Genomic DNA, 72,089 nt, shown 5'->3' on the forward strand with positions numbered 1-72,089 from the left:
CCGCACTCGACAGTGATCGCACAATCGCCGTTACAGTCACAACACGGAAACATGCTTTATTAAGGCATGTTTCAATGGCTCAATGGCTTTCAATGGCTCATACTGGCATCCGTTTGTTACATTTTAGGCCTCATGACCTTTAGATCACGTGACATCACATGGTCATGTTACCTAAGGTCCACGTGACATTAAGATCTCGTGACATCACGGCGCAGCGCGTCGTTATGTCCCGTGATCTTTCTGCACGCTTCGGCCAGCAGCTCTTCTCCTCTGTCGTGAAATGAATTCAAGCGCGGCAAATTCAAATCAGTGCAATGAGTCGCGAACAGCTTTCACCTTAACGCAGTTAAGAGATATCGAATTGCCTGCAACGAATTTTTTGCCTCTGGCCTGGTCAGCATGAGTAAAATCTGGTTTAATTTCACTGCGCTTACTGATAGCCGCTGTAAATTAGAGATTCCACTGCCATCTTTTCTGCGATTTTCGTATGTCTTGATGACCCTTTGACAGGGGTCGACTTTTTCATTTTTGACACTGCATTGCTATGAATTGTTTTGTCTACACTGGTTCCTTGTTTTCGCCTTTTTCCTTTTTCTAGTTCGACGAAGCCTGGCTAAGAGATATACAATTCGGCGTTGATAAAAACAGGATATTTTTCTTTATTCCAGATTATAAGCCGATTTTATGTCATATTTCTTGTTTTTTACTGCGGAGAACTGTGGTATGTCCAGTTAATAAGCAAAGACTGTACGGGGCAATAAGGTTTATCGCTGGATCGTGTGATAGATGTTTTGCATGGGTGATGGTCATACCTATGCCCCTTTGAAACTAAATAAATCAGTTGGTAGTCGGCGCCCGTCTTGTAAATATCCCTTCTCATCTTCCACGCCATCTCGGCGCTGTTTCTAACAGTTCAAGGAAAAAGCAGTTTTTTTTTATCACAACGAATCAGCCGGGCACGACGTATTGCAAGAAGAATCCATAGATGGCACCAGTTACACTAGGAAGGAAGACCGCGGAAAACGCTACACGCCAGGCAGCCATGCTCACTTTTGTGAGCCGCCGAACTATTTAACGCAATCGTATCGTCACGGACGCTTCGCCCCGGTAGCCTTTTTTGCAAAGAAGTAATTTATTACCGGTAAACGGTAACATAACGTTAACTGAATGCCCCCAAACGCTACCGTTTGAAAAAGAAATCGATTGGTTACAAATCTACACAAAATGTAGTTAATTACAAGGAATCGATTATGTAAAATCGAATATTGACGCATGTGAAATTGAATATCGAGTAAGGTAGACTTCTTCGAAGCATTTTATGTGTATACGACTGGGATTTGATTGGCTAATCAAACCGTGGCAGACGATGATTGGGAACCTCGCCATCCGCAAGTGCACTTGGTGTTTGTAAATTTCTTTCTGTGGAAAGGAAATGACGCAATATCTGTCGCACATCTCGGCGGACACCTGAACGGCGCCGTAAAGGAAGGGATATAGGAGGGACGGAGAGAAGAAAGGAAGAAAGAGGTGCGGTAGTGGAGGTCTCCGGAATAATTTAGACCACCTGGGGATCTTTAACGTGCCCTGTCATCGCACAGAACACGGGCGCCTTTGCGTTTCGCCTCCATCGAAACGCGGCCGCCGCGGTCAGGTTTGAATCCGGGTGCTCTTTTATGTTTGTAAACTCGTCACTTGTGTATATATTGCTTGCATCTGACCTTAAGGGTGCCACAGTGAAACAACACGCCTCGCTGATACGAAGTTTCCACAGTTCAGGTCGCGACAAGCCGCTTAGACAAGCGCGCGAATTTTTGCCGTGATCCTTGCTACTGGAATACTGTTTCTTCGCGTGCATTAATTTTCCCAGCATGGCCGCTTGTGTGAAAAATTGAATAAGTTTAGTCAGTGAATAAGGGGTCTATATACCATTGAATGGGAAAGTGCCTATATACCATTGAATGGCAAATTCCTGAGCATTTCGGCTGTTGTGGGCCTTTTTCCTTGCCCGCGTTACTTCATGTATAAACACTCGTAATTGAGTTCGAAATTGAGTTCTTTGGGATGTCGCCTCAGATTCTACCACGAATCCGTGTAGGCAAAGAAACAGTGAGGGTGCAGTCATTTTCTGTGGTACTTCTTTTTTAATTTCCGAAAGAGTGCAACATGAAGAACTTTCGGTGCTGCTTAACGAACAAATTTTGTATTCGGAATGGAATTCACCACTGCTTCTTTTTCTCACTTAGGAACACAAGTGGCATAGAGGAGCTTTAGCCAGTTCAAATCCTTAGACCGTGCCCTGTAGAGCCATATTATTACGCGAGAAGAAAAACATGACAGTGTGCGTCATTTCAAGGAGTGGATCATTCCTCGATTTCGCACCGATATCAGGCTGCAATCTTCAAAGAACAATCGTCCTGTTATAAGGAATCGGTGTAAAAAAAAACAAAAATATTTCACGCAGAAAAGTGCGGCATTATTTCACTCAACTGTACTTTCTTTAATCTAGTATTTCATGTCTTGTTTTGAACATCAATTTTTTGTAATTTCATTATTCTGGTTGCGCGTCTATGCACACGTGACATCTTTTGTACGCTTTGTATTTATCTATGTATCTTTCATATCCCTTGCATCACCTTGTTTTTTTCCTCCGTTTAGATATGCCGTGTATGAACAGGTCAAATAGGTTTCTGCATAAGTTCTATAAACACACCAACAACCGAAATGAAGGAAAAACGAACTATTTACACATTTGAGCACCTAGACAGACAACATGCCCTCAAAAATTCACTGTGATCACGGTGGCACCGGGTGCAGTGTCCTTTTCGCTAAATTCACTTTCACATGCGCTGTTGACGTAGCCGTTGAGGTTATGTCCGTTGATAGCGTTTTTCGTGACGTCAGGGAAGCCGTTCATGCACGCATGCATGGGCAGCGCCACGTCCCATGTTTTGCCGGCGGCGTCTCCGCTGGAGACTTGGATGGCTTTCAGTTCCTGATTTTCGTCCTTAATTTTGGAGTTGTCACTCATGATCGATTTCTTGGGTATGATTTTGGTTAATAATGCATTGTCCAGACAGGCCACGGGGCACTCGATGAAGATGTAGACGATGGAACCCACTACACAGGACATGATGGCCTGGGACAGGTATGCTTGAGCCTGCAAGCATAAAAAATGGCTGAGGTTAGCAGCGTGTTTGGACACCGAGCTGCAGTTACTCTGCGTTTCCGCTGCCGCGCCAGCGACTAACAACGGGCTGTCCCACATTTGAACGCCGGATCAAGAGGCCACTTATCAAACACAAAGGCAGCACTGGTTAAAGATCCCTAACGTGTAATCAAGTTAGTAAAGAATCCTTTCATTGCAGTTTGGTCTGTGAAAGTTAGCCGATCTTTGTGGCGTTGGACGATATGCCTGTGCTTGTTTCGGGATTCAAGCGACGCATGCGAGTCAGACGCGTTTCATTCACGTACCTGCAGGAATGGCTGCTGACTGATGTTCTCTCGGCTGAGGATGGCGTTGCAGCCCATAAGGGTGACGTGCACAAGGTAGACGGAGAAGGAGAGCCTTCTCAGGGGTTACATATGGGCTAGGCGAGGAGGTTGTTGACGAAGCAGCCGTGGCCCGTCGCACACGCGTACATGACCCAGGAGGCGCCCAAGCTCCAGGAGGCGCGGTGGAGGACCGCGTAGAAAGCCGACTCCAGCCTCTCCGGCTGCCGGCCATCGAACCAGGTGCGCACTCCCAGCAGCGCGGCCAGGGATGCGGTCGCGGCCAGAGCCCATGCGGCGCCCTGGATGAGCCTTGACAGCTGGTTTTGCAGCACGGCAAGGCAACCGAAGGTCATGCCGACGAACAGGGAAGCCGCATGCGTGTACGCCTTGATGTAGATGTTGATGATACTCCTGCGCAGTTCACAGAGGTAGAAGGTATAATGGTATGCCCTCATCCTCTATAGAGACGATCTAGCAAACGTTAAAGGCCGCTAATGATAGGTACGCAGGTACACTGAAAGACGGAAACCAAGGGAGCGAGACTCTGTGAAGCTCCCGCTACTCCAGAATGTGAAATTAGGAAGAAAAAGAAGCCCCTCAACCCACATCTCGTGCTTTTCTTCTTTTAAGGGCATGATCGACACACGAATGCAACCAATGCGATCAGGTATACTCATTGCAGTCGGGGGCACGTTCAGAATCTGTTTCACATTGTAGACGTTTCCGTTCTAGCTATGCCGATCGTGCAGAGTTTATACCTTTTGTGTGCACCTGACGTTTTTATGCTACACCCCGTGCACGCCCTTCAGCGCCATGACGGTTTCAACAGCATTTCACGCCTGCTCCTTTGTACAAGCCCCAATCTGACGACGAAGCTTTCTGTTCATGCTTACCGGCAGACGCATATGAAGCTGTACGCATATCATTTGCCATGCATACACTGTATTCAAGGAGCTTGCATTGCTCCTCCTCGGCGTCGTCGTTACCATAGCCCCACCAGTATCATGCTCATTCTCGCTCCGCACCTTTTGTCGCAACTACTAAGAATCTTATAAACGCCCACTTTTTCAAAGACTTACGTCGTGTTCGCAAAACAAGCCTGCACGTGTACTGCCAGAATGACTTACTGGACGTCTGCAGTAAAGACAGTGTTGAATTGTGTGTAGTTTTTGACGTAGACTTGGATGCCCGCCGTCAGGAAAGCGGCAGCTACGGAAGCTCCCGTAAGCCACAAAGCTACCTTAGGCCACCTGAAAATGCACATGAAAGAAACGTTTCTTCACATTTCTCTTTCACTCATAACTGAACGTGCGCAGACAAACTCAGAGGAAGACGCCAAGGGATCAAAAAGAGAAGAGCTTAACTGAATGTAGTTGATGCGCCAGGCTTTATGGTTTTTCTTTTACGCCGGTTGGCAGCATAGACCGTAGGTAATGCCAATATTTAGGGCATGTTGAAGGAACTGAGCGACAAAAAGGCTTTCACGCTGATACTACACAATAATGACATTCTTGCGTATGAATCAGCGGCTCCGTTTGCTTTACGCTTATGTAGACGATTATCCATTGCCTGTTACGACTAAACATGACAGCACACTTCAATTTCAAACAGATTATAAGCTTCGGAATACACCTCACATTGATTCAAAAGAAGATAGGTTGCTATTTGAAATAGATCAAAATAGCAACACGTCAGCTGTAATGCTTACACTAAGTCTCTTTGGCAAAGATGGAAAATGAGTCACTCGATGTAAATAGCAGTTTATCTCATGCAAGCAAAGTCTCCCATAGCAGTGACAACACGAGAAATAATGTTCACCTGCGGAAGATGGCAACCATGACTATAGTGCTGTGAACTGCAATCTGGTATTCCATGGAGATGTACCAGTAGTGTGGCATACACTGCAATCCAGAGAATAAACCATGAGCAGCTCATAAAATACCTTCTGACAAGCGAGATACACAAAATACAAATGTTTCAGTTACACGTTGCAGTTAAGATTTACAGTTTATGGTTTATGAGGGTTTAACGTCCCAAAGTGGCTAAGGCTTTGAGAGATTTCGTAGTGAAGTACTCGGGAAATTTCGACCACCTGGGGTTCCTTAACGTGCGCTGACATCGCACAGTAACCAGGTCTCAAGAGTTTCGCATCCATCGAAAGTGGACCGCCGCGGCCGGGATCGAACCGGACGCTTTCAGGTCAGCAGCCGAGCACCATAACCACTGAGCTACCGCGGCGGGCTGAAGTTAAGTTTTTGCATTGTTTAATGGGAGAAAAAAAAATGTAATCGTTCGTCAACGAACGAACAACGTACACTTTTATTCTTGCTCTATAGGTAACGGCTTCAGGCGCATTAGACAGCAGAGTGATGTAAGTTTACATAGGTGCATCCTTATACGTGCCTGCACGTGTGGGGTCTTTGAATCTAAAGTTTATGGCAATAATAATAATGCGACAGCCCACACTGCCATAGAAAGAGACTTAAATCCCGAACACAACAAAGCGCAGTACGGGGTCTGTCAGCGTGCCCGTTAAATGGCCACACATGTCACAGCCTCCCAATTATCGTTTCAAGTAGGAAAATCGAACTTCTGCACAAGCAGCTGAACGCGCTTCAACGCGAAGACTCACCAGGTCCTTGTAGTCGTCCATGTAGTTCTGGCTCATGGTGAATATCTTCCACCAGTTCTTGTCGCAGGGCTTCATCAAAAGCGGCCAGTAGTCGTGCAGCGGGGGTCCGTCCACGATGGCCGGTATGAGGTACACGAATCCCAGCAACGCAGCCATCGGCACCATCAGTCTGTGCAGATGCAGTGGATGCATGCGTTATAGCCTACCCGAGCACGCGTACAGGTGCAAGCAGCTATGGAGATAGCTTGGGCGTGACGTCATAGGCGCCGTGAAAGTGGACCATGCTTCCTCAGTACACGTTGGCGTAGTTGGCACTAAGAGGATTAGAAGAGCGCGCAGCCTTTCACCGTGGTTTGGACCCGCCAACATGGCAGCTGCTGTGATGTCGGTGCAAGCTATCCAGAGGTTATCCCGAAACTCAGGAACGCGTCAAACGGAAACTGAGAAACAGACCAACTAAGAAAGAGTGTGGCTGCTACAGAATGACCCTTGGGCGATATGGATAAAGGCGGCGCAAGTGAAGAGTGCTTGTGTATAGGTCCTCTGTGCTGATTGCGCTAGTGGCATTTGCAGGATCAACAGTGTACTTCTCAGGAAACGAGTACCACGATGTCTACCGACAGAGTTATCAGCGCCAATAACCAGCTTTGAAACACGAACTACCTGTGGGTGTGTAACTACATACAGCAGTGACGTTATTAGTTCGGAACATCAACGACCATCGGCTGTTCACAGTCACCATTTCGTAAAAAAAAATAACAAAGACGATTTCTGGTGTGAACTCGCGTGCGTTTGTTGCCTTTTTATAGCTCCTTTCTCTGTAAGCAGTGCTCACCCAAGCTTTCGATACGCATGAGGCTCGCTGCAACAGAAAGGAGGTAAATAGCTCTGTGTGTGTAGCCGGAAGAAACAATAAGTCGTCGTAGTATTCTTGCAGCCCCGTCACTTGGACAATGCGCCGTCACTTGGACAATGAGCTTCGTGAACATAAATAAGTGAACATATTCCCTCTGATGGGAGAAAACACAGGAAGGATATGGAGAGAGGTTAAGTACGCCGTCTTTTCTTCGCATTGATCTTCTGTCAAAAACTCTACTTATCTATACCCTTTCTTTTCGTTCAGTAAAACACGTCACAAATCGAAGCTCGTAGTAGAAGCCGTGCAGTGTAAATCATTCAGTTCTAAACTATGTATCGGCACAATACACGGCGGCATTCCTTCCCATTCCGGCTCACTTGATATAGCGTCTCACGAGCGGCATGATGTAGAGCAATACCGGCGAAACGTCCCTCCCCAGGAAGCCGGAAAGGAATCCGCTGCAAAAGTTTGATTTTGGTGCAGATGAATCCTCTCTCGTTTATTCAAGCGGTGCTCATGAAGAAAACAGACTTAGGATAGAAGAGAAAAACATATGAGGGTCACTGTGGGAAGTCCGGTTAGCATTTAGATTGGGTATGATAATTTAAGTAAGGAGCTTATTTTTATATTAGTGCTGTTTTAGGTCAATTTAACCAATAAACTGGATATGTCATGGAACTGCAAGAGGAGAATAATGATACGGAGTTTTTTTTTCCCCAAAATTCAGTGGTTGAGTAGAGAATCACATTTTCAACTTTCGATTCCTGTGCTCTCTAATGATTCTCTTTTCCCGGTGATAGTTTTCAATCGGGAAATTCGAGTGGCAGGAGCAGAAGGGTATGCCTCCGCGCGGTCATTTTCACTGCCTGTTTTAGAACAAGCGTGGAATTAACGATATAAACAAACTTTTTTTTCTCGCAGTCGTGCGCGATTCCTCTCTCATCAGCCAAACGCTGAGCCTGGAACCATTTGGGTAGAGTTGCTACAGTGCTGGTCGAAGTGTTATCCGTCTACAGTCGCCATCAGTCCCAGTTCAAGCGCTGCTATAGCCCCCTCATCCGTTAAACCGTTATCCGCTAAAGCAACGACATTGCGATACATACGTTATGGCGAGATTGTCTCCACAGCCATGAAGGAGTTCAAATGGACAGTAAGCAAGATGTCCTTTTGTACCCGACGCATGAGGCGAATCGTGTTAGCTGAACGGAAAGGAAAATCGTAAATATACAAATATTTAATGTCATCCTGAGTCATTGCTGAGGTCTGCTGACTGGACTACCCGCGCTCGATTTTGCATTAATTCTGGCATACATCCGACCATACTAAATCGTAGCTATCGTGTTAAGTTCATGCTGTGATATCGTTGTATGTGGTACATGAGTTTCGACGTCCCGAAGCTCCACGCGGGTTATGAGGAGCGCTATAATAAAGGACTCCGAATTAAATTCGACTGCTTGGGGGTGTTTTACATACGCGTTTAGCGCACAGCACTCGAGCGTACTTTGCATTTCGCCTTTGTCGAAATGAGACCGCGTTTCGGTTCCACGAGGCTGCACTCGTCAGCCAGACGCCACATCCACCGAGCCACCGCGGCACGTTGCCTTCCAGCATTCTGGCGCCCCTTCCACTTTTTCTCCCGCTTAGGTTTCGCGCCAGCACCCTGGAGCGTCCTTGATACTCACAGCTGGCGTGAAGGTCTCGAAGCATGTGGCTGTGTCCCAGCACCACCCACGTGGCCGAGAAAACCCGCACGCCGTGGATGAATCCGAGCTTGTTTGAGTAGTCTCCCCAGTTGGGCATCTCCATCAGCTTCTTGAAGGCCCTCCGCAGGGAGACAGACTGCACGGCTTCGTGCACGAAGCCTGCGAAATGGCGCCAGCGATGTTCACAGCTGCGACAGAGACAAAGCGATCGGACATCATCGCGTTGCCGAATCACAGAACGCGTCGTGAGGTTTGCTGGAAGCTGTTCGATTATTCTTGTCTCCCAACATTGTGAAAACACTTTCCTTGAGGCTTCAACGCTCTGATAGAGTCCCAGGCTGTTGATTGTGGCCGGATACGATACAACCTTTTACACTAGCCCCGAAGGTTTCCTTTGTACGCTAGGATGCCTCTATTGTCCGCCTTACTCTGTTTTATTTACTTTTTTGCCAGAATAATTGTGCTGTACGTACAACTGTGCTTTGTACATTGAAGCAATAATTCAAGTTGACGAATGTGCCTATGAGTACACAGGCGACTGCAGCCGATGCAGCGCTGGCTATCGGAATTACACAATACCTTTCGGGCGAGAAGGAGCGCCGCAGCACACAGACACTATTTGTGCGTGTGTGTGCATTGGTGCGCGCGTGCGTGGAGTTTGTAGATACTGCGCTCGCGACCGGAGAGCGAAGAAAGGAACTTGACAAGACTTGCTACTTCGGCTTATTATGTATACATAGTTCCGCAGGAAGGAATGGCGCGCCAACAACAGTTAACGTTGGAAGAAAAACACCAGCGCATGTTGTGTTCTTATTCCAAAGTCCAGTTTTTGTTGCGCCATTCGTTCGAGCGAAGGCACGCGACCGAAAAACTTTCTTACCTGTGAAGGCGTTGTATTTCGTCAACTTGTCTTCTGCCGCCACCACCGTCCTATAGATGTCGTATGCAGTTCCGAAGAGTTTGAAATCCGTCCACAGCACAAATATGCACCTGTAAAAAGTGCGTAAAAAAGAAGTGTCTTACGTTGTGCGTAAGGGCAGTGCAACATTCGAAGAGCCCACAACCACTAAGAGGCGAGTTACTTACAAAAACTGCTTACACGACTCACATTCGCACAAACGCGAAACAGAAACGACAACAAAACAGGGTCTGAACATTTTGAGTCGACGAAAGTTTACGCAAGTGACAAGAGAGAATACGTATGGGCCCACAAAACTTTCTGGAACGCCGAAAGCGCACAAAACTTGGATTATCTCGCTACGTACAGGCACAACCAGGCATCGATGCATGTCTCGCAAGAAAGTGCGGAGCACATTTCATCAATTAGTGGCTACGCGCTTAGACTGGTCAAGAATTAGGCTTTGTTGTAATTTTCTTCTTCCGAACACTCTTGTGGGCACCGGCACGTTTTGGCTGTAATTGCCGAGGTGTTGACCAGAAGACAAGGACACTGATATGAGAGGAATGCACTCGCATATTCACTAACTGCTGCTGCCTGCAGTACCAGCCACACTTGGTTTAGTGGTCGAGACTTAAAAAGTCTCGTAGATTGCTCGTTGGCAGACTGCGAGACTGCCGTAATAGAAGCAATGCGCTCAATCACAGCGCAGTAAATGGGACAAGAGTGAACTGAAAGCAATCGGTATTTGATGGAGAGAAAGGAAATCCACACCCACACATAGGAAAAGGAAGCACGATTGTGTTTGCCAAAAGGAGAAACATTTAAAAATAAATAAATAATAAAATAAATACATAAATAAATAAATAAATAAATAAATAAATAAATAAATAAATAAATAAATAAATAAATAAATAAATAAAATAATGCCTCCGAGGCCGACGAAACGGGGCTTGTGGCGGTGGCTTGGACGGCGGTGGAGCATAAAAGGCTGGGTTGCTACGGTAGGCGGCAAGGGTGGGAGAGCGACGTGTACTGGTGACTGCTTCAGCATAGGTGAGCGGTGCTGCCACAGGCAGAAGTGGGCGGCTGGACAGCAGAACTGCAGCGACCTGCTCCTGAATAGCACGGCGGATAGTGGGCGTGAGGGATGCCGCCTGGTGGAGAGTAGGGCAGAGGAGGTCGAGAATGTGATGTAGCACAGAAAGCTGGCGAGCGACTTCTCGGACGAAGTGTTCGACGTGCTGCATGAACAGGGACTGTTCAGAAGACGATACATTATGGGCCAAGCCAGCAAGACCCTCCGCCGGCGCGCCGGACTGGCGGGTAGAACCGCGTTGCTTTCGTAGTTCATCGTAGCATTGGCAAAATTTGGATGACGATAGTGACGGAGCGGGGGTTCTTCGCCAGGAGTATCTGAAAAGCGTAATCGGCGATCCCTTTAAGGATGCGATTGACTTTATCAGTTTCGGTCATGGACGGGTTGACACGCTTGCACAAGTCAACGACATCCTTGATGTAACTAGTGAATGCCTCTGGCGGTAGCTGAGCTCGAGCACGAAGACGTTGCTCGGCGCGAAGTTTCCGGACGGCGAGGCGGCCGAAAACGTCGACGAAGCTCGTCTTAAAGGACGACCAGGTGGGAAGGTCGGCTTCATGGTTGCGAAACCATAGGTTGCCAACGTCCGTGGCGTAGAAGAGGACGTTGATCAGTTTAACGGAATCGTCCCACCGATTGCAACTGCCGACACGCTCCTAGGAGGCCAGCCAATCGTTGACGTCCTGGTCGTTGGTGCCACTAAGGAGTGAAAGGTCACACTGGCGCGGCAAGCCAGAACAGGGGATGGAGGTAGGGATGGGCTGCGATGGTTCGCTTGGACTTCCCGACGAGAAGCGTTCCGCTTTGAAGTTCCAGGATGAGGAGCAGGACGGGAACCGCGACACACCCACGAAGTGTAGAGGTGTTTATTAGAAGCGCCGGTTAGTGTGTGTTGGTCGAACAGCGACGCGATGGACACACTCACAGGCATAACTCGAAATCCCAGCTGCACTTCGTCTACATCTTCGCTGCGCTGCTTGAACTGCTGCCGGTCGGTCCCATTACAATATAAATAAATAAATAAATAAATAAATAAATATATAAATAAACATACAAATAAATAAATAAATAAATAAATAAATAAATAAATAAATAAATACATAAATAAATAAACGAATAAATAGGCGTCCGAAGGCTTGCATATTCCTCATTTTTTACCGAATCAGGGTTTGGCGTTGGTCCAGCTTGACTGGCCGGTCAATATAGCACCATGCAGCCTTGATATTAACCTTGAGATCACCCACTACTGCATGGAAGAAATGGAGACGCGGGTGTCCGATATGCAAACACGAGAACATTGAAGCCGATATTCATCACTTACTGTGGGACTGCCCAGCTCTCAAGCCTACAAGGATCCGGCAACTCAAGGTAGCGGGTCTTTCACCAAGCAACCCTGTTTCATACACTGCCTGGACGTAGGGACCGTACCATCGTTCTCCACTGGACTTCATCAAATCAGCTAGCCTTTTTCCATACATTTAATTACGGATTCATATTTAGTCACACATTCACACATAATTGATACCCTGTGACAATAAATTTGGTTTTAGAAAAATGGAGACGCCAGTTGTAAGAGTTCGTGGTATGAGAAGCTGTACCTCGGTTAGAACATGGGAATTCTCTAAGGTCAGCTGACCTGTGGTACTGACTTGTGACTGACTTGTGACTTGTGGCACTGCGTCAACTGTTGTTCACTCGCTGACAGAGATCCGTTCCGAACACTTAAGGTCAGAAAAGACGATGCCAAGACTGGGTTTCTTTTTATTCATTTTAATAAAAAAGTCTCCCAGCGTGCGCTGGGAATTATAGATAAAGTCTACAAATATTCTGCACTGTTTTTAGCTTTTCTCTGGTTCTCTTTGCCAAGAGGTGCATTATGATATACACTGTCAACAAGCAGCTGTTCACGACAGGCATCTGCTTACTTAACTGGACGGAACCTGGCCCTGTTCGCAGCTGCATGACCTATTAACTCTGCTGTAGTGATTAAAAATCGACTGTAGAAATTAAAGTCAACAGGGGATTAGAATAAGTATTCTAATCGATGTGAATTAATGGGTCATTTCTGCAAGTCGATCACTGGTCCTAGTACAGTTTCAAAAAAAGAAAAGAAAGGTGTGCAAGTGTATTTTCGCTAGTCCAAACTCAGAGTTCCGTTTTTAGGTACAAAAATCTTAGCGAGGCGTAGATGTATACGACACCTGTCACGACATGGGAACAATAAATGCGCCATTATGACGAAGAATAGAGCTTAGCAATTTAAACTGTTTTTGTTTTTTTTCTTACCGCCTATTCCGTACGTATTATCATGGTGATTATCACGGTGGAGGCGAGGATGCAGTTCTCTTCAAATAGGGCACGTATTTACGTGGATGGCGAGGTTTTTCTGAAGAGCGATGTGCAGCCACTTTAGCAGTGACACACTTCTCAATTAACTTTTTAATTAGCGCAATCTGGTCGTTACGGCCAACAGCAAGGTCGCAATTGCTGTGAAGATGATGTGAAATTGGTTTTTGAAATGAAGAAAACGTCGTTCTCCAAAACCATTAGCGCGAGGAAATCTGGTGATTTTTTGCCCGAAATCGTAATCGTAGCCCATGATGAGTGCTGGAAGCTCGGTGCAAAAGCAGTGTACTCTGGTGACGTGATGCAATTCGTACGGCGCCCGATTCGAGCCGCCTCCGCTATTGTACCGCGGCATGCATTTTGTCATTCACTTAATAATAATAATAATTGGTTTTGGGGGAAAGGAAATGGCGCAGTATCTGTCTCAAATTGGTTTTTGAAATGAAGAAAACGTCGTTCTCCAAAACCATTAGCGCGAGGCAATCTGGTGATTTTTTGCCCGAAATCGTAATCGTAGCCCATGATGAGTGCTGGAAGCTCGGTGCAAAAGCAGTGTACTCTGGTGACGTGATGCAATTCGTACGGCGCCCGATTCGAGCCGCCTCCGCTATTGTACCGCGGCATGCATTTTGTCATTCACTTAATAATAATAATAATAATTGGTTTTGGGGGAAAGAAAATGGCGCAGTATCTGTCTCATATATCGTTGGACACCTGAACCGCGCCGTATGGGAAGGGATAAGGGAGGGAGTGAAAGAAGAAAGGAAGAAAAAGGCGCCTTAGTGGAGGGCTCCGGAATAATTTCGACCACCTGGGGATCTTTAACGTGCACTGACATCGCACAGCACACGGGCGCCTTAGCGTTTTTCCTCCATAAAAACGCAGCCGCCGCGGTCGGGTTCGAACCCGGGAACTCCGGCTCAGTAGTCGAGCGCCCTAACCACTGAGCCACCGGGGCGGGTCATCATCATCATCATTCACTTCATCGCTCACAAAAACGACGGCAGCGAAGTAGGGAAAATAGAAGAAGGATAGGAGATATAGTTGAAAGAAGGAGAGCATCGAAAGGTGGCTCGTGCGCCACAGACACTCTGTGTGCCAAAGACAACAGTCCGTCCGGTAATCTGTTAGCCTCATATACCAAGAAATTCTGGACAAGCGCAATTTTCCAACAGGAAGTTAACTTCTCGGTTATAAACACTTATGCCCCGACGTTTTCTCATATCATAAATTGCTCCATGACAATCAATACACCCACAGAACACTACTTGGGACGCTCCTACTTTCTGCTATTTATTGTCAAAGGCGTCCCTTATTGGATTTCAATGGCAATCACTACTCGGCGCCAGCGCAGGACAAACTTTAAAAGCAAGATTTTGCTACGGCTCAGGACGTTTCACCATTCCCGCCAATATGTTCATAACAGTATCTTATAATACTCCACAGTTGCCTCACAAATAAAAGTGTTGTCCAAGAAAGCTCGACTTGGGGTGGCCGTTGAAGTCTATGTCATCCAAGAAGGCCAGAAAATCCAAGAAGGCCTTGGTAGAAGGAATATAATGTACGTCGCGGTATCTGTTGGAGGCGCAGGCGTCGGAACCTGCATGCAATTCGTCGTGGAACGAAGTTGAGGCACTGACAAATATTTGCTCCGCATCTCCTCAGGGGCGCCACAACGTGGGCAATCGCCAGCCAGGGAGAGGAGGTCATGTCGGCAAAGACGCGAGCCAGTCCAGCAGCATACCAATCGTAGCCACACGTGTTCAGGCAAGCGAGGCACCTTCCTGCAGCCGGACAGGGAGGCGTTGTAGACGCCGGGATCGCGAGAAGTTCAGCGGCAGCTGGTGCTCGATAACGGGTCTCCCCAAGTCTGACGGTACCACATCGGGCTCCGTGCTTCGCTTTCTTCAGTGCGCCTGCAACCTCGTTTGAAATATTTGGAAAATTATTCAACACAAGACGAGAAGCAACTATTCGCGGTCGGCCTAGCTGACCAGAGGCCATTTTAAGTAGGTTGTCCAAAAAGTAATGACCCTCATTTTCAATGCGGAAGCCTTACTTGCCCCGTTAAACTAAAATCCGTGTGCGTGTCCGCGTGTGTGTGTGCGTGTGTGCGTGTGTGTGCGTGTGTGTGTGTGTGTGTGTGCGTGTGTGTGTGCGTGCGTGCGTGTGGGGGAAAGGGGCGGGCGGGCGGGCACTTGATGGTACTCATAAAAGATGGCGTCTAAATGAAACCTCGGGCCGTATTCTCGATATTCGCCTAACCGCCCAGAGCGGGGCGTACCCTTGACGCGCACATAGAGGCGTTGCCAAGGTACGTTAATGCAGAATGGGATGACAAAATTGGAAAAGAAAGGAAAAAGCATCACAACGATACATACTGTCGTCTGCTACTAGGCGCTAAGTTCAAAAAACACCGATGCCCTAAAGCGTGCCTGAAGCCGAGCATTTGCGGCGCGTAGGTGCGCACGCGTCCCGTATTACAGCCACTGAGCGAAACAGTGCAATGCGTTGTGGTCTCAGCGTATCAGTGCATACATATGCATTGGCCAGCAAAGGAATATATGGCTCTGGCGTTGGTTCTTAACGCGGCGCGAATAGTCGCAAGATTAGTGAAGGCGGTTTAGCGGTAACTGCGTGAAGCGATGTTCTTCCCGACTCTCCCGCTGCTATACCCACAAGAAGCGACGAAACTTGGCGGCAGAGCATGAAAAACACTATAAGTGAGAATTATTTGGCGGTCCCTGACTGCCGCTTCGTTGGCACATGCGGCGTTAAGCGGGAACTCATCGCGCGCCCATACAATGAAGGCAAAACAAAATGATATAGTGGAAATTTACCGCTCCATAACTTATTTTCGTCGCATGAAAAAAGAGATAAAGAAAACAACTTGAATTAAAAATTTTGTACCTTGGTCCATTCACGGCTAGGAACATAGGTGGAAGAGCTCTACGAAGCACGCAATCGCGCCAGAATTAAAATTGACTGTGCAGAGGGAAGCAGTGAATGCGATAGCGGCACCGCGCTGCGGCGCAATTCCACTGGAAGCTCTGCTCAGTTTTATGCAGAATCACCGCGCGTTGGCCCGCGCGCCCGATGATAGTATATCGGCCAAGGAAAGGCGGGCGCTACGCGTGCGGCTGGCAAAGGATTTTAATTGGAGGCACATGGGAGAGTGTTGTGTTGTGTTGGGTTTTATGGCACATAGGCAGCTAAAGCCATCTTGCGCCAAGCTCAAGGTTGTCTGTAGAGTGTTTAGGAATATGAAAAATCGTCGATGGTGTAGATGGCCTAAAAATATTGAACTGCCTTGTAATAACAGCGAAGAAGAAATCTGGAAATAGCTAATGGTAAAAGCCGCAAAGAAGGTCAGGTAGCCTCAGCAGCTATCCTTGGCTGAGCAAGGATCCTGAGGTTCCCAAACAATGAAATAAAAAGCCTCAGCCTTCTTCTCAGGAATGAAAAAGTGGCTGATATGTATCCTGTACTAAAGCAAACCAGTGGTTAAAGGTTTACAGTTTTTCAAGTAGCCCTGCTTCTTTTAGAAAGCTAGAAACGGAATGTATGTTAACAATGGCATTATCACTTAAGAGCAGTGCTGGATGAAAAGGATTGCATTCATTATAAAAATGAGTAAAATACTTTTTTCTTAGTGTTTCCAGTTGTAGATATGAAAATAAAATGTGATTAATCGTAAGATCATCTCCGCATTCGCAAATAGGTTTGTCTTGTTTTGTTAGCAGGAAGTTGTGTGTAAGGTGCGTGTGAACGATCCGGAGACGGCATAAAATCACTTCCTTAAAATGTTCCTGTTGCACGCATGATTTAAATTCACCTAAAACTGGCTTTACCAAGTGTAGTTTATTAATCACTTCGCCGTTCCATTTCGACTGCCATTTGTCTTTTAATTTACGCTGTACTAAGTTTATGCAATCCTTAAAAGGTATATTTACTTTTTTATTTTCTTCCCACGAGCTTTAGCAGGGAAGAAATCTGCCCTCTCGTTGCCTCTTATTCCGACATGACTGGGAACCCAGCAGAATTTTATGTTTTGTCCTCGAGTTGTGGCTGTTACTATCTTGTGTGTGATGTCACCAAGAATCGGAGTGACTATATTTCTAGAGTTCAAAGCTGTAAGTATACTGAGGGAGTCTGTGTAAATAATACTGTTGGTAAGGTTCTCGTTTTGTATTTTTTCTACGGCCGCACAGACTGCGTAACATTCTGCAGTGAAGTTGGATGAGCACTGTGGAAGTCGTACTGTTTTCTCCGACTTCCCTCGGACCACTGCGCTCCTTACGTAAGCGTCTGTTTTTGAACCATCTGTATAAAACTGCGTAAAATTGCTGTATTTTTCTTCGAGTGAAAGCAATTCTTGTACTATATGTTGTAGCGGAGTTTGTTTTTTATGGAACTGCGTAATAGTGAGATCACAGTTTGCAGGAAAATTGCACAATGCAGGCAGTGGATCTGGTCTCCGAGCAATGTCAGGTAATGCATCTAGTACGCCAAGGTTTTGGCACATCTCTTCAAAACGCAGGAGCAGTGGCCTGATAGCGAGCGGTTTGTTGTTAAACAATGTTCTAGATGGGCACTTTGTGACTATTGGGGAACATAGGTGTTTGAGCAGTGAACGAACTTTTTAAATGTATGAGCATGTGAGCATGGTTATTCTATCTGTAAGCGACCGTTCGTTGATTTCTACATATAGGCTATTTATGGGTGACGTTCTGTAAGCAATAGAGGAAAGACGCATACCTAAATTATGTATTGGATCTAGTCGTTTCAGGTAGGAAGGTAATATACATCCATAGTTCAAGGTGGAGCGTACCACTCAGCGATAATTTTATAAAAGACATGTCCTGTCAGCACCCCAACGTTTTGCGTGACAGTACTTTGAGTATATTTATGGATCCGGAGGCTTTCTTTTTCAGTGCGTTTATAAGAGGCAGGAAGTTAAGTTTTTTTTCAAATTTATCCCTAGAAATTTATGCCCATTTTTTACGGGTATCTGTGTTCCGTTCATGTGTATAAATGGGTCGGCTTGTATGCCTCGTTTCAGCGAGAAAAGGATGGCTACTGTTTTCTGTGTGGAGGACTGGAAACCTTTCTGATCTGCCCATGTCACTAGTTTAAGCATTGTCAACTGTGTTTGTTTCTTGCATGTTGCTACGTTTGAGGATGTGCAGGCTATTTGAAGATCGTCTACGTACACTGAATATAGGATGGACTTTGGGATTGTTTTACTTATCGAATTCATTTTTATAATAAACAATGTCGTGCTTAAAATACACCCCTGAGGAACCCAGTTCTCTTGAACGAAGCTCCTGGACAGGGTTGATCCCAGGCGTACTTGAAATGAACGGTCCAAAAGGAAGTCAGTGAGGCAGTTTAACATCCTACCGCAGATACCTAGGTTGCCCAGGTCGCGGAGGATCCCATACCTCCAGGTTGTATCATACGCTTTCTCCATATCGAAAAAAAACGGCAAGACAGTGCTGTTTGTGTATAAAAGCTTCTCTTATTCTGTTTTCGAGGTGAACTAGATGGTCTGTTTTTGAGCATCCCTTTTTATAACCGCATTGATGGACATCAAGAAGTTCGCGGGATTCAAGGACAAATGTTAATCTTATATTAAGGACGCTTTCGAAAGATTTCGCGAGACAGCTTGTGAGGGCTGTCAGCCTCTAGCTACTTGGGGAAGTTGGTGGTTTTCCAGGTTTCAGGAATGGTACTATAATGGCTTTCTTTCACTCTTTAGGTATTTTATCCTTCTGTGAATATTTTGTTAAAGAAATTCAAGAGTGCCTCTATGGGAGGCTGGGAAAGATGGGCAAGCATTTGATAGTGTATCTGATCGGGTCCAGGAGCAGTTTTCTTGTCGGCAGACAGTACAGCATTGATTTCTTGGAGAGTGATTAAATTGTTGTATTGTTGGTTTGCACCTCCACTTGTTGGAAGCCTTTGTTTTTAGGCAATACTTTTGTATTTCAGGAAGGGCTGCGTATAGTGAGATGGACTAGAAACTGCAGCGAAGTGTTCCCCCAGAATGTCTGCCTGTTCCCCTATGCTTGTTTGTATGCTAGGTTTTGTCAAAAGAGGAATCGTGAACGGTGAGAAGTTGCCATATAATTTCCGAACCTGTTCCCACATTTTCTTTGATGTTATTTGACAGCTTATAGATGAAATGTAACTCTGCCATGAAGCTTGCTCAGCACTGCGAAGGACGTACCGAGCTTTTGCTCTTGCCTTTTTAAAACGTACGAGGTTCTCACGTGTACGGTACCTGCGAAATTTGCCCCAAGCTCTATTTTGTTGCTTTTTTTTTTTGCTTTCTTGCATTCCCTTGTCCACCACACTGTGTTTTTGCCGCATCACTCCTGAAGACTGAGGAATAGCTAGGTGTGCGGCATTAATTATACAATTCGTGAACATTTCGTTTATCTCGTCGATGCTGAGGTTTTCTAAACTATATCTTCTAAATTGGATTGTGCTCTAGCAATTTCCCAGTCTGCTAAATGCATCTTCCAACGTCGCGGTTTAGTTGGGATGATTTCTGGCGCAGATGTAAAACTGATTACTGCAGCAAGGTGATCGCGGCCATATGGGTTGTCGATAACGTCCCATTTAAAACCGCTAAAAACAGATGGAGAACTAAAAGACAAATCTAAACAGCTCATATTGCCCGGGGTTGGAGAGCAGTATGTGGCCTTTTCCGTGTTTAAAATACATATATTGTTTGTAAGAATAAAATCTTCGATTGTTCGCCCCCTAGAGTCGCAGCGCTCGCTTCTCCAAAAAGGGGAGTGAGCGTTAAAATCCCCAACTACCGGATATGGCTCTAGAAGTTCATCTATCAGTTCTTGTAGGTAATGGACTCTTAATGTTAAGTGTGGAGGAATGTACACGGAACAGATTGTTAGTGTTTTGTAGCTGACGATGCTGACTGCTACCGCCTTAAGTTTTGGTTTGAGCTTGATTTCTTGAGCAGGGATGCCGCGTTGAACAACAATCGCGACGCCTCCCGAGAGTCGATTTTTCTGCTCTCGATCACGTCTAAAAGTTTTATAATGTTTTAGGATATGCACATGCTGTGGACCAAGATTCGTCTCCTGAAGACAAAACTATGGGTAACGTTCACCCTAAAACATGTGTTAAGTCACTAATTCCGCGTAAGACCTCTGCAATTCCACTGAATTAAAAAAAAACATGTTTATGTTTTTGAGAGGAAATGAAGGGGGATTTACGTGTGTGGTGGGCCCGCTATGAGGAGCCTGTCTTTTTTCCGCTCAAGAGAGCTGTTCCACCTCTGTAATGGAGGCGGAGTGGGTGTTGTATCCATAACCTGAACCGAGGTGCTGGAGGACCACGGAAGGGCCGCGGTTGTGTTAGTTTCAGGCCTCTCCCGACGGGGGGAGGTCCTGCGGGATGCCGACCCATGTACCGGCGCTCCCTGCTTTGAGGGTGGCAGAGCAGCCTTCGCTGTCCCTGCCTGGGGCGTGGATGACCCTGCCATAGGCTCAGTGTAAGCGGCCTCGGCAAGTGCCGTAGTGCTGTGTGGTGCTACGCCCCCACGCATCACATCAGCGAAGTTGGGTTTTGCTGTGAAAGAGAATGTGTTGGTAAAAGCAAAACGCCTCCTTGCTTCTTTGAATGAAATGTTTTCTTTTCTCTTTATGGTAATTATTTCTTTTTCTTTTTTCCAGGACGGACACGCCCTGGAGTACGGAGCATGGTCTCCTTCGCAGTTTGCGCAGCGCAGTGCTACGTCACATTCCTCAGATTGATGATCTTTCGAAGGGCATTTCGCGCAGGTTTTGCGGCCGCGGCAACTTTGTGAGCCGTGGCCAAACTTTTGACAGTTGAAACATCGGCGGGGATTGGGTATATAATGTCTGACGTTGACTTTCAAGTATTCAACTTCGATCGTTTCGCGCAAGGCACTGGTGTTAAATGTAAGGACCATGTGTTTGGTATCTATTTCTTTGTTATCCCTGCGGATCTTGATTCGGTGAACGTTGATTACATTCTGGTCGGTGAGCCCTTCAAGCATTTCGGCTTCTGTGAGATGGATAAGTCAGATTCAAAGATTACGCCTCGGGCTGTGTTTAGAGATCGGCGGTGGGTTAAAGAGACAGAGATGTACCCTATAGACACAATGTGTGAGAGTTTGGAACACTAGATGCTGTCGCGCAGTTCAAGAAGTAAGTCGCCGCTGGCCATTTTTGAGGCCTTGTAGCCAGGGCCCAAGGTATCGGTTAAGCATTTTGACACAAAGAATGGGGATATTATTCTTGCCTGTATTCCGTCACTTGCACCGTGGATTACGTGGAACTTTGAAAATGTTTGTCTCTTTTTTGAAAAAAAAATCAGCTGCTTTGTTCCGCCCTCTTTTTAGAGAGTGATCAGGTTTTGGATAAGGGGGGAGCCATAAAAAAATAGTTTTTTGGTCACGGAGCCAGCCACCCAACACGCAGTCCAACAAGGGGACGGGACAGGAACTTGAAAGCAAGTCCTGCCCCCGCCAGCTGTACATCTCAACTATAACCAAATATGACATAACTAAGGGTAGTTGGTCGCACAAGATTAACCCTCGCTGTCAGGAAAAAAGGAAAAACCAAGAAGTGAGTAGGATATAGGAGAGTTGTGAGACAGAGATAGGGAAGTGAAAGATAGAGGGGAGGATAGGGAAAGGCGACTGCCGATTCCCCCCGGTCGGGTCAGGCCGGAGGTGCCGTCTGCAGGCAGCTGGGGCCAAAGTGGTGTGTTGCCTCCGCCGAGGGGCCTTAAGGGTCCAAACGCTCGGCATCGGCTCAACTACCAGGATCCCCTTTTCCTCGGACACGGCGATGCCACGCACGGCTAGGCGCGGGTGCGCGAGTCCGTGGTGATGCACGGTTCCCCATCATCCCGTTGCGGGGATGTGCCTGCGGATGCTCGGGAACCCGTGGTGTCGCCATTTACCAAAGCCTGCAAGCTGTAGACGCCACCCTGCGGGGAGCACATGGGAGAGGCTTTGCCCTGCAATGGGCGTAGTCAGGCTGATGTTGATGATGATGACTGGTCATCTGATAGAAGTTAACACCACAATGTTTAAACAAAATTTGCCACCGAGAGCCCAGTGATTCATTTGCTATAAGGCAACCGTTACTCAGCTGCGGCAGCAACAGACAGCTCCTTTTATTGCAGCAACATTCCTAGTAAGAGAGAAAGGTTTAACGCCTGGAAATATGAACATAAAACCTGGAAAAAAAGTCTTCACATATGCTACTCAATCTTCCGGAACGGGACGAATACAGAGTTGGAGGGTGATGCTACATTACAAACAGCTTCATGCAGTGTGCAAAACACTTGGTTTATTCGCTTCATGCAAGTTATCTTATTGTGCACATACACAGGCATTATCTAGTGCATGTGGCACATTAAGCATGAACATGTCTCAGGGTGAGGCGAAGGAACCAAAGGAGAATAAAAACAACTGTGAAGTTGCAGGCATCACAATTAAGAAGGAAGAACATTAACACGACAAGAAAAGCACAAGCATGACAGCAGCAAGATAACACACAAAGGACACAAGAAATGCAAGGCTAACGTGGCCCTCAGAACAATCTTTCAGGGAGGCAGCATCACGCGCAGGCAGTGGTATTCTGGCGAAAGGTTCATTAATGCTGCATGATAACGCTGGATGTGTAATGATTTTGGCAAGCCCAGTGCACTCCATGAGGAATGTACAACAGGCTTCATCAACGTTTGTTGCCTGATGTGCAAGTGTATAACCTTCCCTGTGTACACTTCTCATCACATACATATTAGAGCCATTGTTGGTTCTTTTCAAGTGGTGTATCACAATGCGGTTAGGCAACATTTACACCATACACTGATGCAATGAAGACCCTGTGATGGCACTAATGTGCACTGCTGGAGAGTAATGCTCCAATGAATTGCATTCACTTTCAAAGTAGTTTCCTTTACTGTGCATTAACATAAACAACCGAAACTCTGTATGAACACTAAAAACATGACGTCTACAGTTCAATGAAGGCCACCATACCATCAGTAGGCGTTGAAATGTTGGCAAAACTCTGGAAGGACACTGAGGACAAGTCGAAGTTGCTCTGTAACAATTCATTACCCCAAAGTTGCTCTGTAACAATACATTACCACATTCCAATAAGAAAGGGCCTGCTTGTAATTAGAACAAAGCTCGTGTACAGCTCATAGATTATTTGATCAAAGAAACACTTGAAGTGCGCAAGATTACCGTGCTGAACTGCATTGGCAAGAAGGCTATTACAGTCCTTGACTATGTGAAAGAAAAAAAAATGGAACACTTCAGATGTACAGTGGTGTGTGAACATGGGTGTGTTTTTCAGCACGATTAAGTCAGTTTGAAGCATGGTAAGCAAGTAATGAACAGAAAGTATTCATCACGAATATAATGGTACAACAGGTTGCAAAATGAGGAAGTTGGAGTCATTGCTCGTGCATAATATTTAGGCTTCCTGAAAAATTACCTTCTTGTACAGCTTTGCTGGCTATTTTCTCTTCAAGTTCAAGGAGAAGTATGAAAGCAATCCAAGACAGGTGGAAATAGGCTGCTATCCTGTTTTGGACTGTCAGAAAAAATTTTTTTCTTTCTGATTACTACCAGGTATTATCTTTACTGCTGCGTGGAATGCGATGGCATCGTAATTAGTGCTAAGATGTTATTGTGCAATATGTACCGCCAGAAAAGAAAGGTATGGAAAGCCTGCACACACCAGTGTCAAGGAGAGGTTTATAATAGGACATCATTAAAGCTGTCATTCAGCAGAAAACCCAGCGTTAACCAACCGGCATTGTGTAAAAAAACTGCACCACGCATGCATGTCTGGAACAAAAGTAACTGAAAACAGCATTTGTAATTTAAATCAAATTTCAGCACATGTCTCAAACTACTTCGCCTTAATAAAGTAATAGATTTTACATACAAAAAATTTGATTAAATTTCAGTCTGGCTTAAAAGACGCTCGGGTCACCAGCCAGGCACACACTACCGGCTAGATCACGCAGGCACATTGACAGTACTGAGGTACAAAAAGGGGGGGGGGGGGCGTGATGTGTGCGTGCTGTTGGCTTCATTTGAAGCTTAGTAATGTAATTACTGCAGTTAACTAGAGATGTGCCAGTCAGTGAGAAACCAGTTATAATAATATCATGTAGGCGAACTGCAGTGTGCAAGAGTTCAAAAACAAGAATGTCGAACCTGTGTTAAGATAATTGTGATACATGTGCGAGCATGAATGGAGAACAGCGACTTTGTGTGTGAAGAGAAACCGCTGCAAGGAGCCATTAAAACTGTCGCATAAGGCCTCAAATGGTGAGCTTAAGTGTCCTCCAACTGTATTGGAGGACAATTAACAAGTTGCTATGTCTTTTAGGTGTTGCAACTTGTCCGAGTAAGGTGTGTTTTGCATGTACAGTGAGTGGAAGCCTGTATTGCCAAAATAATTTATTTTCATCACTGTCCTTAATGAATCCTAGAATTCTTTATGCAGCCTAATTCAGACACATTACCTAGTGCAACATTACATATTGAACAAAACGCCTCGTGCTAAAAAGATAAGATTTTTTGGACAGACCCTCCTTTCATAAACATTCAACCGTGGACACACCCATTATTGTTGCCTAATTTGCAAAGAGGAGTACCCAGAAGTCACCTTTGCTAAACAAAAAAGTGGAAGCACGTACACTGACGGTCCAGTCACAATAAGGGTGTAGAGGGTAAACAGGTTGTCTGGGATTTTTCTTAAAGCCACCGAACATCCCCAATTTACATGAAGCAAACTGCAAACGGCTGAGTCAATGAAAATGGGATCGAACACAGTTTGACTGGGAGGTTGATAGCCCAGAGCACAAAATTATCCCGGAAAAAGAAAAAGATCCTGGACCTGGGAAGACCACCTGAGTAACCCAGAAATGTGAATAACAAAGTTTACTACTACTACTATTACTGTCAATTTCCAGCTGGATTACTGAACTGGATCATACCCTTCCAGCTGCAAAATGCCATTTGGAGCTTTATTGTTGAAATTACGTCCAGCTGCATAATTTACACTTACAGTTACCTTCAACTGAATTAATGTAGAATTTGAAGCTTTTCGTCAGGGGTACAAGTTTCAGTTCGAAGATGGCAATGGCTAGCCTGACAAAACTCTGCCCAAGCCTTCCATTTTCATCTCGAAGATAATGACCATGAAACAATCGGTTGACTTTTCCGTGAAGAAAAACAGTTAATTGCGGTATAATCACATGCAGCATGGGAAAGAGCCAGTCGAAAGCAAGCATACAGAGGCAACCAAATGCTATGAAGCAAAGCATGTTGCAATCTTACCATACAAACAGTGCCAAACAAGATGTGTTGCACCCTGGAGAGATGCTGTAAATGACTGCAGACGCAGCAACCATGCTGTATGTTGAGCAAGTTGTGAACTGCTGGCTCTCCACAAACGCCAAAGCAAACAGCAAAGCACTGATGAAAGCATGTCCAGTCAACACTATGATGCTAGAAGGGAAATATTTTGGTGCCTTCCTGTCTCACTGAAGCACCAAATAAAATGGGCGTTGTGTACAAACAGAACACGTAAGGAGGCAATACAAGGAATGGCATATCTTCAAAATCACCAGCGCATGTGTTGAGGCACACATTCAGCAAGTTGGCCGATGGTAGGCGGAAAACACTTGGGAAACTTCCTGACTTTGTAACAATACACCCCCCCCCCCCCCCACGGGAAAAATTCAGGGGGGCACTTTGTTGACCTAAACTGCGGTGAGGGGAAATCCTTTAGCGCAGTGTTGCTGCTTGTCTCGCTGATGTTGATTAAAGACTACACAATTATTCGCTTCACAACACCTTCGCATTAGCACGCGCACGCTTGGTTGCTCGAGATCTTGCGGTTTAGGTGGCATCGCATCCTTCCAGATCGCCATTCAGGAGGCGTCTGGCAAGACTGCCAGGGAAACGCTCCTCTCTAACGATGGTGGCGCCACTCAATCACTTCACACGCATGCGCAGTAGGCTGAAGTGCAGTTATTAAGCACTATTATTGCTAATTAACTAATTACTATTTAACTGTGAGGACACCAGCCTGCTTACGAGGAGGATTGTGAAAGCATGCGTTTTGAGAAAAGGTTTTTGAGGGAAGGACACAGTAGCTCTCATCCACGGTAAAACAGAGCGGAAAAACACAAGCATGGAACAAACACGCATTATCACACCGTCTGAAAAAAGTTAGGCAGAAATTTCAAATTGGTGTTGTCTTTTCGTCTCGCAGAAAATTAAGCAACATTTTCTGAGCTGTGCAGCGGAAGCGAGAGTCCCTACTAGGAAGGAGGATTGGTGTTGGGTGTACCAAAGCACACGTAGAGAGGAGGGTAGAGTGCGTTGAAGGTGTATACAAGATCCCCCTTTCATGCGGTGGATGGTATGTTGGCCAGACTGGGCGATGTCTCAACGAACGCCTGAGGGAGAATCACAATTCTTTGGACAGGGCAGCTGGTTCGAATTTGGCGCTGCACTGCAGTCAACCTAAGCACACATGCGCCCCATTGCTTCATCAGACATTCGTCATCTTCAAACATAAGAATCAGATAGTAAGAGAACTAGTAGAGGCATATCACATTGACAAGGGGAGTGCAGCATGCATTAGCAAGCCCTCATTATCACTGGCTAACCGCGAAATCATCTTTTGGAGCATGCATTTGTAGAAATGTAGATTTAAGATGTTCAGTGAGGAAGCATTGCTTCTTCAATATTTTTTTTCTGATTAGTGTTTCGCGGGAATAGTATATGTACACATGTGATTAATAAACCACCAGTTGAAAGTCAGCGCTCGTGTCGTCGTGTTTGTTCCGTCCTCGTGTTTTCCCGCGCTGTTTTACCATGGATAGTAGTAATCAACTTGCCCAGCTTTCCGTACTTCTAAGTAGCTCTCACATCTCTTGAAATCACGGTGGACACCTCAACCACTTTTGATTTTAGCTATTGTGTGACACTTTTATGCAAACATCCCCGCTGGCGAGTCATGAGCCTATAAAGGCTTTCGCCTTGAAACCATTCTCTGTAGTCATGAATACCACTAATAAATTGAAGGCCAAAAATATGGTCGTGTTTATAGAACAGCACCAAAATGAAGATCAAAAGAGCTACAACTGGGGCTAGTTGGAAATGCATCCTTGAAGGTATTGGTGAGCGCTACCAAAATACGGAAAGGGACGAACACACAAGACAAGATAAGCGCTTGTCTTGTGTGTTCGTCTCTTTCCGTATTTTGGTAGCGCTCACCAATACCTTCAAGGAAAATGAAGAACACTTCACCAGCTTCTTAGCAGTATGCTGTCAAACTTGAAAGAGAGAAAATGCGCATTGATTGCTTGTGGCATAGCTACATGTGAAAACCATGGCAGTGAGTGCGGTTCCCACACTCAGCTGATCACACAATTCCTGCCCGTCAGGTAGAACCCAAATGATGCTGTGTCCTCTTCCTTGTTGTAAATGGTGAGGCTCCTGTTATTGTCACCACTCACCGGTGGTGTCATGATCCTGCAGCTGAGTGTGCATGAATGCCTTCTGTTACACAATGCAAGCTGTGCTGATCTTCGAAGAGAACTCTTGACCATGCCATGCAGCAGTTGACATCTTTGCAGACACCTCATGTAATCATTCAGGAGCCTGGTACGGCCACCCAGCTAGGTAAACAGTCAAGCCGAGATGTGAGCGAAGATTGATCTGGCATCAGGTACTTCGAGCTGAGATCCCATGGTGATAGCGGTCCGCCACATCTGCATTTCACGCGCACCATCACCTGCAAGTTAATGTTATACACTGAAATCTTCGAACAAGGTAGACATTGGGTTTCCAAATATTTTAAATTGTTTAAGCTGCAAGTCCAACTGCAGTCTGTTTCACGTATCATTGTAAAATATGTTTCAGTGCAAAACCAATCATTAGTACCAAATTGAACGGTTTCCATAATAGCTACAGGTACTTGATTGCAGATTTTCCAAACTGATAACCACAAATAATTTCATACAAGAGTATTTTTATTTTTAGTGAAAGAAACTACTACAAACTACATTGTAAGGAAAGGCAAAAGTTAAGTTATGTGTGACTACCTTGAGTTTTTTAGTACATGCAAGCTTCTCCATTTTGTACCCATCAAAATGAGGCTGCCGTGATGTTGTGGTCAGTAAGAGAAATCCAATGTCACAGAACAACTGTGTGTATAATCCACACCTATCTCTGCTGTCATCTGAAAACTGTAGCCATGATTCATGTACATTATTTTGATATGCAGTTTTATTTACACTGTCCTTCCTTGCTCAATAAACTATGTATAAATGGAATCAGATATCACTAGCTGTGTGCAATCTTACTACAGGTGAACATGTTATTCCTTCATGCCTGCCACAACACACTAAGCACGTGCCCACCAGTTTGACGATTTCCATGCGGGCAGCACAGGATAATGAAGAGATATTCCACACAAATGGGTCATGGATGGATCCCACACAGGCTTCTTGTGTGCTGGCACCTTCCCCGTCAGGAACAGCACACCTGTGAAAAAATGTGCAAGACTCATATATTTTTGTTTTCCGCGAGCCCTTACAGAAATAGTTAGGGAAATTTTTTTTCGTCCTCCTGCGGTCATTCCCACATGACTGCTGTGTAACTGATGCTGTAGCACTGCCATGAAAATTTAAGCTTGAGTAGAGAAACCGCCTTTATGTGCTTCATTAGTAATGCTTAAGGCCGGTTATAGTATTTCTTTAAGCTTTCACGCAATTTTTTTTCCACGCTTACGGGAACGACTGTGTGCTGCAAATACTCATCTGCCTGCTTTGAAGTCATTTTCAGCCTGCATGCAAAAGGAATGAGAATGATGCTCGACAAACTGTCACCGCTACAGCTCTAGTTTTCCTTACCTCAATGATGGTGGAGGCGTCACGTTGTACCTTTCCCGACAGACGTTTACGCTGTCTTGCTGACACAGCTGTGATCAAGATAGTGCGCCAGTGCACACGGATATCTCGTCGAGAAGGCCGACACATTCCTGGAGTTTCCTCCTCGGCCGCGCGAACACCTATCATGTCATCCACTCATCACGCGCGCAAAGGCCATCCGTTCAGCGACGCTCACTGCTGGCGATCGCACCTCAGAGCTCGACAGTTCGGCACTGCCTCTCACCCCAGTGCATCCTTGCACAGCCACCACATCACACGCCTCGTCAGATGATTGCACAGAAGAGCTGTCTAGTCAGAGACAACTCGAAAGCATCGTGGTGCTATCGAAAGCCGCTCACCTCTCACAGTTCTAGCGTTTAACAAACGGCGAATGAATGCAACGATCAGAAAAACTCATTAAAACCGTCGAAACGCACCGCCGGCGCCGCCATCACCACGCTACATTAAGCGCACGGACCGATGATTTCTTACTGCGAGTGAAGGGTTTGCAATGGGAGAGCAGTTAGCGCCCGAATGCGGCTGCATATTTAAGCTCTGGCTAATAACGCTCTAATCCCTTGCTTATTTCACATGTGCACTTATGACCCCGTTTCATTGCATTGTGCAAACAAAACAAAACTTTTATAAGCTTAGTTTTGGCTTCAAATAGATACATGTCAAACTGCGGTGACCTTACGTCGTATAAACCAGCGTTGCATTCACTCATTTGCATAATTCCGGTACCTTTCGCCGGCCGAAATTATAGCGGCGAATTTCCATCACTTTTAGCAATGGCGGCACATTGTAAAAATGACGAAACGTCATTTTGACATCACTTCATAATACGTGCGTATCACGTGTTACACGTGACATTGTTCCAGCCAATCAGATTTCAGGAAGCGGCCATTTTCGGTATGCATCTATTTTCTCCAAATTGGTAAGTCGAGCGCATGTGCTCTCATACGTACCGCCTGTATCTTCTTTTGCCCTTCACAATCACTTATATTTACCAGCCGGGCACCAAGAATAGCGCTGCTGAAAATGTTTTTTCAATGCCACGTCAGTTTGACGTCAGCACGAAAAGTGCTTCTGCAATAGACGATGATTGACACCCACCTTGCCCAGCCCTGTCGCTGACTGACACTTCTGACAGCCAATCAGAGAGGCAACATGGCGCCGACAGGCGAACGTGAATATCGAGAATAGACCCCCTGGCAGGTGGCGGTTAAATCACTGATTGGTCGCACGAGGTTGCGCGGGAAAAGCAGCTTGGATCGCACGAATTCAACGGGGGCAAATCCAGCTGCCATCCAAGGACAGTGGCGCACCGCTTAACTGCTGTACCACTGTACCAGGACTGGTACGGGACTCCCAGGGATCTCTGAATGTGACGTAAATAAACAGCAATACTGCGTATATGGGCATTAAATTATTTGACATACCGTCATACCTTTAAGGCGGAGCGCGGGTCACGCTGGGGTGGCGACTGCCTTCACGAAGCTAGCTAGCGCACTGATCAGAAGGGGTGCGGTGGCGGATACGTAGAGCCAAGCAAATGTGAAATCCTCAGCTGCATAACATCGGGTTGCATCACGCCGCATCACGGGCCGACTGCGCTCACGATGCGAGCCGGCCGACGTACGCCTTCTCACTCGTGGGAGCTTGAATGTCGCCGGGTACCTACCGTGAAAATAGGCATGAGAACGCTTCCTGCTTGGTGCTCGGCCATCATGGGACCGCAACGGTCGGAAATGTGACCCAAGTCGTTCTGGCAAATTGCCCTGTTGGAAGAGGCGGCAGTCTTTAAACCCAGGCGATGTGCTTGTGGTAGAGCATCCACCTCGCATTCGGGTGATTCTGGGCTAGGTCCCCACAGCTGCCGGGTGGCCATCAGTTTTATAATGGGTACAAGATTTTCCTCAGCCTAGTGATCGACTCTTTTGGGGTGAAATGCTTCGAGAAGGGCCTTCGGTCACTTCGCCTTCTCGCGATGGAAAATCTATAGGCTATAGGGACCGATATTATCCTTGTGGTGTAAAGCCTACCGTGGCCCTTTTTTACACAACATGGGTCGAAAACCCCTTTCCCAAACATTTCGCTCGAAATAAGCCGAGCACAAGGCGAGAGGAAATGTTTTACCTATTGTATCACCGGTGGATAGACGGCTGCACAGGGAATCGAACCCCGCACTTACCGCATGCGGGGTGCTCAAATCACTCTAGGGGCTCAAACCTACGGCAGAGTGACGAGATTTGAAGGCGCAGGCTCCTTTGCTGTAACCCATCCACCCCTAAAAGCCGAGCACCAGGCACTGGGATAGCCTTGCATCCATTTGAAGGAACCGGTGGGTAGCCGGTCGCCAGTGGGGAGCCGAACCCGCTTCGTCCAAGACAGGAGTGAAATTGTGAAATTTTCTCTTTGAAATGTCGAAGGATTGCTTGCACTTGTGACAGTCGAACGTGTACGTCTGTTGAGACACGCTGTTGAGAACGTGTACGTCTGGTGAGGTATCCCCATGCAATCCCGGTAACACGAACCACATTTGCAGGTCGACGTGTTCAAAACTGGGTTTTCCCCAAAAAAGGCGCACCGGGGTGCAGCCTCCTCCAAGCGCACATCCGTGAGGAGTCCAGGCACCGGCCCGGAGGACGCTTGCACACATTTGCACCGGTGGATGTTATGCGGTGGGTTTCGAAACAACCACTAATAATCACTTTGAGCCAGAAACGAAAACACTGTGTGCCCTAGACGTGGCCCCACATTTATTGAGATGACTTGAGGCGCGATGAGAGGCGGCGACCAGCCAACAACACGTCCGCTCTGCCCGTGTGCCTTAAATGTTCCACTGTGAGCGTGTCCGGCACCTCCCCTTTATTTGAAGCCCCAGTCCATGTGGTGGCGCTGCAAGGCAATCGATGGAATGGTGCCATATAAGTTCGCCAAGAATACGAAATTTCAAGGCTACTGAGTCGGCCCGCTAAAGACGTGGTCACTATTTTGAGGGACATTGATCCAGTATTCCTTGTAGAAGCGCTGCCTAAGAGGGAGACAGTAAATACTGGCATTCACGAAAAACCCTGCAGAAGCTAAAGCAGCGTTACCACCGTGTCCGAAATAAAAAAGGTGCGAGGGAGATTTTTCTCCATCACGATAGCACCCGCCCTCACACCAGCCTGAAAACAAAAGAAGTGATTGCCAAATTTGTGTCGACTGCGCTGCCTCATCCGCCATACAGTCCTGAGGTAGCATCTCCTGATTTTCATTGTTTTCGGGCGGCTAAAAGATGCGCTGCCCGGACTTCAGCATATGACTAGAGCCTTCACTCGCCATCACTTTTGTCGCGTCGTGAAGACACGGCTGCACCAGAAGAAAAACAGCTGGTACAAAGCAGGCATGCATGCCCTTGTTCACCGCACGAGCAAGGCTATTATCGTTGACGGAGATTACGCTGTAATGCAATATATATCTTGCAGATATGTGGTGGTATTCTCTGTTAATCGCATAAATATTTATTAAACAATGTTTCAGAAAACAACGAGGAGTGTTAATTTATGGACAACCTACAGATGACGCATGCCGACGGTCTTGAAAAGGAACTCGGGCCTTAGCCTAACATTTCGGTCAGTGTGTCCACGCTCTGCATTGTTTTCCACCGCCACGACTAAACCTTGGCCTGCGACGCACACCCGAAAGCGAAGCATGATGCAGGTGCGGCAATCCGCTCTCCTGGCACAGCAGACGCGCAGGCGACAAGCGCCGGGGACGCAAAGCAAGCGCAAGTTGGCAGCGTTTGGACGAAGAAGTGCGGTGGTTGCCTAGAAGCTCTTCGCACGTGATCGAAGGGATGTAGGCCGCAAGAGCGCCAGAGAAGCAATATAAGCTGCGGAGCTCCAAATATGCCCGTTAACAGTATTCAATCGTCTGTCCCTTTTATGACATTGGGTTTGTATTTCTACCCTGGAAGCTTACTTTTGTAGCTATAGCTAAACTACGCCCCCTCTTCGACCCTTCAGCGTGGCACCAGTGGAGCTCCGTGGCGGCGCCGTTGGTCACGTGGCTGGTCACGTGGGTTGATCACGTGGTGCGGCCACTGGTCACGTGGTTGGTCACGTGGTGCGGAACAGCCGGCGGCGCGGCGCGCAACAGCTGTGCGCATGTGCAGTTTCAAGTGGGACGAAGATGAAGACGGAACGCCCAGCGGAACGGAGCGGCGAAAGACTGACTTTGCAATTCGACTGAGCCACTCGGTCAGATGTAGCTATCGCGTCACTCCAAGTTTAACCAGAGCTAAACCACAGCCATTTTTTTGTACTATTTCATCGCCGCGTATTATTGGCCATATCGTACACAGCAGGCACAAGCCGTTTCCCTTATGCATAGCCATCAACGACGACAGTAGGTGTCATAGTCAGCCCATGCCATTGACAGATTTTATTACAGTGCATTAACTCCTTGTTTATATACTACGCGCTTGCCCACGTTCAAAAGAGCCGTACATTACCTAGCCTCCTCTGCCAAGCCTCCTCCTTCTAGCCTCCTCTGCACTCTGCTTGGTGCAAGTCATCATCCAAAGTTTTACATCTATTTTTTCCCCAGCCATTTCTTGTTGCTGACCTGAGAAAATATGGCTCGTGCACTACGATTTCTTGCTCTTCGCCGGCCCCGCTGGGAGCGATATGAGAAGAAAAATGCAGTAAACCGAAAAGCACCCATATTCAAGGGCACTGTGGGGCTAGCAGCAAACAACAACGTGGTAATGTTTTTTTTTTTTGGGGGGGGGGGGGGGAATTATCAAATCGAATGTCTGCTGTCACCATGTTTAAGATACACTGCTGTTTCTGGGCAATCAATCACTCTTCAGGCGATAACACGTCACTGATATGGTACGTACCCGTAGCCGCACCGTTCTTGCCTATATCTTTTTGCTCATGCACTGAAGACAGGCAAAGGTGCTCACGTATCACGTTTTTGTTACTCTGACTGCCAAGAGCCGGTCGCAGTTATCTGAAAAACTAGTATAACTGATAGAATTTGCTTTCTTGAGGTTCTGCATTCCTAGGGTCCCAGGCTGCTGACTTCCACTTTTTTAGTAACTTAACATAAGCAACCTTAACAATATATGCAGGCAAGAACGCCTGCGAGAGTCTTCTAACCTGTTCCTGGGAGCTACAAGTCATCGCATGAACACATGATTGTGGCACAGCCGACGAAATACACAAAAAGAACAGGGAAGGACCGGGCTGAAGACCCCCGGAGAACAAAACAGAAGTGCTCTGCAAAGCACACGTGCTGCTTGAGCAATGTTCGAAGGGTGTTGTTAACAGACGGGCGCTGTCGTGTGGCAAAGTGTACATGGGCAAAACGGGGCGGGATGCAAACACATGACTAAGAGAACACAGAAATTCACTGTGGTCGAACACGAATGTGCACTTGGCTCCCCATAGCAAAACGTGTCCCTGCTATCGCGAGTTTGAAAAAAGCGGTATTCCTTTCAAACTTGCTAATCAGATTCCAAAAGTGAGACCCTGAAGCTATCCGCACAAATAGGCGCGATGGGAAGTGTGGCTGCGTTCCAATACTCCCAAGTAGACGGCTACTTAGACGTCTAGCCGGACAGCCGCCATCTTGGGACGCGTTCCATTTCTCGGCGAAGCAGTCTCATAAGACTGCTTCGCCGAAGTCCACATCGATGCAGGCTAACTTGCTGTCTAAAGATGGCGGAGCTGATGTACGCGGATGAGCGAGTCGTGCTCTTGCGGGCGTCGGACTGTACACGGAGTATAGGAAAGGAAAAATGTGAGTCATTCTATTATGTTATTTGGTACGCAAACTAGTGGCTAATTAATCTTCGTGGACGTGCGATTCCTAGAAGTGAATCACGCAGGAGAAAATCGTGCAGTTGAGAGCTTTGCTACAGCAGCGGACGCTGTAGGTCTGTTTACGTGATCCGGCATCTGACGATGCCGGATCTTAATTAGCACCTTGATTTTAGAGAATACTCGTCGCTGTCGTTGGTTTCCTCGACGGGCGTTAAGACGGCTGGCGTGACGGTTAACAAATGTGTTTTTCTGTTGCTGTATTAGTTGCATCAACTCTTTCGCGTGCATTTTTTTATCTCTACACTCTCAGAACAAATACACCGGCATGTTGCGAATTGATTTTAGCCTTTGCAGGATTAAAGATCGCTGCTGTATTTAGGTCTCTCGCTGTCTCCGAGTGCCACGTAGGGCAGACAGCAGGTTTAATGTCACGTATGTGTTTTCCTGTTGCAGTGTATATTAGCCGTATCGCATTTCGCGCATATTGATTACAGTCTTTCGTATTCTTTCTTATGTTTACAGGACCGTCTGAACGAGCACGTTCGAGGAGCATGTACAGTTGAGCATCAATAATAAAAGAATAATCGCATATCTCTTTAGCGTCGTCTTCGGAGAGCGGCCCCGTCTGCTACAAGTAGACTGACCGATAGGCACATCCACCAGTCCGGTTTACGCGCAATGTCATTGCAGAAGAAATGTGTAAACTTGTTGAAAACACGTTTTTAATTATCGTTATTGCTCACTTTGTGAAAAATAGTAGTACAACTGTTCATAAGCTTTAGTTACATTATTATGCCGCGAGGCGGCGTGAGTAGTAGACAAGTTCCAATACACGGACATGTAGACTGCTTCCTAGACGTCACACTAGACGTCTTGTTAGACGTCTAGAGTATTGGAACGCAGCCTGTGTAAGCATTCCTTGTTTGAACTTGCATAATAATGCGATTGCCTTTATGGGTGCCTCGTGCAAGGCCTCGTTCCTTTGTTGGTTTATGTTTTGTTCGTGTGCCAAGGATGACTTCTCCTTTTACGGTGTTCTTCCTCCAATCCATCTGAGTGTTAGCGAGTGAGCTGTGTGTTCTGCTCTGTGTATAGTACCGCTCCAGTCTCTATATTACACCAATACATGCCGCGTTGCCGCCAACGTGTTGCCACCTGACAGCAGGCAGCGCGTCTAAGTGCACTCACCTGGCATCCCTGCGAGAGAAACGTAGCAAGGAGAAAGGGGCACGGGTACACCGCTGCAAGTCAGCCTGCACGCACTCGTTTCTGTCAGCTCAAATGAAATGCGATTGTCTGTCTGAGTCAGAACAACTACATTTTGCGCTACTTCCGTCAATTATAGAACCCTCCTAGTTACTATACAGAACTTGTGCTTTCGGTTTTTATTATTATTATTAATCATAAAGACATGTATAATACAAAAATTGAATTGAAAAATTAATACAGCAAGAGGTCCCGAAACTGCAGCGGGACCTCTTATGAGAAAACTAATAACTTGAGAAAGTAGACTAGTTTCATTGTCCCCTGTCTCGAATTCGCAGAATTGTGCCGTTTTTCAGGTGCGCTAAGGGATTTACACCGCGTGTTTCAATGTTGGTGCACTGGCGCAATGTTGGTGCAGTGCAGCAGCTATTATTTCTTCACTCCGTTCTTCCATAATTTTTGCATTAAAAGGTCTAAATATATGCAGATATTGACCGGCACGAACTGCTAGCTTTTTCAAGCAAGTCCAGAAAAGAACGAAAACCAGTGTTAGGAACACGTTGTCGTCGGCGGTGGAGAAACGAACGAAAAGGGGACCGCAGCGGTGGTCGAGTGGTTGAGCATCTGCCTTGCATGCGGGGTTCGATCCCCAGTGCCGCCGGGTAACCACCGATGATACAATGGGTACAAGCTTTCCCCTGGTCTGGTGCTCGGCTTCTTTAGGGTGAAATGCTTGGGAAATGGGTCTTTGACCCAACCTTGAGAAATCGAAAATACCTTGTGCCATGGCACTCTTTGGCCTCAGATGCCCTTGTGCCATAAAAATTCATCATCATCATCATCAAAGAAGAGGGTTAAGGGAATGAAGTCAAGCTTTCGACGCGGTTGTCCAAGACGCACTGCACAACCTAATATGGAGGCACTAAATATAATAATCAGAGCGAAGTAGACTTCAAAGGCTCATGAGAAGCTGAACAGTTAGTGGAGTTAATGACGGACGGCTAGAACGGATGACGCAGATAGAATTTGTCAAGCTGCGCGCCCGTTATGTTCCCCACGCATAGTGCCGCCATCAGTCGGTGCGCCGTTGAACTGCATCCGCGCGTCGCCGCAGGACTCAGTCAAGGGATGGCGCGGGCGTAGCCTTGTAGTCGGGGTCACGGGTCGGGGTCAACGTTTTTTTATAAGGGCAGTTGGAAAACAGCGGCGGCGCGCCAGATCGGCGCGTCGTCTGCTACTTCCAGCTTGAGGAGCGTCAGCAGACGGTGACTCGCGTGCGTAAAGAAACGTATTTATAATGAACACAAACGCAATTTTGGCCTTCATCTCTTTTGCATTAATGAAACAAGACGGCTTAGTTGAATTTATAACCATAACATTAGCCGGGCACGCTGAAGACGCGTTGGCAAACAGCTTATCACATGCGTATTTGATACACTTTCAAGAAATAAAGCTAACGTGCTCCCAGTGTCGATCAGTTTACTTACAGAAAATCCCTCAACCACCAGGACGATTATATTACGGCGAAAGCCTTTAATGGTTCATACTCGCGGTGTCCATCCGTGGCACTCTTCAACTCGATAACAAAAAAATATTTGTGCACGATAGCATTCGAACCACCATCCCTCCGTTCCGCAGCTGCGCCTGCTAACAACTACGCTACTTCCTGCCGACGTATATGTAGTTCTCCTTTTCTAGGACGCCGGAGAGTGTTTGCGGAATGGCGTCGAATCAGATGGATGCCTCCCAAACGCCATCCTGTGTCTCCAGCATTTAAGGTTCACAAACAATTTTGTACGTAACATCTTAACCAAACATGAGTACACAAGCAGCAACACCGCGCTAAATGCTTTCGCCTCACCGCACTTTCGGTCAACAAAGTGCACCCTGAATTTTTTTCACCTCGACGCATCAAAACAGAGAAAGTGGCTGAAGGAAAAATTAAACGTGCGTACGCCGCAAGAAAAAAAGAAAGAATAAGCATTTTGTGCATTAGCAAGCTTTTGCCAGGTTTTATTTACAGAATGGTAGACACTTAGGCTTGTTGCTTCATTTCAAGGGTAGAAAACGTAGCGCAAAAAATACAGGGACACAGAAAGGCAACACACGGAGCGCTAACTTCCAAGACAGGTTTTTTTTAGCCAAAGGAAGGGTGGGTTTTTATACCGACTTATCATACAACCACTATCACACCATGCGCTAGCAATGCGTATCAGAGAGATATAAGAGCTTCTTTGACAACAGAGCGACTGAAGGGCTACTCACACAGTCATCTTCCAACAAGGAAATCCATTCCCATTCAATTAGTCGCTCTGTTGCGAAAGGAGCTCTCATATCTGACTGATATGCTTTGCTAGCGCATGACTTGACAGTGGTATGATTAGTATGTATAAAAAACCACCCTTCCCTTGGGAAATAAATCTTTGTAGGAAGTTAGCGCTGTGTGTGTTGTCTTTCTGTGTCCCTGTCTTTTTTGCGCTACGTTTTCTACCTTTATTTACAGACACTTAACTTTTAGTGATCTGATCAACAGAGGAAAGTTTAAAGACTAATTTGCACAACCACATATTACACACGCGAGGAACCGAAGCGACGAGGGGGTAAGCGGCACGTCGTGTTTCTCCGATTTTGACGCGTGGAACCGCGGAAAGAAGAGCTTTTAAGTTTCGGTCAAGATGGACAGCCAAAAACTACACCCCCAGCATCCTAGCCTCTCGTACCGCAGGCGTAGAGCAATACGTAGACGAGCGCGGCTTGAAGCAGCCGCACCCGGCGCAGACGATTCGAGGCGCGAGCCAGCCTAGAACAGTAATGCAGCAAACTGTCCACGTGACCAAGCGCAGCCAATGGGCCTTGCGGCGGCGAAGACAAGCCAAGGAAACTAATGTGGAACTGTCAAAATCCTAGAGATGGCGCTCGCGACTCTTTGAGATGAAAGCGGCAACGGAAGTGGGGCCGCATCCCGGTGGCAAGTCTCCAACTTTCCTAATCTAAAAACGTTGGTTGGGGTGCTTCAATGACGCTGACATCAAGACACCGTACGTAGTTGTGATTGTGATCTTACGTGGGCCGAACGACACTGCTGCCAGACATCGACGTCTTTTCAGGCAGAAATTCGGAAGCTTCGTGCCCACATCGCGCGTTACGCAGGCGCCATGTGGCAGCTGTTATTGTAACAGCAGTAAAATTAGCGCATCTCTGTGCAACCGCTGTGCAAATGTGCCATCCATACCGCCGTCATCGCATTCAGTCAAATAAAAACTGTGTTTATTAAAACGAAATCTCCCTTGCATAAACAACCGTCACACACGCGCACAAGCACAACACAGACGCCCATTTAGACTCTGCACAAGTGTCTGCACAGGTTATGCGTCACGCTGTTGCCACTCGCGACGTGATTGAAACCGTTAGCACTATGTGAAAAACAGTTCAGGACGCAGGAAACCACAACCGCCGTTCCATTTCGATACATACGGCTGCGCTTCCGAAGTTGGTGCAGCATCGATGACGGCGCAAATGCTGGTGATAGCTCGCTCAAACTGCGAGCAGATCAAGCTGATAGATCACGAGGCACAGAACGAATGAACTTTTCGATTGGCGCACGTCGTGTCGCATGCCGCAGTCGCTTCCCATCGACGTACGAGTGACATTTCTGCTCGTTACGCACGACCGGGTGCGCAAGCACCGGTTCGCGGCATTTGTGGGAGCGCTGGGATGTGCTTAACTACGTCTCGACATCGGCAACCTGCAATTCAGTTTGCCGCTACTCGTATCGCCACCTTGTTGGCACGAACATCAACGCTGAGGCGGCCAAGCAGTGCTCAGGATATTAATTGTTGCCTCCGTTCGCTTGGAAATTGGGCGTTTGCATCAAGCTGGACTAAACTGACTCATCGCAATTGGTCTCGTTGGGCTCCTCTAACGCTTCGACTGCTACGGACCTCAAGTGGAAGAAGGAAAAGCGCCAGTGCAGCTGCGCAACAGACTGCCACAGCATCACGCCACAGTCGTGAAGGAGACCCAGGCGACAATAGACCTCTTCCCGTCGCGACCGTGGGAAAAATTCACCGCTCGTTTACCGTTGTGCGAACGCGACTCTCAGCAACGGGTGGCTTTGAGCGAAGTACTTACAACAGTTGGAGTGTCATGTGACTCGATGCAAGGGTGTATACCTCCGTTGTGTTTGTGCCGCTACACTCGCAGTCGCGCACGCTCAAGCTAGAGAATGCGCTTTGCTTAACGTTATAAAATACAAGGGTGCAGTAACCAGTGCTGGGGTGCGGGGGGTGAACGGTCATAAAAACCGACGATGAGGCCCCGATTTCAACGAAGGTGCCGGCGACAGATGTGGATTGGGACTATGCCTCCCTTTCCTGGTGAGCAACATTTTCTCTTGCCTTGTGTTTGAGCACAGCTATGAAGGGAGCCTAACACCCTCACAACGGCTTAGCGCGTGGCGCGATGGGAATTCCTCTCTTTGTCTTCTGTCTACGAAAAGCATTGTTCTCTTCTAAAGCCACGAAGGAGACGATAACAACTGGGCATTAGGCAACGATGCATAAGTTGGTATGTTATCTTTCTTGGAACTCAGCGTCCTGCATCGTTTTTATAGAGAACTTAGGTTGTGCATAGTTTCGCAAGCAGGTACGCTGAGGGCAATAGAGGTCATATATTCAGCGAGTGGTCAGGGACTACTTAGATTTGATAAAAAGCCAAAAATTAGCACCATATAAATAGGCGAAGTCATGCAATAAGAAAACGCAGCACAGATTCAGCACGTGGCGTTGTCACAGCAGGTGTAATTCTAGAATGGCTCGCTATACACGGTAGCGCATTGGTTCGGCAACACAAGTTCATGATATCTGCAGTAGCTCCCTGATTAACGTTTGTCTCTGAGCGCTTACTTATCCACCGGCTTCCCCCGCACTTGGTCCACGCTGATTCGAGGTGCCTAGCTGCTCGAGAACATCAACGAATCTCGCTGCTCCCAAGCAGTGGTTATAATAGTCAAAGCAGTGGTGGCAGCAGCTGCACTTGCCTGCCTCTGAGTTTCGTGGCGTTGTCACAAGCTGGAAATAGCAAACTAAAATTTAAAGCATGGTGTGACATTAGAGGGCGAGATTACAAGTAAACATATATGTTGGGGCAGAAAAGACAACGACAAGCAACTGGTATGCTTTCTATCTCGTTAGGTTGAGGCTGCAGACATAAAGCGTGCGTAAAAGTAAGCGTAACTAATTGGTTACTTTGGTAAGTGCAACGGCGCACGCATGCTTATTTTCTTCCCATAGGCACCTCAGGCGCCTCGCAGTCAGGTCCTTGCCGCTCTCCTCTTGGACGCTTTATACGTGGCCGTTTTTAAACAGGCGCCCTCCTCGAGGCAATATCGCTGGCTGAAAATAGCCGAAAGGGCCCTCGAAGGCTTTAAAACCGTGAAAAACGGCCACCGCTGCCTTATAAAATGCCTTGCTCAACTGCCCGACTGCAGCCTCAAGGCTACTCGGTGCCGGTGTTGCTAGCGCGTTGAATGCTGTGCTCCAGTGGCGCCGCCTGGCCATTTAAGGTTGCCTAAAATCGTCTGTTTACGATCGCGGATTTTGCATAGCTGTATGCGGAAGCGTCGCCTAACGAGATAACGAACTTGATGTTCTGCAGTCCCCACATCGACAGAGCTAGGTACAGCTGGAGACGTACAAAACTGGCGGGCTAATCTTTGGCGTTCCTTGAAAGTCGCGAATGTCGTGTGTAACTTTTATACGCTATGTGGGGAAAAGAGTGCGTAGAAGAAACATGACGCGGATATTCTGGACTAGAATTTAGCCATGAACCAACAAGGACGACAGTCATACCTTTATTGCGAACCAACTGGGAACGCTGGACGTATCTTTAGATGCGTTGTAATAATATTTAGTAACAATGATGACGTCAAAGACCTGAAAGCCTGTACACAGTTTAGTCTATTCGTCGTGCACAAGACATTGAAGGGCTTAATACACCACGACGTGTAGCGACAGTAACTTTATCTTGCCCATTCTCAACTACTATCGCTATAAACTGTTTCATGCTCTTCACATGTACCGAATACCTTGTGGGAAGCCTGCTAGGTTCCCGCCGTAGCGTCTGCGCGGCATCCCGCGTCGCTCTCTTTCCCTTTCTCCCGCCTCCGGCGGCGGATAGACGGCTGGTGGCTAATCGCTGTCATTCGGCCGCAGCTCCGCCCCCGGCTTCCCAAGGGCCTTTGCCATTGGTGACTTTTGGCCGGAATTCGGGACCCGTTTGGGGTGGTCGCGCGACCTTCCGAGCGGGGCCCAGAGAGAGAAGAGACCCCTCCGAGACAGCGTAAGGTGCGTACATTACTGTTCGTCCGGGCCGGCCTCTGCCGTTCGGACCAGTTCATACTCGAGCTCGCCTGCGTGGGTCCTCGATCCACCGCGGCTCGAGCCTGTCCAGGGGTCCAACGACCTCTGACAGGCGCACCTTGCGTTGACTGCCCACTCTCTCTCGCAAACGGCCCAACGGCCGACACGAGAGAGATCACAGCACTGCCGCGGGGACAATCTCCTGCAGCGGCGTGCTAGCGGCGCGCATTTCTCTTGTTGCCCCGAGCGCGCACCGGAGCCTTGCTCTGAGCGCGCCCCGGGACGGGGTGACTGTTGAGTGTGTGTATGTACCGCTGGAGGACGGCGTCAATAAACGTCTCCTTTGTGAACTTGGAGGCCTGTTTCTTGCGGCGAGCCGCTCTCCTCTCTGCAGAGGTTGAACGCCGCCGCAGCGGTGCCCCAGGATGCGTGTGGTGACGGCTGATCGGGGCCCTTGACTCGCGCGAAGCTCGAACCCGCGGTGGGTAGTGGCCTGTGCCTACTGAGAAACCCACAACTGGCGCCCAACGTGCTAAGTCACTGGCTCTTAGCCTTTGATAGCACATTTGCCGAGCAGGTCGCTTTGACGATCACGCTTGCGCACCATGTCTGCCACCCCCATCGGGGCACTCGGCAGCTACGTGTCGGCTCCCTTAGTAGTCGTAGCGTCCTTTGATCCGTTGGCGGCTGTTTCTTCAAATAGCCAAACACCGTTGTTGGCCGCGGCCCCCATTGGGGCATACGGCGGTAAAACCCCCAATGTCGATCACGCAGCTCCCATTGGAGCTGTATCGGGAGCACCCTGCGGTGCACCTGTCAATCACATGCCTCCGCTGTGCGTGCTTTGCACCCAGTGCGAAAGCGGTGCGTGCGACGCTGCCGCAACCGGCCGTCCTGCACAGCAGCAGCCGTGCCCCGCGAGCAGTCAATTCTGCTCTGGGAACGGCGAGGCGCTGGCCCGGCTCCCTGTGGAAACCGCGCCGCTCATCGAACTGGGCGTCTTGCCTCCTGCGTTCGTGCAGCCCGCCCAAGCCTCCTCTGAGGCCGGGGCGCAGTCGCTGCTAAGAAGTGCTGCCCAGATGATTCAGTAGCTGTCAGGGGCGGTTGAGACGCTTTTGGCCGCGCCGAAGGTGTCTCACCCCGCGGTCAAGTTGCCCATGCCAACATACCGCGGGTATGATGACCTCCTCAGTGCCCGGGATTTCCTTGAGTCCCTCACCCATTACCAGAGAGCTACGGGTCTCACTGATCAGGTTGTGCTTGCACACATCATCCCCGCAGCACTGACTGACACCGCAGCTAGGTGGCATCGGCTTTCCGGCCACCGGGCAGCGACTCTCGAGGAGTTGTTCTGCTCGTTTAGCTCATTTCATCCACGCTTGCAATGCGGCATACTTGTGGTGCGTCGTACTTATGGGCCGGATCCACATGCAACCTGTGCTTTGATTCTGGAAGTAGTGATCACGACGCTGCAACAATACGCCTCCCCTCTTCAAAAGTGGGCCTGCTGCGTCAAAAGCACCGCGCCGTGAGTTTGGACAGCTTCTCCACAACCAATAGTGCTATCTTTCTGGGATGCCGCACTATACTTCGTTTCATGCATCAGGTGCAACACTGGTAAAGCTAGCGCACTTTTTTGCAGCCGCCGCGGTGGCTGAGTGGTTATGGCGCTCGGCTGCCGGACCGAAAGACGCGGGTTCGATCCCGGCCGCGGCGATCGAATTTCGTGGAGGCGAAATTCTAGAGGCCCGTGTGCTGTGCGATGTCAGTGCACGTAAAAGAACCTCAGGTGGTCGGAATTTCGGGAGCCCTTCACTACGGCGTCCCTCATAGCCTGAGTCGATTTGGGACGTTAAAATCCAATAAACCAGAAACCACTTGTTTGCGCTGCCCGCATCCGCGACCAGAGAGTAGTGCGTTCCTTGTAGTGAGCGAAACATAGTGGATCCTTTGTCTGCAGGCTTACGACATGACACATTTGCCATGAACTTGATCAAATGGACACTAACTACTGACGTCACGCTGTACATCTCTCGTGTCTTAGACCACTCGGGCACAGAGCAAGCGCGGAGTAACACGCCTCCCTTTATTTTTCCGTCCGGTCTACTTCCATACCTTTCACAGCGTTCAACATGATGTATGAAACGGAGTATAGCCTTCCTTGACCACCGGTAAAGCGCACTCAACTGTGCGACTGCCACTATCTGCAAAGCATAGATAGGCCAAGGCCGGTTATTGGGCGGCTGAACTTGGCGGCACGCCAAGATGCAGAGCCGGCAGCTGGTCAAGATCGTGCTTCCCCACACACACGTGCTGGCCCAAATGATCTTGGTCCATCATGAACTGGACCTATCCCCATGCCATCCGCATATATGGCTTAAGGATGAGAATTGGCGACCGCTCCAGGAGCAGTTTATATTCCATTTTTATTTTCGAAGTGACTTTTCACGGGAAAATCACTTTTCGGTCATTCTACGCCAAACGTCCCAGACGTTGAGCTCGACCATCTCGAATTTCTTCCAAAAATTCATGGTAACTTATCGTAATCCGCGAAATCGAAGCCTGAAATTTTTCTGTCGAAAAAAAATTTATTCGTTGAGGTGAGGGCAGTTTGAACACTCAGAAAATGCGAGAAACCAGGCACTGCGCAGAAAATCAAATTTTTACAAAACACTTCACCACTATTTCATTGGCATTTGCACTGATAATGCCTTTCGATATAATTCGGAGCATGAAGCTTTATAGGGCGTAAATATTTGTAAAAAATTGAAAAAAGTATGCAACTGTACCATTTTGCCGTTTTTTGTTTTAAATATCGGCTTGCTATCGCAAATTGGGAAATAACCGTCTTGTTTTTCTAGATGTCTAGTACCTATAACAAATGTTACAGGTGATGAAACTGAGTACATGGAAGTAAAAAAAATACTAAATTTCCAAAAAGTGCGTTTTTAGCCATAAACACTCGTTAATTTAACCCTGAGGTGCTCCAAGCAAAATACAAGCAATAACGTTTTACGTAGAACAGTTTATTTCCTTTCATTTCTGAAATTTTTGTCGAGGTAATTCATGTTAAAAGCGAGAAAAAAAATTGAAGTTGAGCTCTCGCGCCGCAAGTTGCGTCGTCTCCTGACACACATCGGCTCAGGGCCAGTTTGCCCGAGTCCAGAGATGGGAATCTTCACGAGGGCGAGCCCTCATGAGGGCGTCCTCACCCTGATCTCATGAGGATTTCACTCGGTGAGGTGAGGGTGAGGGAAGATGGGCGCAAGAAAATTCGTGAGTACGGGGGTGAGGGAGGAAAGACATGGTGAGGCGAGGGTGAGAGAGTGCAAGATGTACTCTCTGAGGGCGAGGGTTGGGGTCCAATCTATACCCCTGGCTAACTTTTTTTTTCTGTGCAGCACGTTTTAAATTCCCATTCTAAAGCACTAGTTCTTGGGGTGAAGGCTCCCGGGGAAGACGTAGTTTCTGCAGAATGGAGGTACACGAGGTGAAGACGAAAGGCGGGGAGCCGCACGCCTTCTCCGTCGCCGCGATGTACTACACCGCTGACAATGCTATGCCGAAAAAAGCGCTCTTCTAACTCAAAAAGCCTATTCTTTAAAACGCTAAGGCGCCCGTGTGCTGTCAGATGTCAGTGCACTTAAAGATCCCCAGGTGATCGAAATTTTTCCGTAGCCCTCCACTACTGCACCTCTTCCTTTCTTCTTTCACTCCCTTCTTTATCCCTTCCTTTGCGGCGTGGTTCAGGTGTCCAACAATATATGAGACAGATACTGCGCCATTCCTCCCCCCCCCAAAAAAAACAAAAAAAAATAAAATTGTGTAAATTCTTAGAAGAAACACCCTGTATAGTGCGCTAACAAGGGGGCACTTGCCGGGCCTTGCGGGTGGCCGCCGGTCCAACAGGAACCGTGGTACCGCAGTCAGCATTTTTATTAACAGCCCCGAGTCTGTCTGATGATAGAGTGGGGAGTAAAACATGTAGAAATTATGCCTCGTATTGTGGTTGAATTCCCACGTTTTAAGCCTTGTTTTCCGGAACGAAGCTCGATTTCAGCTTAGTGATGTTTCAAAGGACTGGCTGCGGCACAAAAAATGCTTCTGTGAAATTCCACTTTAAAATCAAAGCGTGTTGGCGGCGTTGCTGTGGAATTTTTTTCATTCACACTGTGAGTAGTTAAGTACAGTCTATATTCGCTCGATTTGCAGTATAGGAAAGCGGTGCCACAATGTGTTGAGCAAGGGCTACCACTGTAGTCTTACCATGAAAATAAAGCAGCACCTTAATCAGCTTGGTCGGAATCATCGCTCGCTCCGCCTTGCATTGTACGGTGTGCTAAAGAAGGAAAAATTGCACTGCTCTCCAAATAACAGGAACATCTCTTGGTTTATTTCTCTCCCTGGTAAGGGCTGTAGCCACGTAATCGCGCACCTGACTATATGAACCAAATTTCTTGCAGGCATTGTTGAAAATTGACACTCAGGGTTTGGATAAAGCGTAGACGTGGAAGCAAAAAAAATCACGGGCGTTTTAGCTTGGGGTTAGCTACGAATTATCGTGGTCTACCACCATTAGCCCCGGGTTTGAACGGTTTATCCTGACTTTCTATGCTTTTGCTTGACCTGAACTGGCTTGCTTAGGGTGACACATTATACGATTTAAGTTTACGTGATATTGCATCATTTTAGACTTGCACTGCGGTAGAAATGGTCAGTCCCTACATTCACTGATTCCTGCCAGTTCTGATTCCGATCTGAACGCAGAGGTGCGACAGTTAAGCTACGCGCCACTGCCCTGCGATGGCAGGGGCTGCCATCGGTGGGGCCTGTTATACCCACATTGTTCCTAAGTAATTTCTCGCGACTAATCAATAATTGAACTGCACGTGGGCAGTTTGCTCACAATCCGGGGACAGGTTGTAATGACCTCACAACGTCACGTGACCAAGGTGGCCCACGTACTATATACAGGCTTCGGACAGACAGACAGCCGCTTTCGGCAGAGTGGAAGCTCTAGGGCACTAAAATAGCAACCACAGGATTTGTTCCTTCGAGACTCGTGGAGTTATTTTTTAGCATTATTCAGCCCAATTGCTGCATTTAACGACTCATTTGATTTTGAAGTGGCCTGAATAATGTTTTACTTTAGGCGACTGCATAAAAGCCTCTCTGCAGCGGAAAACCGGCATCACACTGGGAAAAAGCCCTAAAGAAATGAAAACTTCATAGCTGAGGGAGTGGGATGCTAAACCGCGGCAGCGCTCAAAAATAAGTTCCGCTGGCCACTGCTTCCGACCAATATGCCATCACGACAAATTTTTTTAAAGCATGATATCTATTACATTGAAAATATATTCCATTTACAATAACTAAATTATTTACAAACCATTAAGGAAATGCCACGAAACACAGCAAAAAGAGAGCAATAGACCACTAGACGCGAGGTAAGGCTCAGCACATCACCAAAAGGGAGTGCCACTCCTGTTTAAAGTAAGTTGGTTCATACACTTCCCTTAATTCAATAATAAGTTGGGAGAACTCTTAACATCCTACTTGAGCAACTCCCAAGCTCTCGAGCTGTGCTTGCGATGTCGCGTCTTTGTCACGTACCCGCGTTCACGGGCGTCTACCTGCCAGTCTCTCATGCTGCAGTTTGAGAGTGTCGTCTTCATCCCCTTTCATCGGTGCGCGTGGAAGCGTCGTCAGACTAGCATGCCGCACACCGCACAAAATGGCGGGAGATTAGAAGAGTGAAATTTAGAAGACCCAGTGCTGTGGCAATGTCATCGGGTAAGGGTAATTAAGCGACCTACAAACTTTCGTTGTTGTGAGTCTATTCTGTATTTAGCCATTATTGTAATTGTCGTGGTAAACGCTACTGCATTGTTTTCTAAATATTCTTGGCGTACATTACATTCTTTACACAGACATAACAACGCTCTGTCTCATTTGAGCAGCGCATATAGATAACAATGAAATGTTATAAGTGCAGGACGATTGCATGTATACGGCGCGTGCCAGAAGTAAAGGCAGGCTGATATTTTGGGGCTCAACTCGTAACTGTCTCGTTTTTTTCTCACGTATCAGCTCAAACAACACTACACACACGTACAGGGGAAATGGAAAGAAATGCAAACAGAGCAGGGCCTAGGCGCTCCACTGTTGGCGTTTCTTTTCATCGCGGTTTTACTTCGGTGGCAGGAAGAAGACGCTAGAACCGTCCGTCAGTCATTCTAGGATGACTCTAACATATCGTTTTCGTGCCACCCAGTTAAAAGCGCGATCAAAAGAAATTCAAACAGTGGAGTGCCTAGAATCCGCTCTGATCGTATTTCTTTCCATCGCGATAGTACACGCGCAACAATATAAGCATGTAGGCTTTCGTCCAGTAGTGCCATGGCCCTTCAGGGCTTGTGTTATATGTTTATTACATCGATTTCATTAGACGCACTACGAATACCACCAAACGCTAGAAGAAGCCGTCCTACACGCAGTTTTGTACCGAACATCCTAGTACTCAGCGCTAAAAAGTATTCCGATTCAGCTAACATATTTAGGCAGAATTTCCTTAAAATCCACAACGAAGGCTCGGGAACTGCAATCACAATCGCTGTCCTCAAGGAGCTACCAAAAATTGTTAATTGAAATAACAATAGTGTAAAATGTATATACAAGAAAAACTGTATCTTATCTCCACCTTTTCTTTTTACTTGCTGGGCCGAGTGGCACAGCGCGATTGAGGAGTGCATTGAGAAGTGAGAGGGGTACTGCGCCATTTACTTTCCTCAAAAGGCGCTTTTTTAATCTCTCATGCTGCCTAGATAGAGCATGCTTTTGGTAGGGTGGCACACTGATCGTTCGATCGGGAGGCGCGATTGAATCACATGGATTGGTGGTGGTAGTGGTTTTATTAAAAATAATAGTAAAAAGGAAGGAAAAGATTTTTGCTAGCCCCTGCATCTGCCATTGATACTGAAGCACCTGAGCTGGGGCAGCGGAAATAAAGGACAGCTGGCAGAATGGAGAAATGAAATGAAATAGGTGAGGGGACAGGAATAGAGGATAGTGGGAGAAGTAATATGTACAAACTATTTACACAATAAGAAATGTGTCCAGGTTGTTAGCGTGATTAGTTCATTTTAGAGGAATTAAATCACACACGCGCACAGCACTGTGTTGGTTACAACTGGAGTGGGGCGTCCAGTTATTAATCGTTCAAGGTAGAACTCGCGGAGCGTTCGGTCACTGCGTGTGACTACCTCACGGAGAACAGACAAGACGTCAAGCCCGTGTGTTCGAGGAATGCACAGAGGCTCACCAAAGTTCGCTCACGAGTGCGCGCACTGCCCTGCGGCCACAATAGCGTCTTGATGGAGTCTGGTAGTATGCCCTGCGCCCTATAGGCCGCGAGCATATCGCGACGAGCATCGGCGAACGCGGAACAGCGAAGGAGCAGATGTTCTAGTGTTTCCACTGCACCGCATCCGTCACACACATCACTCGTCGCGATTCCGTGACGCACCCGTCGTTCCCCGGGCCACACGCAGCCAACGCGCGCGCGGAGGATCATTGCACGTTGTGACCGTGTAAGTGCGCGACAGCCGGTGACACTGTCGATGCGCTCACCTCCCGCGATGCGTGGGTCGGGGTGCTGCTTTCGGAGATGGTCGTGGATGGCCGCACGCACATCCTCCAGCGCAAGGGGCAGATCGCTGGCAGGTAGTCGGTGTGCAGTGGTCGCGAGGTCGTCAGCTTCTTCGTTGCCGGCGATGCCGCAGTGACCGGGCACCCACTGTGCATGCACGGCACAACCTCTCTGCGCGAGGTGCTCGATGCGCGAGCGAATTTCCCGCACTAGTGGGGTACCGCGGCCGTTAGATTGCAGGCGGCTGAGGGCGGCGCGGGAGTCGCACAGCAGAGCAGTCCTGGGCGGCGGAGGGCCGAGGGTGAGCAGCAGGTCCAGCCCGAGCCGGATCCCCATCAACTCCGCCGTGGTGGAGGAGCCCAGGAAGGCTGCGTGTTGCTGGCTGTGCAGTCGCAGGGCGGGGATGGTGGCCGCCGCAGCAAGGGAGCAGCTGTTGCGGGCAACTGAGCCGTCGGTGTACACGAGGAGATGGTCCTGGAGCTCCTCGTGAGATGGTCCTGGAGCTCCTCGTGTATGACGGCTCTGGCCAGCTGCTGCACAGCACAGAGGGGTGTGCTCCGCTTTCCCGCAATGCCGACGATCACTCGCTGTACCTCCGAGGCAGCAGGCCAGGGCGCGCAGGAGCCGTAGGGGGGGTGGGCCTTGGGTCAATTGCTCATACTCGAGCAGCGCCGCGCCCTTTTCGTGAGCGCGGGTGCGAGCGCATGCACTGCAGCAGCGAGCCGCCGTCCGGTGCGCGGTGAAGCCGGTCGATGTGATTCAGTGCCCTGCGCGCTGCTTGGAGCTCAAGGGGCCACGCTCCTGCCTCGGCCAACGTTGCGGCGCACTGCGAGTTTTTGGGCAGGCCTAGGCACACGCGCAGGGACTTGCGGTGCTGAAGCTCGAGCTTCTTCCAGCACGGCTTGCGCACCGTGACGAGCGGCAGCGCATAGAGCACCGCCCCCAAAGCTGCGGCATTGTATAGACGCAGCGCGGCTTGCTGGGAGATGCCCTGGCCTCGAGCGGTGAGGTTGTGCACGGCGGCGGTGATCCTCTTCATCTGCAGACAGGCCTTGGTCGCCGCGGGGCGGAAGGAAAGGCGCCAGTCGATGTCCAGGCCAAAATACCGCACCGATTTACGCCAAGGATTCGGAGTCCCGTCCAGTGACAGTGGCGCAAGGTTCGCGCGCGAGCGCGAAACGCAGGCCATGGCCACCGATTTGTCCGTGCTCAGCGACAGACCAAGGCCGCGCAAGCTGGCATCGATTGCGGTCAGCGCTCTCTGAAGGCACCCCCGCACGCGGAACGCCTCGCCCGGTGGTCCCCGGCACCACAGAGCTATGTCGTCTGAATATATGGACATGTACACATGGTGTCGCCCGCTCGTGGGGAGGGAGGCCGGCACCACCGACATGGCCACATTAAACAGAAATGGTGATAGGACAGAGCCCTGCGGCACGCCCATGTCGACCGGGCGAGGCTTGGAGAGCTTACCCCCTACTCGTACGCGCATGGTGCGCCCGCTCAGGAACCCATGAACGTATCGCAAAAGGCCCCCGCTCACACCAGCCCCCTCAAGCACCGCGAGAATTGGTGCGCGGTGAACGTTGTCAAAAGCGCCCGAGACGTCCAGTAGAAGCAGCAGCGCAACCTGGCCTGCTGCCCTGGCATGCTCCAGCGCTGTAACAACGTCCGATATAGAATCAGCCGTGCACCGCATCCCACGGAAACCCGTCTGCCGCTCGTCAAACAAATCAGCCTCCGCAGCCCGCTCGTTCAGACGCTGCAACGCCATATGCTCCATGAGCTTACCTGCCGCCGATGTTAATGCCACTGGCCGGTATCCGCTCAGCTCCGTAGGTGGGCGCCCTGCCTTTCGGATGGGACAAACGACCGCGGTTCGCCAATCCTCCGGTAGCTCCCCGCGTTCCCACACCAGGTTGATCTGCTGCAGGAGGATCTGTCGTTGCTGCGCATCCAGGTTTCGCAGCATTTGGTATGTCACCCCGTCCGGTCCGGGCGCCGAGCGGCGGCGGCAGCGCTGCAGCGCATTGTTCAATTCCGCCGCGGTGAACGGCGCATCACATGGACCTTCCGAGGCGATGGGCGAGGGACTGGCGTCGCTTCTGGTGCTCTCAGGAGCAGCTATGTTAGCGGCGTTTGCGGGGCTGGGCGGCGCGAACCGATCGGCAAACCTCTCTGCCAATTCTACAAAGCTGAGCCCGCTGGAGATTGCGAGGGCGGCCAGCGGTTGACGGTTTGCCTGTGGTACGGTGATGCGCCGCAGGGTGTCAAACAGCCTCCGCGAGCTGACATCTTCCTCCATCCTTTGGCATAGTGAAGCCCACTGCCGGCGGTATAGCTTGTTGGCGTGGCGGCGCGCTGCTGCGTCCAAGCGGTTGTAGACAGTCCAGTCGGCGGCTCTGTCAGTCCGTCGTGCCCGTCGCTCTGCGCGACCTCTCTTCTCGCGCAGATTGAGCAGCTTCATATCAGGTGTGGGCTGCCCTGCCCTTACCTCTGCTCGTTGGGTGGCTGCGAGAGCGCTTCGGACTAGACTTGAAAAGAAATCTGCGCCAGTGGCCGCCGCCTCGTCGACCGCCCGCCGGAACGCACTCCAGTTAGTAATGAAGTAGGCACGTTTGGGGCGCGCCTCCATCGCAGTGGGTTCAATTAGGATGGAGTAATGATCCGAGCCCCAGAGAGATGGTGATCGGCGCCATGTCGCCGCGATGCCTCTGGATACGAAGGCAACGTCGATGCAGGAGCCGGTTGTTCCGCGTCGTCGAAAGGTGGGCTCGCCGGTGTTCAAGGGGGTGAGTCCCAGCTGCGTTGCTGCGTCGTGGAGGTCGTCTCCACGCGCGGAGTGGCGCGCACTGCCCCACGCACTATGGTGGGCGTTAAAATCACCACAGATGATTTGGCGCGGGGCACAGCACGAAGAGACAGCACGAAAACGCAGCGCGTTCCACGCGACAGCTGGACGCGCATAAACACTGGCCACCGACGTGTCAACACCACCGACGCGAACTGTCTCCACCACGCACTCCTGGGCGTCAGATGTCGCCGCCGCCGAGCCGACGAGGGTGTGCTGGACGTCCTGCCGCACGTATATCGCGCACCTTGATTTCCCGGGGCGATGAGATGTGACACAACAGGGCACTGCAGCACAGGTGGGTTCCTCGCACGTGGTGGCTGAGTGGTAGCCAATGTAGCCAGGTAGCCGCATCTGGGGCTCCCCGTCATGTGAACGTACGTACGTCTCCTGCAGCGCGATAACTTCCGGCGAATCCTGTGCGATGCGAACTCGCATTTCGGCGTACAGCGCCGCAAGTGAGCGCACGTTCCACTGCAGGATGGATGGTATGCGGGAGGGAGTCCGGCGGCTAGCCATCATGCTGGCTTATCTGTGCGGGAGCACCCGCTGCTTCTAAGCAAGCCCGGTGTCCATCGGTGCCCTCCGAGAAAAGTGCGCTGAGGGCGCGCAACGCCAGCTTTAGGCGCGCGATCTCCTCGTCCCGTGCGTCAGGGGGATGGCCGTGAGAAGCGGCCGCAGGCTCGGGCCGCGCTGTACGGGACGCCGGGCAACCGGATCGCCGCTGCCACTGCCGCTGCCGGCGCTGCCGTTGCTTCTGTGTCTGCTGCTGCTGCTGCTGCTGCTGGGATGTTCCCCTGACGACCTGCGCATAAGAAAGAGCGCGCGGCGTCTGCTGATGTTGCTGGGCTGGGGCCGCTGTCTCAGCCTGGACGACGGCTCGGACAACCCGCCTGGACATCGGTGCCATGGATGTGGCCATTAAAGTGGCCACGTGACACTCTCGCTGCCAGTGCGTGCACGCTGGGTCAATGACTGCGTGCCGCCACCCGCAGTTAATGCAGCGGGGCTTGCTCGCGCAGGTACCAGGCTCGTGCGGCCCGCCGCAGCGCGTGCATCGAGCAGGAGCACGACACACCTCAGTGGCATGCCCCAGGCTGGCGCACTTGGCACACTGGAGCAGCCGGGGACGGCAGGGGCGGACCGCGAGCCTGCGCTTGAATATGGTGATGAACGCCGGAGTGTCGGCGCCGCAAAACAGAGAGCGAGTGTGCTACCCGACAGAGACGCCGACACCATCGGTACCGTTGACTCCGCCGCCGCTAGCAGCTCCTCCGCCGTCCTGCGCCCGTCCACACCGAAGACCAGGCCGGAGCTTTGATTCCGGGGAGGAGGCTCCTTGGCGCAGACCGGCACGCCGCGGATGACGGCCGTGGCTAGCAGGGCCTGGAGAGCATCGCTGCTCCCTGCGTCCACTGCCACCACATTCCGCCGCATGTTTACCCGGACGGCGAGGACGCCCGGGTGGGATCCGATCTCCTCGGCCAACTCCCAGCCCTGTTCCCTGGTGAAGGCGGTGCCCCGGTTCGCCGGCCGAAACAGCACCGTCCCCACCAGGCTGGACGGGACCTCCACGGCAGCCGCGGCTCGCTCCAGGGCAGCTCTTCGACACCGCTGCACCTTGGTAGTGATAATGCGCCACGGGACCAGGCTGGCCCCAGCATCAGCGTCGCCGCTGCCTGCGGCGCATTGCTGCGGCGCGCCGCGGAGTTGGGCGCGCTCGCTGCCAGCAGACCAATTATTATTATTATTATTATTAAATATAAAAGCGTCTCAACATGGATTACGCCAATTGCATTATTGAGACGCTTTTATATTTAATAATAATAATAATAATAATAATAATAATAATAATTGGTTTTTAGGGAAAGGAAATGGCGCAGTATCTGTCTCATATATCGTTGGACACCTGAACCGCGCTGTAAGGAAAGGGACAAGGGAGGGAGTGAAAGAAGGGAAGAAGGAGGTGCCGTAGTGGATGGCTCCGGAATAATTTCGACCACCTGAGTATCTTTAACGTGCACAGACATCGCACAGCACACGGGCGCCTTAGCGTTTTTCCTCCATAAAGCTCCAACTCGATAGACACATCCTACGCGTACCGGCGGAGCGCCTACGCGCACGGGCGTACGCTGGATCCCGTCTGCGCATGCGCAAAGCACGACGCGCGCGCAGGCGCGAGCAGGGGCGGATATCTGTCCATGTCAGATATCCGCGCCTGAGCGCGCGCGCGTCGAAAGGGGGGTCCGGTTTACAACAATAGGAGGACGGCGGGGTTCTCGAGGACTCTTTTCTTTATGGCTTGAACCTCTCCCAGGTACCTGGAACTTTTCTTCGCTCTTTAAGTTGTCCTTTCAGCGCCCCCAAATCCCTTTTCTTCACGATTAAAATTCCTTCCTTCGGCTTGAGAGGGGGAACGCGCCAGCACAGGGAGCATGGAGGTGGATGCCTTTTTTCGACGCCCGTCGCGGCGCAGCGGTGGGCGCGTAGGCGCTCCGCCGTAAGTCTAGGATGTGTGCATCGAGTTGGGGCTTTAAAACGCAGCCGCCGCGGTCGGGTTCGAACCCGGAAACTCCGGATCAGTAGTCGAGCGCCCTAACCACTGAGCCGCCGCGGCGGGTTAATTATATTTAATCCGAAATAAGATTTTCATGTCTGGAAGAAGTACTGGACACTCTGGTGAGTAAGAAATATGGAAAGGACTATTAAGCTCCGCCTTAAGGGTATGACGTGGTAGCGTAGTGGGTTAGGCTTTCCATCCTGAGTAGTTTGACAAGTTTGACACCTTTGAACGCTTTTTTCATTTCTTAAAATTCTTTGATTTAATTATTCAATCAATTGCACACACTAAACTTTCTTAATTAACATAATCAAGCATTGGAGTTTCATTCTGAGCATATTGATACCTTTGAACCACCTTTTCCCAATTTTGCCACTTTATTTTTCTTTATTATTCAATAAATTACAATGACTATCACACATCAATCAATCATCAATCACTAGAACCACAAATTACCATGCTACGATTTTTTTCCGCAACCCCCGATTATTTCCACCTCGCTGTGCCGACTAATACTACGCCGACGGCTTTTCGACCGAACAAGCTGTATACCCTACCGCGTAATGCGCGATAATGCTGTTAGGCTCATAGCCTCGAAGGTGTAGGAGAGTGCAAGGCACGGCGAAAGGAGAGACATAGGAAAGCGAAGTGAAATTCTACATTGTTGAGTTGAAAGTACCCAAACGACACTAAGTTCCCAAGTCGAGATATGCATTTGTCGCTTCGGAAGAGTAAACTCATACATATAAAATTACTTCTCTTTCCCATGTGATATCATGTGGAAAGACAGAGTGAGGAAAGGAGAGTGCAGCCGAAATCACCTCTACTATTCTTAGAAATACGAGGCATTTAGGGGGTCATTGGGTTTTCAATACTAAGATGTGGCGTTTCTGCTCTCGTGGCAAGGTAAAGAGTATGAGCACGCGGGCAGTGTACCTCTGCAGTTTTATAGATTAAGTCACTGATATATTGGCAGTGCATGCTTGGTAATAAGGACAGCGTAGAGGTAGTGCGCGTACGGGGTTAATTTAGTCTCATACAACCAGAACAATACGGTCATGCCAATACTTGCAGCGACTGCACACAACGTACAGGATTGAGGTCTGCTTCTGTACTGCTGGTCCTGTGAGGTTTGCAAGACGGTGATGTTTGTCCTCCGGCTACTGAGTTCCCACAACACTGGCCTAGCATAGAACTTGTGGCAGTTTACATTCTTAACGAAACGAAGGACGATGGACATTATTACTAATGAAGGAATCGAGTTGCATATCCCCAATAGCACAATGTTTCAGATGTGGGCAGACGCATATCATATGATATGGGCCTGCCAGAAAAATCCGAAAATAAAGAGAGGAAATCAACCAACGAGAGAGGGCTAGGAGCCGACCTTGCCCGGGCGCTTGGACATGGAGTCGCAGAGGGCTCTGGTTCAAAGAGTGCGGGCAGCAGCTACCGCCAATGGTGTCGCGGAATGAGGAGCACCACTCAGGCAAGGGAGCGGTGGAGCCCTCCACCCTCCTCTAAAACCCGTCCCAATGCATCCAATAAAGTTTTACCACCACCACCTCAAAATCAACGCATAATAAATCTTCCGCTGGTTTTGAGAAAAAATGAAAGGCGCATAACTGCCTCAATATTTAGGTGGATGCCACCGTTTAGTCACAGCGCTATTCAGGTTTCCACTGAACAAGTGAGCCAGTTACACTTGCTTCTCGGAGGCTTCACAGACATGAACACACCGCTGTAACCCAGGAAGTGCGGCTAGAAGTTTTTTCGCACTAAAAACAATGACTGGTGGTTTAGCATTCCTATGCACGAAATATTGTGTGAAAGCATGCTAGGCAACCCGAATTTTGCGGGTGGGCCAAACCGTATTCGGGAGTCTCCCAGGTACCTTCCGAACGGTGGTCACTTAATTTTCAAATTTTCGGGGGTCGGCCAAGCCAATTTTGCCATTGTCCCAGGTCGGATCCGAACGTGGGCTAAGTCAAATTTGAAATTTCCGATGGTGGCCAACCTCATATTTGGAGGTGCGTCAATTCCATTTTGAGACTAGGTCAAGCCTGTCTTCCACTCGAGCCTGTCTTACACCCAAACCATAATCACCGAAAAGCCAAATCCGGAAAAGGTCATTTCAAGGTCAAATTTGGAGTTCCCTAACCTGCCCGCCATTGTGGCTGAGTGGTTAGGGCGCTGGGCTACTGATCCGGCGTACCCGGGTTCAAACCCGACCGAAGCGGCTGCGTTTCGATGGAGGCGAAACGCTAAAGTGCCCTTGTGCTGTGCGATGTCAGTGCACGTTTAGGATCCCCAGGTGGTCGAAATTATTCCGGAGCCCTCGACTACGCCACCTCTTTCTTCCTTTCTTCTTTCACTACCTCCTTTACCCCTTCCTTTACGGCGGGGTCCAGGTGTCCAACGATATATGAAACAGATACTGCGCCATTTCCTTTCCCAAAACCGACTTTTAATTCATTTTTTCAATTTTACGAAGGAGATGAAACGCTAAGGCGCCCGTGTGCTGTGCGACGTCAGTGCATGTTAAAGATCCCCAGGTGGTAGAAATTACTAAAGCTAAAGTTTTACTGGGTGCGAACATGCGATTTCGCCGTGGCGATGCTCCGAGGAGGCACATGACGTCACAACGCGCGCATCGCCAGGAATATTTCTCTCTCTCTCTCGCTCCCTATTCACTACTGCGCATGCGCCACTAGCTGCACCTAGCCGAGCCACAGGTGTTCCACCGCTGCGCAGCGCCTCTTCTCAAGATCCAACTTTCAATTTTCAGTTTTCTCTTTCTTCTTTATCCCGGGTTCGAACCCGACCGCGGCGGCTGCGTTTTTATGGAGGCAAAACGCTAATGCGCCCGTGTGCTGTGCGATGTCAGAGCACATTAAAGATTCCCAGGTGGTCGAAATTGTTCCCGAGCCCTCCACTACGGCACCTCTTCTTCCTTTCTTCTTTCACTCCCTCCTTTATTCCTTCCCTTACGGCGCGGTTCAGGTGTCCAACGATATATGAGACAGATACTGCGCCATTTCCTTTCCCCCAAAACCAATTATTATTATTATTAACCGGCTCGGTGAATCAGTGGAGACCTCAATCTCGCTTTCAGGTTCGTGTCACTGGTGTCCAGCTGCAAATGCCTGCTTTGATTGAGTTCGGCACACTGGATAGGCAGCGCGCCTTCCCTGACACCCTGGGAGGTGGCATACAGTTAATGGTTGATAGCGAGAGATTGATCACCAAATGAACGCTGCGGCCTAGCTATTGCTGCAGTGCCGCATGTCAGCCACAACACTGTCAGCGCTAATGCATTCAGGCCACATCTCTCTCTCACCACCGCCACATGTATCAAAGCACGAACGATGCGTCCCCATTTCCAGGGAGCCAGTTATGCGCTCTTTTCCATAAAGCCATCACCGCCTAGAACATTGCCGACGCCAACGCCAATGAACACAGTGAACGCCGACATCTTTCGCCTTGTATATCCTAGATAAGCTGAGCTAATCCACATTAATTTTTCTGGAGCCCTCCACTACGGCACCTCTTTCTTCCAGTCTTCGTTCGCTTCCTCCTTTATCCCTTCCCTTATGGCGCGCTTCAGGTGTCCGCCTAAATGTGAGACAGATACGGAGCCATTTCCTTTTCACAAAACCAATTTTCATTTTCTATAGCCCTCCACTACGGCACCTCTCTCTTCCTTTCTTCTTTCACTCCCTCCTTTACCCTTCCCTTACGGAGTGGTTCAGGTGTCCAAAGATATATGAGACAGATACTGCGCCATTTCTTTTCCCTCCAAAACCAATTATTATTATTATTAATATTTTCTATAGATCGTCAGGTTTCATTGTGTTCATTGCCGCTGGCGTTGACAATGTTCTATAGACTCCGTTGATTTTGAGAAAGGAAGGCGCATAACTCGTTCCTTGGGACAGTGGACGCCTTCATCGCGCTTTGAAGTACGAGGCGGTGGTGAGAGAGAGATGCGGGCTGCATGCATTAGCGCTGACAACATTGTGGAAGTCACGCGGTGCTGCAGCAATAGGCCGGAGCATTCATTAGGTGACCAGCCTCTCGCGATCAATTATTAATTTAACCGCCACTTTCCAGGGTGGCAGGATGGGCGCACTACCTATCCAGTGAGCGGAACGCACTCAGCGTTAGAGACACCAAGCCGTGTCCAGCCCTGTTACATCACAACCTGCCGCCGCCTATGCAGTCCCCCGTGCGGCCAGGGAACAACCGATCGCTCGGTCTCCAGCAGATGGTTTATTGGCTGTAGGCGTGAGCCTTCAGCTGCTTGGCAGCAGAGGTGGACAAATGCCCTCATTTTTACTTTTCCTCCCTCACCTTCACTTTTGAATCCATGGCCCTCCCTCACCCTCATTTTGAAACGTTATCCGGCCCTGCATCGCCCTCACGCTCACTTCGAAAAATTTGCTGGCCCTCCCTCGCCCTCACCCTCACTTCGAAAAATTTGCTATCCCTCCCTCGCCCTCTCCTCAACTTCTAAAAATTTGCTGGCCCTCCCTCGCCCTCACCCTCACTTCGAAAAATTTGCTATCCCTCCCTCGCCCTCACCCAACTTCTAAAAATTTGCGGGCACTCCCTCGCCCTCACCCTCACTTCGAAAAATTTGCTATCCCTCCCTCGCCCTCACCCAACTTCTAAAAATTTGCTGGCCCTCCCTCGCCCTCACTCTCACATCTAAAAATTTGCTGGTCCTCCCTCCTTAAGTTCCTGATTCCGCTCCACCTAAATTCGGTAAGGTTGATTTGGGTAACAGATCATATGGGCTTTCACTTAAATGAGGTTGCAGATTCCTTAGCAAGGCCTCTCTCTGCGGCCCAATTATTGCTGTCCTGCCAACCTGTGCATTTACAGCTGCGGTGATGTTTCTCTACTACACAATATTTCAGGAACTTGCTGCCTCAGCTCTTGCATCATCTCCCGAATATCAGCATCTTCTGCATCCTTGGAGTAGCAGTTTGGCGCTCGCGCCGACTAGCGGTCTCATTCTCGCGTTCGCGTTGTCGGGTTTGCCTTCTAAATTTCTACCTTCACAGATCTGGCCTGGCGGTTTGCCATTGCGCCCTTTTTGTGCCGAACCTGAGACAATAGATCACTTCCTGCTGTTTTGCCGCCACTTCGCTCATTTGAGGAAGCCTCTTTTGCAAATTCCATTTCATCAACTGGGTTTGCCTGTGTCGTCCGCGGTTTTTCTTTCCATTGGCGCTTCTTTGTTTGGAAGAAGTGACAGGAGTGTGCGCTGTCCGGTGCAAAATTTCTTTAAAGAAACAAGGACTAAGGACCCCTGTCCTTGCGTCTTCCAATCTATCAGCCTACATGCTATTACCCTTCCTATTCCCGTCAAAACGTTCCTGTATCCAGCAATTAACCGCCTGTATCTTGGCCACTTCTCCGCAGTGGGTATGTGCCAGCATTGTTTGAGGCCTACCTACCTACCTACAGTGTGAGAGACTGGCACTTTCAACAACTCTGTTGAACGCGGCTATGTGACGAAGACGACGACATTGCAAGCACAGCACGATAGCTTGGCAGTTCATAAAGGCATGATGTTAGGATTTCTCCCAACTGATTATTCAAATTAGGGAAATGTATGAACCAACCGACTTAAAACCGGAGTGGCAATCCTTCTTGGTGATGCGCTCAGCCTATACCTCGCGTCTACTGCTCTGTTGCTGTCTTTTTGTGACGTGTTTCGTGGCGTATCCTAAATGCTTTGTAAATAATTTAGTTAATGTAAATACAACATATTTTCAATCTTATAAATGTCATACTTAAAGAAAATCTGTGGCGAAGGCGTAACTGATTTTTTTAGTGCGCCGCGAGTTCGGATCCCGCTCCCTCAGTTCAAATTTTTTTTATTTTTTTTACTGTCTTCCCCAGGTGCGGTGTCGGCTTTCTGCTGCAGTGACGCCCTTAAGCGGTCACTTAAAATAAAACATTAGTGAGGCCACTTTAAAATCAAACGGCTCGCTGAAGTGCAGCATTTGGGCTGAATAATAGTAATCACTAACTCCTCGAGTCTGGAGTGAAAGGTTCCTGTGGTTGCCATTTTAGTGCTCTATTGCTTCCAATCCGCCGAAAAGTGGTTGCCTGTCCGAAGCCTGCTTCTAGCACGTGGGCCACTTTGGTCACGTGACGTTGTGACGTCATCACAAGCTGCCCATCGGATTGAGAGCAAACGACCAATGTGGCAGTTCAATTTAATGATTATTCGTGAGAGATTCCTCAGGAAGAACATAGGTATCACAAGCCCCAGCTCTGGCAATACCTGCCATCGCAGGGCAGTGGCACGTAGCTTAACCTCTGTACCTCAGCGCCTGGAGCGGAGTCAGGACTCCCAGGTATCTGTGATTGTAAATAATGACCAATTCTACCGCAGTACAAGTCTAAAATGATGCAATAACAAGCAACCTTACATCATATGACATATCCACCAAAGTAAACATGTTCTTCCAAGCAACAGCATAGAAAGTCAAGATAAACCATGCGAAATAGGACTAACAATTCTAGCGCACGATAATTCATGATTAACCCCAAGCGTAACCGCCCGTGATTTTTTTGCTTGCACGCCTATGCCATACTCAAACACTGAGTGCCAATTACCTACAATGTCTGCTAGACAATTAGTTCATAAAATCAGGCGCGAGATTACGCGGTTACAGCTTTCACCAGGGACAGAATTAAACCTAGAGATGTTGATGTTATTCGGAGAGCAGTGCAACTTCATTTAGCACATCGTACAATGCAAGGCGGAGCGAGCGACATTCAGACTAAGGTTGTTAAGGTGCTGTTTATTTTTATGGTAAGGCTACTGTGGTCGCCCTTGCCCACCACACTGCGGCACCCCTTTCCCATGCCACATTTCCAGAGAAAATAGCACATAGAATGAAGATATGACTGTACTGAACTGCTCACAGCGTGAAAAAAAATTCCACACCAACGCCGCCAACATGCTTTGATTCGACAGTGGAATGTCGCAAAAGCATTTTTTTGCGCGGCAGCCAATACTGTAAAACCTCACTACGATGAAATCTGACATCGTTCCCGCAACGAAGGCCTAGAACTTGGGAATTCAACAGCCTTACTAGGTATAATTTTTACGTGTTTTACTTTTCACTCTGATCATCTGACAGACACCGGGATGATAATAAAAAAGTTGACTGCGGTACCATGGATCCCGTCGGACTGGCAGCCACCCGCACGGCCCGGCCAGTGGCCACTTGTCCCACTATACAGGGTGTTTCACCGAATCTTTTACAATATTTAAAAAAAAAGCTTTCTGACCTAGAAGAGCGCATTTTTCAGCGGTGTAGTACATCACGACGACGGAGAAGGTGTGCTGTACCCGCGTTTCGTGTTCACCTGGTGTACCTCCAGAGTGCAGAAACTACGTCTTCCCCGGGATCTTCACCCTAATAAGTAGCGCTTTAAAATGGGAATTCATAACAGACGGCACATGCAAAAGTGTTAGCCCGGAGTACGTTTAGGGCCACCACCCTCGCATTCGAATAGTGAATTCTGCCCTCCCTCACCCTCACCTCCTGATGTCTTCCCTCCCTCGCCCTCACCTCACCATGTCTTTCCTCCCTCACCCTCGTCCTCACGTATTTTCATCCGGCCACCCTCCCTCACCCTCACCACACCGAGTGAAATCCTCATGCGGTGAGGGTGAGGACGCCCTCGTGACGATGCCCATATCTGTGTCTGACAGAAGCATCCATAGAGAGTGCGCTCTGACGCGGAGCGTACAGACGCGTTTTTACATAACGAAGATGACAACAAAGATTGCGGCCCGCAGCAGGTGGTGTTTACCAGTCATGACTCGGCAATGATGTATCATGGATAATGAATCATGAACACAATCCCAGACGCGCCAGATCACTCCCTGCCTAACTCATAGCTTGCAAAAGGCTAAGAGAGCAAATCGAAGCAATTCTCGCCTACCAGAGCCAGCGCGACGTACATTGATGAAGTGAACCTGTGAAAACTTCTCTATGTATGGTGATCGAATAAGTTTTTCATGTTGTCAAATTCTTTAATCACCGTGATAATACGTACGGAAAAGGCGATAAGGAAAAAAAAACTGGAAATTTCTAAGCTTGATTCCTCCTGATAATAGTGTATTTATTGTTGCGATGTCGTGACCGGTGCCTTATACATCTACGGCTCGCTAAGATTTCTGTAGCTAATAACGGAACTCAGAGCTGGGACTCGCGAAAATACACTCGCACTCTTTTCATTTATTGATACCATACTAGGCCCCGCGGTCGACTTGCAGAAATGACCCATTAATCACACCAACTAGAATACTTACTCCAATCCTTTGTTGAATTTATATTCTACAGTCAATTTTTAATGACTACAGCGGACTTAATTGATCATGCAGCCGCGATCAGGGCCAGGTTCCGTCCAGTTAAGTAAGCAGTTGCCTGTCATGAACAGCTGCTTGTGGACAGTGTATACCACAATGCACCTCTCGGCAAAGACAACAAGAGAAATGCGATAAACTGTTCAGACTATTTCTTAACATTAGCTATAACTCCCAGCGCACGCTGGGAGACTGTTTATTAAAAAGATTAAAAAATACCCAGTCTTGGCATCGTCTTTTCTGACCATAAGTGTTCGGAACGGATCTCTGTCAGCGAGTGAACAACAGTTGACGCAGTGCACTGCAGCTCTCTGACACCACCATCCCATTTTCTTCTGGCGCAGTGGTTGTCGCCATGGGCAAGCCTCAAGCTGGCATAACCCTAGGCCGCATCGTGATGTACGGCCAGTACGACGAGTGCCTCGGCAACCGGCATCACGAGGGTCTCTTCCAAGGCAGGTACTGCATGGTCCACGTGTACCACGACGCCTCCCCAATGCCTCCCAAGCTGATGACGGCCGCCGAGAAGTTCATCAAGCACCACAAACTCTAAGTGAGTGCCAGCAGTTGGCGCCGCAGAAATTGGACGCATGTGGCGCGTGCTTCCTTCGCGGTATACACTGCACTACGGAAAACATCAGTACGATGCTGATCGCATTTGCACGACTTGCAGCGCTCGACGGAACCGAAACTCTTACGGAGAGGATGGTGGCAAAGAACGCAAGAACTGAAACAAAGATAACACTGTCAAGTCATGCACGTCCTAAAAGAGTACGGCATTCGTGCATTCAAAACATGTGCATGAATGCTTTTGAAAATCAACGGCTTTCGATTGACGACAGTCGGATGTTGTACGTTAACAATACAAGCCTTCATTGTTGCCCCCTCAAAGTGTTCGTGTTCTCTAACGGTGGATCTAGCATCAGTCGCTAAAACATTAAGTGGGCCATCACCGCTAGAGTTCATGCCACTGCATCTCTGGGCTGTTTCAGAGCTTCAGTCGGAGGGTCACATATTTAGAAGGGCGAATTGTATTGCGTTTGAGGCGCTGAGGTTTTCAATTTTTATGTCGGCGCCTCACAGAAAAATTTTAATGCGACTCTTCTGCTCTGTTTTGTTAATTTTTTGTGTGTGTTCGTTTTTTATGGCCGCTTAACTTACGAGTTCCTTCTGTACTTTGCTTCTTTCATCTCAGTTGTAACAGTATGTCGGCAGTGTCTTTGAAGTGGCAACCAACTATATCACTACCATAGTCCCGCTACTCAAGTACAGTGTTCGCGGACCTTGCGTGTGTCAGTAAGAAGACGTGCAAGTCATCATTGATCACTGTAAGTACACCCCGAGGTGCGAGGAATCACTTGCGTGTGTCTTCCAGCAGCTTTCACCACAGGCCTCGTAGCATGTGAGACCAAATCAAACAATGACGACACCAGTACCGTGGTGCTGTTGTAATGCTCCTCCTTTTGCTATAATTCAGCTGACCTTACAGTATTCCCATGCTGAAACCGAGGTACTGCTTCTCATACCACCAACTCTTACAAAAGGCATCTCCATTTCTTCAAAGCAGTAGTGGGTGATCTCAAGGTTAATCTCAAGGCTCCGTGGTGCAAGATTGACCAGCCAGTCAAGCTGGACCAACGCCAAACCCTGATTGTGTAAGTAATGAGGAATATGTGCACCTTGAGACGTTTATTTATTTATTTTTTATTTATTTATTTAATTTGTAATGGGACCGACGGCAGCAGTTCAAGCAGCGCAGCGAAGAGGTAGACGAAGGGCAGCTGCAATTTCGAGTGATGCCTGTAAGTGTTTCCATCGCTTCACTGTTCGGCCAACGCCCATCGACCTGTGCTTCTTATAAACACCTTTATTCTTCGTGGGTGTGTCTCGGTTCCCGTCCCGCTCCTCATCCTGAACTTAAAAGCGGAACGCTTCTCGTCCTAACCACCATGCCGCAAGGTCCAAGCGAACCATCGCAGCCCATCCCTACCACCTTCTTCTGTTCCGGCTTGCCGCGCCAGCGTGACCACTCTTTAGTGGCACCGACGACCAGGACGTCCACGATCGGCTGTCCTATTAAGAGCGCGTCAGCAGTTGCAATCTGTGGGACGATTGCGTTAAACTGAGCAACGTCCACTTCTACCTCACGGACGTTGCCAATCTACGGTTTCGCAACCATGAAGCCGACCTTCCCACCTGGTCCTCCTTTAAGACGACCTTCGCCGACGTTTTCGGCCGCCGCGCCGTCCGGAAACTTCGCGCCGAGCAACGTCTTCGTGCTCTAGCTCAGCTACCGCCAGAGGCATTTACTAGTTATATCGAGGATATCGTTGCTTATGGAAGCTTGTCAACCCGTCCATGACGGAAACTGACAAAATCAACCGCATCCTTAAAGGGATCGCCGATTACGCATTTCAGATGCTCCTGGTGAATAACCCCAGCTCCGTCGCTAAGTTATCCAGCTGTACCAAAGTTACGACCAACTCCGAAAGCAACGTGTAACTACGCGGCAGTCCGGCGCGTCTGCAGAGGGTCTCGATGGCTTGGCCCTTGGTGGCTCGTCTTCGGAGCAGTCCCAGTTTATGCAGCACGTCAAAGACTTCGTCCGCGAAGACGTCGCTCGCCAGCTTTCTCTGCTACATCACATTCTCGACCTCCTCTGCCCTACTCCCGACTAGGCAGCATCCCTCACGCTCACTATCCGCCGTGCTATTAACCTTAACTGCCCACCTGTTGTCCAATTTCCTCAGGCGTTGTGCGCATAGTATTTTACTCTGAGCTTCCCGTGCTTCGAACGATGCCCAGCCCATGTCCCCCTGTACTGCCTCGTTTGTGGTTTTTCCGTAGGCATCTAGTGCTAATCTTTTATTGTAGAAAGCTACGCGCCACTTGGTGGCAGCCATGGGAACTGAAAGCACTTGTCCCGAATTTCTGCTAAGGTGATAGCGGTGTGTTGTGCTGTGGAGCACGGCGGCGCACCCGTAACACCGGCCGCGATGCTCAATATCATGGAGGAAGGGAGGAATTTAGGAGAGGCCGTAACGTCATTTTCTTTAGCGAGACGTGAGTGCTCCCCTCGCTGGTTGTACGCAGTCTCAGCGGGCTTGCGCATGCGCAGCAGACAGTATCGCGTCTCCAGAACTGACAGAGGCGCCGATGATGCAGACCACGCCGCTGCCCCCAACGTTATCTATTGCCATCGGCCAAAGACTCCCAATGGTCCTTGCGAAAGCACGCGTCTCCCGGCACACTTTTCGTCATACTGCTCGGATAGCACGGGCCTATCCTAAGCTTTCCTTCCTCCATGCTCAACACAGTTCCCATTGGAGCACGCGCGGCCGAAAAAAAATATGTGGTGTTGCTTGCTGCGTGCCCCCCTTTTCGCGTCACCGTTGTTGGTAGAAAACTCCGGTTATAGCTCCGATTTCTACTACTTTGGCGCGCCTGGCGACTGAAAGAGAACAAATGTTTCCCGTACAAAAATATCCTGTGGCCAGCTATATTCAATCCGCCCAAATAGCTACAACCTTTCCTGGGCGTCTCTGACTGTAGTTTCAGGTGGATATACTTATCTATTGACAGCTAAAGGCAGTTGTATGGGTCGGAAAATATAGCTCTAGTGGCATAGATTTTTCAACAGCCAGCACTAAGGAGTGCTTTGGGTATGTAGTCCCTGTTATGTCCTAGTTATGCAGTCCTAGTTATGTTTTACGTCTAACACTAGCCAAGCCACGTAAGATACACCTCGACTTTCCGGCATTCCCACGGCGGATAAGGTCCCCCCGGAGGACGTAAAGAATTCTTCCTCCATGGATTGCCCTTTTAAGGAAATCGCATCGACGGTAGCGCCAGCTTTCCGCGTAGGCGATATTTGGAAACTCTATGGGCAGGACAACGGTGCTTATAAAAAAAAAAAACCACCTCTTGTCACCGCTTCCCGCAGCGACGGTGGCGCTTGCGTCGTTGGCATTAAATGGGCACTAAAGAGGAATCTGAACTCGTCTTTTAACGCGGGAACTCGATCTACACGTTCCGGGCAATCTTAGAAACTTCGAATTATTGTGCTGTGCGGCCGATTGCCCAAATTAAATCGGAATAAACGCCCCGGCTCCCGCCTTTTTTTTTTTAACTCAACGCGGTAGGTAGGCGAAGTCAACCAGCGCGTCAAACAGTTCCGTGGCAGCTTGCCGCTCTGCCATCGTCGGAGTGACACGTAAATCAAAGAGTCCTCGTGTATTTTTATTTCCGTGGACTTAATTTGCGGCTATATTGCCTGTGACTGAAACTGTCTATTCACTGAAACCTAAAAAGCAGAATAAAAGCGAAAGCGAAGCCGCCACTGGACTGGCTGAAAGGCGCTACACTTGTTTGTTGTCTGACTCCTCCTACCTACCGCGTTGAGTTCAAAAAAAGGCGACAGTCAGGACATTAATCCAATTTAATTAGGGAAATCGGCCGCACGGGGCAATAATTCGAAGTTTCTATGAATGCCCGGAACGTGTAGATAGAGTTCCCGCGGTAAAAAGACGAGTTCAGATTCCTCTTTAGTGCACCTTTAAGGAGGCTGGCCCGGTGCAGCTTCATCGCTGAGCAAGCGCGTGCAAGAGTGTGTCACTGACTTCGCACATTTGGGTGCACGCCGCGAGGTTTCGTTCTTCTCTTGACGCGCCTGTTCGCACTGCACCATCCGTAACTGAAAGGTGCATATTTACATGCCCTCGTCAGCGCATGCTATAGGCTTACGGCGTATTCCAAACGGGGATCCGGAGCTAGTTTTCTTGCTGCGCGAAACAGAAGAGCTGGTTTCAATGGCTAGATTTGGATTCAGATCCTGAATTCTGACTGGACCGCGACGGTGTGGTCCCTTTATAGGCATCTCGCTGCTTCGCGGGTTCAAAGAGATTCTCCGGTTCGCCCTTTGGAATTCGCCGTTAGTTTCTGAGGGATGGTTCAAATATACGGCGGCCACGCACGCCGCCAAGTTATAATTCCCATCCAATAGCGGTCGCAGTAGGCCGACTGACAGTGGAATGCCCTTTGATTTCAGTTGAACGCCTCCATACGTTTATGCAGCGGGTTCAAATCTCGTTGCGGCATAGTTAATTTAGTAATTTGTTTCATGCGTAGCTTTCTTGACTAGTGCAAGCAGTCGTAACTCGCACGAGACAACACAGGGTCCAAGAGTGGAATTAGCCGGGCCAGTTGGTACATGACACATAAATAACAGCGCGACAGACGGGACAATAACGAAGAGACACAAACACGAGCGCCACAAACACGATCGGCAGAAACAGCGCTCGTGTTTGTGTCTCTTCCTTATTGTCCCGTCGGTCGCGCTGTTATTTATGTGCAATACAGGGTGTTTCACCTCAGACTTTACACGATTTAGCCGCCATGGTGGCTCAGTGGTTATCGCGCTTGGCTACTGACCCGAAATGCGGCGGATCGATCGCAGCGACAGTCGCATTTCGATGGGGGCGAAATGCTAGAGGCCCCGTGTACTGTGAGATGTCACTGCACGTTAGGTGATAGAAATTTCCGGAGAACTTCACTACGGCGTCCGTCATAGCCTGAGTCGCTTTGGGACGTTAAGACCCCATAAACCATCAAAGCCAAACTTACGCTATCTAAACCGCAGCGTTGGCCTAATGGTTTGAGCATACGCCTCGCATGCGGGAGGTACAGGGTTGGATCCCCAGTGCCGCCGGGTACAAACCAGTGATACAACCTGTACAAACTTTCCCCTGACCTGGTGCTCGGCTTCTTGAGGGTGAAATGCTTGGGAAATGGGTCTTTGACTCCACCGTGAGTAGAAGAAAATACCTTGTGCCATGGCGCTCTTTGGCCAAAGCTGCCCTATAGCTCCATAAAAATCCATCATCACCATCATCATCTTTACGCTATCTAAACCCATTACACTATCGCGGCATACCCTGAAGGCGGAGGTTAAGTTTTCTCTCCAATTTTTGTCATCGAAGATGTGTATGAGGCTAGAAACCCAATAAACAAAGATTATTATTGCGAAGGACAAAATCTCTCTACATGATTAGGTCGAAGGACACGTTGCCCTCTTTTTCGCGAATTAGAATTTACTGCGTAGGCAAGCTAAGAGAAAAGAGCAACCCATCAGCTATATGTAGAGTGAAAAATGCTTATGAAACAAACAGATGTCAAGCAGCTGTAGTGCTCTCTCAGAAAATGCTGCGAGTTGACAGTCCACATTAATGTGTACTATCGGCCGCAAAAGTTTACCGGATGAGAGCGTGCGAGAAAAAAAAAATATTTCGATGCAGTCACGTAAGCCAATGGTCTGACATGTGTGAAGGTATGTGGGAACGTGCATGCTCCATCAGCTGGTAACTTTACCAAGCGGCTGGGTATCGAGGCAGGGCATCAGTAATTCTTTTCCCGAGAACTCGCACTCGGTAATTTTTAACGTCTGAATAACATAGGACTTGGAGAAACATTTTTCCAGCCAGGAATTACTTTGCGTAGGTTAAATATATATAATCTTTCTACTGTTGCCCCAAGTCTCACCCCAAAATTTTTTTTGTTTTGCTATGAATGTGCGTTGCATATATATGTACTATATATGTACTGGACCAGTAACTTGCCAAAAATCAGCAGCGAAAAGTCGCAGAAACATCCATAAGTGCGTACGAACACGAACGCATTACGTAACCCGTCATTTCCGGCGCCGAATCGTCGCCTCCTCATTCACATCGATGGCCGTAGCGGTAGCTTCCAAGACCCTGCATAAAACTAAGTGGAAGCTTCGTGACCGCTAAAAAGGTGTTAATGGACAGTAGTTTTAGGTCCAAAAAAAAAACAACAGCTCCAAAATACAGCGTGTAGTGAAAATGTGAGAGATCAAGCCTGCGAAAAGCAATCGTAAGGTCAAAGCACCGCGCCTTTTATTGAATATTAGTGCGCCTAAAGGGCTCAGCAACGATTCCTATAAATGGCTGTTCCCCACGCACTTGCTCTCAAAAACTAGCCAGAAAGTCTGATCGCAACCATTTTTCTGTTCTTTGATTGTTTTGTGGTGAGCATACTGCTGCTTATTTTTGTCTGCTGTTAGCTGCTTTGTGCAAATTGATCTGTTCGACAGGTGACATTGTCGCAGAATGAAAAATAAAGTTAATCCGGATTGCAGGATCAGATACTAGCAAAACCGTCTCCTGCGTGTATGTGATCGTCTCTTGCTCTTGTTGTTGTCCTCAAGAAGCTAATGGTTTGGTTTAGTTTCTTTTATGGGGATTTAACGTCCCGAAGCTACTAAGGCTATGAGAGGCACCGTAATGAAGGGCTTCTGAGATTTCGACCAACCGGGGTTCTTTAACGCATCGCACTGTACACGGACCTCTAGAAATTCGCCTCCATCTAAATGCAACCACCACGGCCGGGATCGAACCGGCGCCTTTCTGGTCAGCAACCGAGCGCCATAGCCACTCAGCCACCGCGGCGGCTTAGAAGCTAATGACACGTTGTTGTTGTTGTTGGCCTCATAAAATGGCATACACCCACAAGGGACATCCTAGTGCGAGTGCTCATCATCGTCGTCTTCAACGCCGCATGCACAGCCTGGTGCGAGAGCTCCGTCCCGCGGCATTGCCCTCTCATCGCCGTCTTCTATGCAGCACTAATCCAGATGTTCAGACCCGAGCAAAAAAATCATTTGCTTTTCCGCTAAAAAAAAGGACAGAAAACTGAATCAGTCATCATGTGCGTACCTCATTTTAGTCATTCAAGCATGAAAAATTCGTAAAATCAGCTGGCAAACAAAACCCCGTGCTTTCGCTCTGAATCGAATGTTGTAAACATAATCTGTGAATTTTTCACCAATAAACCACTCATCCCGCCACTATGAGATCTCCATTAAATATGTAACGCTAATTGAAACTGTTTGGCAGTAATGCAGCCGAGTTTAATATGTTTAGATTACTGGAATTAATTTGTGTTTCATAACTACGTCCGCATTGGAAGAGTACCTACACGTTCTTGTGCACATGCACGCGCATGCGAAACAGTCATACCGGAAGAGAAAGAAGTGCCGATGGCTCGAGCAGAGCTGTAAACAGCGAAAAGAACGTGAAGCGGCGGACGCCATAGCCTCAGTCCCCGAGAAGAAAAAATCCAAGAAGGTGTGGGTATCGATGTTTCGCCGTCCGGGGGAAGATGACATCCCCGATAACGTCTGGCAGCCCTTGTGGAACGCAATACAAGGTATCCAGG

At 48.7% G+C, this 72,089-nt stretch overlaps 1 long non-coding RNA gene and 2 pseudogenes across 1 annotated transcript; 2 read left to right on the forward strand and 1 right to left on the reverse strand.

The window, feature by feature from the left end:
* Window positions 1-2,746: 2,746 nt before the first annotated feature.
* Window positions 2,747-27,606, reverse strand: LOC144120871 (nose resistant to fluoxetine protein 6-like; annotated as a pseudogene).
* A 6,975-nt stretch (window positions 27,607-34,581) lies between these two features.
* Window positions 34,582-35,423, forward strand: LOC144099326 (uncharacterized). Its single transcript, XR_013307383.1, has 2 exons — window positions 34,582-34,806; window positions 35,352-35,423. It is a non-coding gene; the product is annotated as an uncharacterized LOC144099326 (long non-coding RNA).
* A 36,587-nt stretch (window positions 35,424-72,010) lies between these two features.
* Window positions 72,011-72,089, forward strand: part of LOC144120876 (cullin-3 pseudogene) — a 2,232-nt pseudogene continuing 2,153 nt past the window's right edge.

This window comes from Amblyomma americanum, chromosome 1, assembly GCF_052857255.1.
Source record: "Amblyomma americanum isolate KBUSLIRL-KWMA chromosome 1, ASM5285725v1, whole genome shotgun sequence".
NCBI lineage: Eukaryota > Metazoa > Arthropoda > Arachnida > Ixodida > Ixodidae > Amblyomma > Amblyomma americanum.